This window comes from Rhinichthys klamathensis, unplaced genomic scaffold (genome assembly GCF_029890125.1).
Source record: "Rhinichthys klamathensis goyatoka isolate OS25496 unplaced genomic scaffold, OSU_Roscu_1.1 h1tg000139l_1, whole genome shotgun sequence".
In the NCBI taxonomy this organism is placed as follows: Eukaryota; Metazoa; Chordata; class Actinopteri; order Cypriniformes; family Leuciscidae; genus Rhinichthys; species Rhinichthys klamathensis.
Window position 1 is genome coordinate 1,149,042 of NW_026606674.1, and position 60,948 is coordinate 1,209,989.

The 60,948-nt window shown below is 38.0% G+C and overlaps 2 protein-coding genes across 2 annotated transcripts; one reads left to right on the forward strand and one right to left on the reverse strand.

Moving 5' to 3' along the window:
- Positions 1 to 19,493: 19,493 nt before the first annotated feature.
- podxl (podocalyxin-like) lies at positions 19,494 to 33,277 on the forward strand. The gene is made up of 7 exons (XM_056257438.1): positions 19,494 to 19,660; positions 30,359 to 31,000; positions 31,702 to 31,826; positions 31,920 to 31,949; positions 32,173 to 32,284; positions 32,435 to 32,694; positions 32,925 to 33,277. Exons 1-7 carry the CDS (start codon positions 19,630 to 19,632, stop codon positions 33,117 to 33,119), a joined length of 1,395 nt encoding a protein of 464 aa, XP_056113413.1. The 5' UTR covers positions 19,494 to 19,629; the 3' UTR covers positions 33,120 to 33,277.
- A 3,386-nt stretch (positions 33,278 to 36,663) lies between these two features.
- Positions 36,664 to 58,645, reverse strand: mkln1 (muskelin 1, intracellular mediator containing kelch motifs). Its single transcript, XM_056257517.1, has 18 exons — positions 58,537 to 58,645; positions 54,884 to 54,953; positions 51,201 to 51,343; positions 50,856 to 50,944; positions 50,395 to 50,504; positions 49,319 to 49,511; positions 46,590 to 46,667; positions 46,320 to 46,385; positions 45,715 to 45,827; positions 44,160 to 44,372; positions 43,800 to 44,021; positions 43,365 to 43,494; positions 40,449 to 40,596; positions 39,613 to 39,727; positions 38,706 to 38,845; positions 38,029 to 38,131; positions 37,514 to 37,568; positions 36,664 to 37,379 (listed from the first exon to the last, which is right to left on the reverse strand). Exons 1-18 carry the CDS (start codon positions 58,614 to 58,616, stop codon positions 37,258 to 37,260), a joined length of 2,190 nt encoding a protein of 729 aa, XP_056113492.1. The 5' UTR covers positions 58,617 to 58,645; the 3' UTR covers positions 36,664 to 37,257.
- Between the last annotated feature and the right edge of the window lie 2,303 nt (positions 58,646 to 60,948).

The following is a 60,948-nucleotide window of genomic DNA, read 5'->3' on the forward strand; positions in this document are numbered from 1 at the left end:
AAATTGAATAAGGTTATAAAACAGTCCGTACTGCATAAATTATAAATGAAATATAGATTAATCGTTATTAAAGCTACAAGCGTTCCTTACTCAAGAGTAGTGAGTAATTTTCTATGTTCTCTTTGTTCTTTCGTTAACTTTACTGACAGAGAGAATTAGTGGCTACTGTCACTTTAAGACCTGCTGACAGGATCTCACGCATCTCATTCTCTCACTACTCTTTACTTTCATTTAAGATTGTATTTAACTCATTTAAGACTATTCTTGTGAAGATACTCGACAAAACGGACATTTTGGCATAGCCTAAATGTCTGTGTTATTTTTCGTTCAAGCGCGAAAGATAACTCGATACTGGCGCGTGTCTTTCTCTGCGTCGTGTGTGTGTGTGTGTGAAGCACAAAATATACTCCAGTTTGGACGCGTACATGGACAGCCGCGGACAGCACGGGCGCGCACCATAGACATAATTATTATGTCTATGGCGCGCACTACTTTACTGTCTGCTGAGGTCCGCTCGGTGAACGCGTACCACGCATGCACAGTAAATCGGCTTGGACAACATATTATTGTCCATTTATCGAACTTGCTCGAACGAACCATGCCTCTTCTCTTATATAGTAATTATATATTACTATGGACCAATTTACTAATGCTCGGACACACTTGGTCTCTCTTACGCAGTGTCAACTCTATATAATTATAAAATTTCCATTTATTTGCCTCAAAACGGTCTCTCAGATATTTCTTTCTTTCCAAACGACACAAACGGGATTTTGAAAAGTGTAGGGGGACATGTCCCCCCTGTCCGCATAGGAAATTACGCCCGTGGGTAGGACATCATCCCCAGGCTTCATGAACTTGCGCTCCAATTTTTTATTTTTTTTTAACTCGCGCTCCATGCTTTCACCGACGACGCTGACGTATCTCAATCATACTGTGTTGCCTGGACCTGCTCTGCTTCTGATAGGCTTGTAACGTGTTAGAGCTGCGTTCCTCTCATATGATTGGTAGGTGAAATTAATTGACTCGAAAATATTAAACCGCATGCAAGTTTCCCCCCAAAAATCTTTTTTTCCTCACAGCCGATATTAATAGAGCTCAAGAGCTGCATACAGTTAATTTTTCTTCGCGTGTCGCGCCTCCCCTGTCGCTCTTTGGCGCCCCCCTGGGGAGGCGCGCCTCAACTATTGAAAACCGCTGTTTTAAACTATTCGACTCAACGAATTATTGGATGAGTGAGACAGTCATTTGTTGTGAAACATTTTTCATTTGTGAAAAAAATAAATGTATGTGCATTCTAACTCTTAGCTGAGGTTAATTCACTCATCAGGTTAATTGACCAGAACTGGTAGATCCATGTTGCTATGCTGGGGTGCGTTTCCCGAAAGCATCGTTAGCCAACTATGGTCGCAAGTTCCGTCGTTACCAATAGAGTTCAATGGGATTTGCGACCAACTTGCGACCATAGTTGGCTAACGATGCTTTCGGGAAACGCACCATAGAACGCACCCCTGGTCGAGACCCTGACGAAATCAGATTTGTTATGCTATTTTAATCTCCGTTGTCTCACCTTCGACTGCACCTCGGGTTTGTCGTTTTATTTATCAAATGTGCTGATACACTTATTGACCACAAGAGGGAGCTGATGATCAACATTTCAAAACTATGGTTCAAAATATTTTTTTAAAAATTAGACTATGAAAATGTAAAGTATGTGTGACATTTTAGAATAGTAAATAGTCAACAACACAATCTGAAGCAACGCTGAGTCTGTTGGCATTATAAAATAAACTCGTAAGGTAGAAAAGAGACGGTTTTCATCCGCACCACTAGGCGGCGTAAGCGGCTTCACGGTCAGTCTGACATTCGGATGCTTGACCGTCAACATGAGGCTTGACGCGCTTGACAACAGCAACATGTGTAGACTTTTGTATAGTTTTAAGTTTAGATTCTGCAGATGACAGCTCAGTGACACTATTATAATGTCACTAAACCACGCATATTGCGGCCCGTAAACAAACAAAACTGATACACGCTGCGATGAAGTGCAGGAATCGAGTGTCACTCGACTTATCTGTAAGTATTCAATCATATAATTGTCTAAAAGCCACATAACTTTAGTTGCGATGGGGTCTTTCACCTAAAGTGTTGTTGTTGTTTGACAACTATGTATTCAACTAGAATGTTTGTCACATCTTCTATTGTTTATCACAGACTTTGTTTACAACCTGCTCTCTTGATGAACTCACTGTCAGACCTTTAGATAAACAAATGAATCGGTAGTTCTTGTTACATGTATAAGCTTTGAATGAATCGTCCATCGTCGATTTATGTGTAATGAAGTAGAATAATGGGGAATCTTGTGTTTTGTCTCCGTTGTTGTTGTTAGTTGTCGTACTGTATGTAATATTCCAGTTTGTTAATTGAGTCAGTTGGTGTGTGAAGTGCATGTCTGCTGCTTCATGGTTTTGTAGAGCTGCAGTGCTTTTCTTCTAATGCAAACTGTCATGTCTACAGTCCAGAACCATGTGCAGTAAACCAGTCATTTACCATTACTCATGTTTAAAGTCTCCTCTTAATTTTAATTGTATTAAAAGATTATTGTTGATACAGCATTTTTTTGTGCGTCTTTCCTCACAGAAGGAATGTGTTTGGTCCATTACATCCAGTCATCAGAAGCAGAGCTCTGGGACGTGTGGACACTGGACAGACATTCACTGTAATGATGGACTTCTGCTGATGGACGGGTAAGACTTGTAACGTGTGAATGTTGTTGTTTGGCACTAAACATGTAGGTTACCATCATTGTCTTTTTGGGAGGGTCACCCCTTTAAAAAGCAAATGATGGGAACCTAAATAGCTGGGGAAGGGACGGCGGGTCAAAATTTTGAGTCTGCTAAATTTTTCTTTTTGATGGTATCAAGAAGCATAACCCCTGCTGGACATTGTGGCGGGGTTCGGGGGGGGACCCGACGCGTCCCCATCCCCTTCACACACACAGCATTCACTCGTATTGCGGAGATCTGGCTGGGATTGAACCAGCAACCTCTGAAACCATGAGGCAGCACTCTTACCTGTGAGCCACAGATCTCTTACTGAGACATGTGCTGGAACTTATATTTCTCTTTTCACCTGGATAATTTTTTTTTTTTTCCTGTTGTTCAAAAGGAGAACCGCTGCTGGTGACGGTGCAGGAAGCTCCAGGGGAAGACCGCTCTGGTATCCCCTCCTTTTGGACACACCACTCCCACCCGTATCACAGAGATCTGGCTGGGATTGAACCAGCAACCTCTGAAACCATGAGGCAGCACTCTTACCTGTGAGCCACAGATCTCTTGCTGAGACATGTGCTGGAACATAAATTTCTCTTTTCACCTGAGAGTTTCCAATCAATAAAGCAGTTAAAGTGAGATTTGAATCCATGTCTTCATCACAACATTGTCTTCAGAGAGTGTGTGTGTGTGTTTATCCACTCGCCCATCAAGGTTTTTGTAACTAACTGGTTTTCAGGACACCTTGTCTAATGAGAACTATTGAAATGCAGCAATAGTGGTATTTGAACTCAGGATGCTGTGATTGAAACATAACTCTTTATCTCCTGAGCCACTGAGACTGCTGAGATGATGAGTGATTTGCACAGGTTTGATCCAGTGCTTTGTGTTAAATGATGAATAACTTCAACAAACGTGGGATTTGAACCGGGACTTTCTGGTTGGTAAGGGAGACAACTACCCACTGAGACTGTGATGCAATGATATTGTTTTAGATTTAAAGTTTATCTTATTCTTGGTAAAAGATGATCATCATTGATTGATAATTCATTGACTCGGTCCAGAAATAAACACACAATAAATCTTGCAAAGTATTTCTTCAGATTTATTATTCAATTATGATCTATTACCAGATCTATTCTTATAGAAATGTTTTTTATTTCTATAGGAGTCATGTGTGATTACTATTTGACATTTAAATATGCAAACTCATATGTTCTCTAAATATAGACGCTATTATAAATGTATTGTTATCATTTAAGTTATTCTTTGTATCAACTGTATCAGTATCTGTGTTGTGAATTTTGTTGTGTCCTATCGTCTTTCTAAATATACACTCACCGGCCACTTTATTAGGTACACCTGTCCAACTGCTCGTTAACACTTAATTTCTAAGCAGCCAATCACATGGCGGCAACTCAGTGCATTTAGGCATGTAGACATGGTCAAGACAATCTCCTGCAGTTCAAACCGAGCATCAGTATGGGGAAGAAAGTTGATTTGAGTGACTTTGAACGTGGCATGATTGTTGGTGCCAGAAGGGCTGGTCTGAGTATTTCAGAAACTGCTAATCTACTGGGATTTTCACGCACAACCATCTCTAGGGTTTACAGAGAATGGTCCGAAAAAGAAAAAACATCCAGTGAGCGGCAGTTCTGTGGGCGGAAATGCCTTGTTGATGCCAGAGGTCAGAGGAGAATGGCCAGACTGGTTCGAGCTGATAGAAGGGCAACAGTGACTGAAATAACCACTCGTTACAACCGAGGTATGCAGCAAAGCATTTGTGAAGCCACAACACGCACAACCTTGAGGCGGATGGGCTACAACAGCAGAAGACTCCACCGGGTACCACTCATCTCCACTACAAATAGGAAAAAGAGGCTACAATTTGCAAGAGCTCACCAAAATTGAACAGTTGAAGACTGGAAAAATGTTGCCTGGTCTGATGAGTCTCGATTTCTGTTGAGACATTCAGATGTTAGAGTCAGAATTTGGCGTAAACAGAATGAGAACATGGAACCATCATGCCTTGTTACCACTGTGCAGGCTGGTGGTGGTGGTGTAATCGTGTGGGGGATGTTTTCCTGGCACACTTTAGGCCCCTTAGTGCCAATTGGGCATCGTTTAAATGCCACGGCCTACCTGAGCATTGTTTCTGACCATGTCCATCCCTTTATGGCCACCATGTACCCATCCTCTGATGGCTACTTCCACCATGTCACAAAGCTCTAATCATTTCAAATTGGTTTCTTGAACATGACAATGAGTTCACTGTACTAAAATGGCCTCCACAGTCACCAGATCTCAACCCAATAGAGCATCTTTGGGATGTGGTGGAACGGGAGATTCGCATCATGGATGTGCAGCCGACAAATCTGCGGCAACTGTGTGATGCCATCATGTCAATATGGACCAAACTCCCTGAGGAATGCTTCCAGCACCTTGTTGAATCTATGCCACGAAGAATTGAGGCAGTTCTGAAGGCAAAAGGGGGTCCAACCCGTTACTAGCATGGGGTACCTAATAAAGTGGCCGGTGAGTGTATATTTATGCAAAAAAAAGTCAGATCTAAAATTATTTTCACCCTCCTGTGGTGATTTGTGTGAATTACACCGCTGCAAATCTAGTCTTATAATTGAAATTGGATTTTTCTTCTGTCCTCTCTGTCCTTCTGTTAATATATATATACATTATATATATAGTATATATATATATATATATATATATATATATATATATACACACACACAAAAGACCAGGCTTTCTCATTCAAAGACAAACTTATTTTATGCGCCACAGAGCTTGTAAAAGATGGCCAATGCATCTGTGGAATTTAAACATGTTTATGTTGCTGCTTCATGGTTCAACGTCTCAAATGTGATCTCGCCACAATAATACGAAAGTAAAGTGCAGTTTTCCACCGCTCCACTAGGCGGCAGAAGCGGGTTTCTCCTTCAGTCCGACGCTTCGGCTGCCTGACAACATGCAACATGACGCTTGATGACAATCACAACAACACGTGCAGATCCTGCGGATGAGATGACAGCTCCTAATGTTACTTTAACAGCACATATTCCAGCTCAACTGCAATTAAAACCGACACACAGACGCAAAAACGACACAAAAATAAGGGAACCGAGTGTGTCACAAGACTCACCTGTAAGTAACTTTTAACATAAGTCAATTTCTCTTGTCAATCGCTAGTTGTAGCGTTACCTTTTTAATCTTTGAATGAATCGCCCTCTGATATTCACACTATAAAGTGGAATAAGAAGGATTCAGTTGATATTGCAGTCGTTTCTGGATTGATGTTAGAGTCAGCAGGAGTCGTGTGAAGCTCTGATGTTGTCCTGTTGCTTCATGCTTTTCTTCTACTTCCAGTTATGATTGGTATATATGAGAGTAAAACACTGCTTTTAAAATTGTATTTTAATTAAAATTAGTACTATTACAAGCATGAAACAAAGTAAAGAGCGGTGACTTCACTTTGCAATTGGTTTTCTTTGCATAGCATTTCTAATATTGTTCTGATGTTTTGTAGGTCTGGCTTTCTTTGAATGGGGAGTTAATTTTTCGTTGTATGTGTTCAGTGTTTTCATAATTTTATGGCCTGTAAGTAAGTAATTGAATCTTCTAATGAGAACTGTCAGGGATCAATCCATGTGCAGGAACATGTGTTTTAGGATTACTGTTGTTTGAAGTTAAAGTTATAACTCCACTTGGGCAGTTCTTTACAATTGAAATGTTTTAGCATCAAGCGTCAGCTGAAGGGTGGAAAGTAGGCTTTTTTTCCCTATTCAGTGTTCTTATCCTTTTGTAGCCTGTAAAACTGTAATGTCACAGTTTTAAGACTTGTCGTTTTTTTTTGTAGTCAGTTTACATTTATTTAGACTAACTTAATTTGAATGTTTTAGATATACTATATGTTGTAATGTTTGTGTGTATGTTTCCTCTACAGAATACAGGATGTGTTTGGAGTGTCCAGTCATCAGAAGCAGAGCTCTGGGACGTGTGGACACTGGACAGACATTCACTGTAATGATGGACTTCTGCTGATGGACGGGTAAGACTTGTAACGTGTGAATGTTGTTGTTTGGCACTAAACATGTAGGTTACCATCATTTTCTTTTTGGGAGGTTCAGCCCTTTAAAAAGCAAATGATGGGAACCTAAATAGCTGGGGAAGGGACGGCGGGCCAAAATTTTGAGTCTGCTAAATTTTTCTTTTTGATGGTATCAAGAAGCATAACCCCTGCTGGACATTGTGGCGGGGTTCGGGGGGGGACCCGACGCGTCCCCATCCCCTTCACACACACACAGCATTCACTCATATCGTGGAGATCTGGCTGGGATTGAACCAGCAACCTCTGAAACCATGAGGCAGTGCTCTTACCTGTGAGCCACAGATCTCTTACTGAGACATGTGCTGGAACTTATATTTCTCTTTTCACCTGGATAAGCCCTGTGATTTTACTATAAATCATGCTGAGGTGGGGTTTGCACCCATCTCTCCAGTGCAACCTATCAGCTGAGAACGTGTGTTTAGCCACTTGCGCCACTCTGGCTTTCACACTGAGAGCTGCTGTTTTGGCCACTTTGTTTGATTTAACAACTTTATTTAAATTGTGGGAACCACAAACTGAGGTGGGATTTGAAACTTAACTCCAGTACACCCTTACCTTCACAGAACATGTGTTTGCCTACTTGCACCACTGTGGCTTTCACATTGAGGATTGGTGTTTTGGCCAGTTTGTGTGATATAATCACAACAATTTAACGCAAATAACAGTGGGATTTGAACTCGTCTCTCCTTGATTAAAGCCCAACGCTTTATCAACTGAGCCACAGTCTATTGAGTTGAAGGGTGTTATTGAGAGTTTTGTTTTATTTGAAGGAAAAAGTCATCAGTTTGGGATTTGAACCCAGACTCTCATGTTTGAAGGCCAATGATTATCCTCTGCACCACAGAAGTTCCGATGAAGCATGGCTTGTTTCTGGGTCATGTGTGAATTTTTATTTTTAAGAAAGATAAACGATTTTTGTCAAGACATTTCTTAGACGTTTTAGTTTTTTTTTTGCATCTTTTTTTTCCCAAACTGTCACTTTTTATAGTTTAGGTTCAGTTTTAGTGACAAACATGTGTAGAAAAATGGAGAGTGAAAGTTAATTGTATCTTACTAGCCTGATTAGCCAAGCCCTCTTAAAAACACACAAAACAAGCCTTACAAATTAATAAAACATTTCACACTTCATATTTAATGGGATTTAATAATTTGTACATTATTTTAAATAACAATGGAAACATCTGCAATCGGTTTGTAAAAGGTGTCATTACATGTTTGCACTGCATTCTTATTACATTTACCTGACCAGCAGGTGTCGTCAACTTCATTATTTAAAACGAACAATTATACCCACTCACTACCTTTTTTGTGTTCTCGAACTGACAGAAAAAGACAAGTGTTCGTGAAGATCGTGTGTGGAATTATTGATTATTCAATGGGGCACAGTACACTTACATAATAGTGGTGTAAACTTAAGTCAAGTTTTTACAGAGCTTTAATAACATTTTCAATACTTAGCACTTTTTAAAATAAACTTTTAAATGTCTGTTCAGTCGTCCCTATTTAACAGACAACACATTTAGTAATGGTGATGCTTCTAGGATGATAAAACAGTTGCAGACATTTAAAAAAACACCAACAAAATGTGCACTTTACCAAAGCAAATTGTATGTAATATCTAATTAATTTAACGTGCATGCTAAAGTTTTTCTCAACATCTTGTGATTTTGGGCCATTGAGTTCCAAACCATGATGAATGATGTAATATGCTTTAAATATCGCTCTGATGTGGTTTTAGAGAAAATGGGGATTTAGTGTCCATTAAGGGCAATGAGCTTTGGCATTTATCAGACCCAGGACAGTCTTGTGCATTTAACTTCCTGTCAAGTGGCCAAGACTGCAGGTGTGGGTATTGGGACAGGCCAATAATCAACTTCATGAGGTAGGTTGTGAGTACAAGCAAGGCTTCATCAGTGAGGATATGGTGAAGAACCACCTTCCTCCACCCAGAGATGACACACTCATCCTCCTCCCATGATTCAGTTCTCATGCAAACCTGTATTTCTTGATCCTGCTCCAGCACTGCACATTTTTGTCTCCCTTATTTAATACATCTGATCTGATTCAAATCATCAACACGTTTTCAGAGCTGCATGAACTAAAACTGCTATTAAATAAGAGAGACAAACAAAATGTGCAGCACTGTGGTTCCCAGGACTGGAGTTGAGCACTACAAACATCATCACTGTAGATCCATTCCAACAGAAGTCATCTAATAAGAAAAAAAATCAAGAGGTTATTTCCCAGATGTTGCATTGATTTGAAAGTGCAGGATCCCATAAATGCTGTATTTAGTCAGTAAAAACAAATTGTAGGACAAATAATTTATCATTCATGACCTGTTTGCAGATTACTTGTCTCCATGGCCAAACATTTCTGCAATAATTTGCATTGACCGATCATATTATACTTCATAGAAATTCAAATTTCAGGTTGTTTAACTGTGTTTAAATGCGGTCTAAAATCAGCTCTGGCTCATAGAGCCACATTCTCTGCCTGCAATGGCTAAATGAATTATGTTTTGAACAAATCATTTAAATGAATGATTCTTGAGTCACTCACTTGTTTTGTTGCTGAATGAATTTCACTTTATCGCCAACTACTGGCGTCTCGATGTAACTTGCAGAAAGAGTCGATGTAAAATCTCCATCAATAATCTGACAGTCTGTCTGGAACTCAGACAAAAAAGTCCCAATGCTGTTGGATTAAATATCAGCTTCAGAACTAACTGATGTATTACTATAATTTATCTACCGTGTGTAAATGTATATATGTCCGTGGATTTCTACCCTCAGAGGGCAATTTAGGTACATTCCCAATTAAATTAATTCTCTACTACACGATGTGAAAGCGACAGAGCTTTTACCATGTGCAGGTGTTTAAAACCCACGTCCTCCTACTTCTGCTGTTTTTCATGTTATTGCAGACACACTTATTGTCCACAAGGGGGATCAACTGACACACTATTCTGATCTGATCTCATGCCTGTGCCTGTTTAATCAGTAAATAGCCACTATCACAACATTTTAATCGTACTATCAGCCATTGCATTGGTAGACAGTCATTTTGATAAAAAAAATAGTAATGATTTGTCTTGATCTGTCCTGTTTCAAATACCCAATCATGCTTTATTATAAATACTGCTGAAACATACTTGAACTGACACAACAACACGAGGGCATTGAACAAACATGATGCATATCATTATAAATAACTATAGACAGACAAACAGCTACTTTGAACATACGAACCGTATTTTATGTGTTTACACTTTGAGCACGTGCCTTTGAGTTCAACACATTTCATCTGTTTTTACCCCATCAGTTGAGAGCTGATCTGGTACATTTCCTGAAACTGGTAGATCCATGTTGCTCTGATGGTCGAGACCGTGACAAAATCTTAGATTTGTCGGAAAATATATGAAATGTGTATATTTCAGCCTCACCTACAACTGGCCACCACCTCGATCATCAAACTGAAGTGCAGTTTTCCATTCGCTCCTCTAGGCGGCGTCAACAAGTTGCAGGTTCAGTCTGACAGCTTCTGATGCTTGACAACATGACGCTTGTTACAGTGGCCACAACACGTGCAGACCGTTTAAACTACATAAACTGCAGATGACAATATTTTAATGTCACTCAACGACACATATTTCAGACCATAAACAAAACACGCTGCGATAAAGTTCAGGAAGCAAAGATGTCACGCGAGCGACTCAACTGTAATGTAAGTAAACTCATTAGTAAAGTCATTATTCTGTGCTCTTAAGTCAATGTTTAAGTTTTTAAGTAGTTATGTGTTGTTGCTTTCTTCTGATATTCCATAGCATGGCTCAGGTCAGTTTATTTAGATTCATATTGTCGTGATGATTGAATGTTGATTTTGTTGTGGTCTTTAGCGTTAAGTCTTGTTATTTGACAGTTATGAAGGCTATGAAGGTCATCCTCTATGAAGGTTTATCACAGACTTTGTTTACATTCTGCTCTCTTGTTGAACTCACTGTCAGACTTTTAGAATAAATCTTTGAATGAATCGCCCTCTGTTATTCATATTATGAAGTAAGAATAATGTTTTTTTCTGTTGTTGCAGTCTAACCTTAGGTAATAATCTATTACCTATAATATATTAAATAACTAACTATGACACGTTAACACTTAGATTTGTCATCTTATTTTTCTGTATTAATTGTTTATGGTGAATTAAACCTAATCATGACCTTAAAAGTTCCAAATAATGTAAAAATGTTCCTGTTGTTCTGTGGCCTGTAAGACAGTAACTTACTTAAAAGAACAATAGATTGAACCAAAATATTATTATTGATTCAGCATTCATACTATCTATTATATATTTTACACTGTACAGCCCTAGGACTTTAGTTTGTGTAACCAATTACATTTATCTATTGTTTAGACATTAAATTCTGATGTTTTAGTTATTCAGTATGTAGTAATGTTTGTGTGTATGTTTCCTCTACAGAATACAGGATGTGTTTGGAGTGTCCAGTCATCAGAAGCAGAGCTCTGGGACGTGTGGACACTGGACAGACATTCACTGTAATGATGGACTTCTGCTGATGGACGGGTAAGACTTGAAACGTGTGAATGTTGTTGTTTGGCACTAAACATGTAGGTTACCGTTATTTTCTTTTTTCCTTTAAAAAGCAAATGATGGGAACCTAAATAGCTGGGGAAGGGACGGCGGGCCAAAATTTTGAGTCTGCTAAAGTTTTCTTTTTGATGGTATCAAGAAGCATAACCCCTGCTGGACATTGTGGCGGGGTTCCGAAGCGTCCCATTGGAACAAAATATACTGATCTCTTTATGCAGATAAAAATAATACTAGCATGTACTTCAAGCCAAAGGTGGACTTAAAACTTATGAATAAAAAAGACAAATCCAATTCGATTCATTCATTTATTATTAGTTTCTTTGTTTCAGAAAGTGGTAAGGACAGTGCTGGTTATGACATCACAAATCAACCAATGAACATTCATTAGGCACAGTGTTATTTACATTTCCAAGATTAAACATATATGTGTACCGCTACTACAATTGGCAATGTCCAAAAATCATTTTAATTCAAATTAAAGTCAATTTAATTTCATAAACCAATTGAGTGGAGTTTTTAACATAAAGGAGTCAAACAGTTATTTGATTGAAAGGTAATTCTTGCTGACACATTCAACTGCTCAAATGAAGTTGTTACATTTAATTTGATTACTTATTATTAAATCTGCCACTGTCTGTCACTGTAGATCAGTGGGTAAATACTTGGATCTGCAGCTTATTTCTAACTATGGTCCAGGTGGCGCCACTTTCAGTTCAGAACAAGGGATTCATCCATCCGTTAATTCCCTTTCACTTACATCTCCAGTTGTTTCATGGAAGACGACGGCGTACAGGTTTGGAATGACATGATGTAGAGTTTTCATTTTGGGTGAACTATGTCTGCTCAGTTGTGTGCATGTCTGAGGGTTATACTGATGTAATTTAGAAATAAACAGTACCAGGATCAGGAATGTGAAAAAATAAAAGGATACATGGAGAGGATGAGGCCCACACAGATAAATGAGGAGAGAATTCCACACATAGATCCCAAGGTCAGGGCGTAGTGGGAGAGAGACGTCTGTGGGGGATGTGGTGCCCTTCAAATAAAGATACACAGAGCCAAAGGGTCCCCTAGATGAAAATAAAACAAGGCATCTTAAAAGACTGGCATCCTATGCAGATTATAAGGATAACTAATCAGAGCATCCTGATACCCTGGGAGAGAGACTGACTGGGGAGAGATAGAGATTTCCCAGAGATGGAATCTGTAAAACTTTCACACAGAGAGATAAAGGGAATGGAAGGAGGAAGTATTTCCATGGCAGGGTCCATGTGGCTTAAATCCAGAGCATAAAAGGTGCCAGCTGTGTGTGTGTGAGTGTGTGTGTGTGTGAGAGTGTGTGTGTGTGTGTGCGTGCGTGCGTGCGTGCGTGCGTGTGTGTGTGTGTGTGTGTGTGTGTGTGTGTGTGTGTGTGTGTGTGTGTGTGTGTGTGTGTGTGTGTGTGTAAAATGGAAATGAAATGGCTATGGAAAAGCTAATGGTACTATATAAATAGATGCTTACCTCAATCACTCCAACAATTCCTCTGTCATCCCTCCATCGCCCTCCCTTCCTCTCCATAATTTGGTCCCAAGGGGAACCAGGAAGCCACACCTGTCTACCTTTTCCATATTTCTGAAATACATTTTACAAATTATTCTAATTATTAATTCATTACCATTTATGGATGCATTTCACCCAAAAATATTTTAGATATATAATATTGTGAAATAATTTTAAGTATTTTTTATATATATAATATATTTTAAAATAATCATATGATCAGACATTTTTCTAAAATCCTGGTTTGGTGCTCGAGAAACATTTATTCTTATTATCAATGTTGAAAACAGTTGTGCTGCTTAATATTTTTTCGTGGAATTTTCTTCAGGATTCTTTGATGTTGAAAAGAGTATCATTAATGTGAAATATAAATCTTTTGCAACATTATAAATGTTTTTACTGTTACTTTTAATCAATTTAATGAATCCTTGCTGAATAAAAATATTAAATGACAATTTAGACAATTTTACAGCTCAAAACAGATATTTTTCAAAATGTAAGGACTTTAAAAATCCTGCTGCCATTGTGTGATGTTCGTTGACTTAAAATAATTGAAAGTAATTTTCTGTGGTGTCATCGATGTTGTGCCACAAATGGTGCTGATTTGTATCGTACTAGGAACATTCTTTGACGTCTGTGGAATGTGAATGATCGATCATTCTTCTGTCTTATGCGAGTTCCTCTTTGACTGTGTGCATTACCTCAAAGCAGCAGACTGGAAGTGGCCTCTGGCAGGCCCACGCCTACACTTCCCATTTCCTCCTATAGAAACGCAGGGATCACCCAACAACTGTTTCTGTGGAAGCTCCCATTTGGCAGCTTCCTGTGCCACTCCCAATCTGTGAATAAACAGAACGTTTCTGAGTCTGACTAATGGGCGTCTGAAGACCCCCATCCCTACAAAAAATATTTTTCCGCTTCATCCTGCTCTTTCCTTCCTCCTGTGACCTTCTTTAGATATTATGCACTTGAAGTCTTGAATGTATGCTAAACACTCCTTTTGGGTCACAATGATCTCTTAAATTCAGGGACAGGCTAATAATAACACAGACCAACTGCATCCTCCTTTTCAGACATACCCAGACCAGGACAGGGACCCATCAAAAGTGACCCAAACCAATGAGGGAGCCACATTGTCATGAAGAGGGCTGGTGTAAATCTCCTGTCCTGGCTCCATCACCTCAGCATGAGGCTCTACAGTAGCATTCTGAGATAATCTACAGGCTTCGGGGTATCAGTCCAGAGGCAGATAGTTGATCCTTCTACAGGTCAAAGGTCATATCTAAACACCTACACACTGATTGTTTACTTGGAAAAGTTAAGAGTCTGTTCCACCACTGTTCTTGGTAAATGTCTTGAAATAGTCACCTCATCTCATGATGCATTACAATAATATGTGCATGATGCATCACAATAATGGCACTTTCTGCCAACACCATTAGTGAAATGGTAAAATCCCATCAATAATCTTTTGTTAGTCGCATAATGCAAGATACATTTACATATAAATGTACTCAAGGACATTTATGTTAAATTGTCAGTTTTTTTTAGTCTAGACTCAAAGCTGTGGAGGACTTGGAGTGCCGCTTAAAAAAATTAAATGAAGAGTTATTTTAATAAAAAAAAGTATTCATGTTACTCAAATGTAACAAAAAAATAATACATTTTACACTCAAACAGATAAAAAGAAAAGTAATCTGTGAATGCTTTATAAAAATGTGATATAAATGATATAAAAATGTGATATAAATGATATAAGAGTTATTGTTTTTTAATGGCACTCCTAGTCATCCATACAAAGGGCCTCATTCATAATCAGTGGTTCTTTCTAAGGCATGTATCATTAATATTGCTCATATTAAGGATTTCAACTAATCAAATTATGACTTTTGCTGGGCAGATGATAAAGGTGAAAACCCCCTATAGACTTGCATTGAAGGAGGCATATCTATGGACTAGAATATCACAGAGATTTGCAGGTTGGCTCTTTTCAATTCGCCTTTGGCTAAGCCACACCCTAGAATGTAGATTGACCAATCACAGCGCAACCAAGAACGAGCTCCCACAGTGGTCCGACACTTTTTCACAGCGCTCCATTGACTTTAACACAGGCGTCTCATATTTTTGGTCTCGGCAGGCTATTACCGTCGTAGTTTTATCAAAAATATGGTTAAACGTTGTGCCTGGGGCATTTGTAACACAGATACGCGTTTCCCAGAGAGGTTGGAGGGGGGTGTCCATTTTTTTCCCTTCCCAAACCGAAGTCAAATCCTGACAAGTGTCGTCTAGCACACGCTGCTAATAAATACAATGTTATACTCGCGTAGTCCGTTTGCTTTGTAATAACGATTATAGAAGTGAATAGAGACCTACCCAGCTTTGCATGAACAGTGTTGCTCCTAGATATTGTTAGTCCCAGCCTCCGTCTCCATTAGTAGGATACGCGGTGGTTCATTTTTTGACTGTGACCGGTATGCTTTTGCCTCTATTTGGATGCCTTGTTGTTCCTTGCGTTTCACCTGTATGTTGTGAATATAGCCTTCGAACGTGTATTGCAGCCCCTTTTGACTACTTCTATCGGACACTTTATTTGCTGCTTTATAAAAGTTTGATAAAATTTCAGCAGGAAGAGCTGTCACAGCCATGTTGATACCAGAGCCCAGATGAAGTTTGTTTATCCGACGTAGCAACAGTAACTAAGGGGGGCGGGACTTAGCCAAAGGCGAATTGGACCAATTGGAAAACACCCAGCAAAAACCTACAACACCCTAGCAGCAACTTTTAAAGAGCAAACGTCTTTCTTCAGAATATCTAAAAAATATAGTTTCACTAGGTAAGCTGTCTAATGCTCCTCTAAACTATGTATAACCAAGATATCTTTTTTTACGTTTCCACAATAATCAAAAAGTTACATGCTGTGCAGGATCTAGTAGACCTGGTGGACCTAAAAGACATTTCTTTACACACTACAAGACTTGCTCCTGCAGTAGAGACCACTGATCTGACTGCCTGTCTGTTTGAAACGAGGAGGTTTTAAACATGTCGAACAAAAACAAGTGCTTTGGAGTGGAGAAAGAGTTATAAATAAACAAAGGATTTGTGAAGAGTGGTACTGTCAGCAGGAGATGAGAAAAATAAACTAGATCATACCTTCGGAGGAGTTACTCGTTCAAAAGCATTCTCACACATACAAGCTGCTTTTTTTTCTCTCCCGGGGATTGACTCCGGTTGGTACCAGGCTTCCGATGAGGAGGTGCAGAGTGTTCTGTGTCATGTCAACTCCTAAATCACACACTTTCAAGGGTATTCTCTCTCTCACACACATGCATTTATCTCACAGTAAAACAGAGTTCAAGCAACAGGCAAGATTATACAAATAATATTTTGATCATTCAGAGACACCATGCAGAATGTCTTAGATCTCAACCCTGTTTTGAATCTGCTGCATTCTTGTGTCATGTGCCTGTACTCCTCTGGCCTTTTAAACTTTGATTTTTAATGCACACACAGATACACGTTGACCACCTGTGCCTCTGAAAGTGTGTTCAGTCTGTCCATTTATCATTGTACCATATCTATACTTACTGACAAACCACAAATCATCCCTCCAGGAAAACTCTGCTGAAGACTTTCCCATGTGGGAATGAAGTCTTGAAGATAAAAAAGTTAAATGTTTGCCGATTTAATTTAGTAAGCAATAAATAATTGAAATACTAATTTCTCCCTGCTCCATGGTTCACAAAGTTATTTAGCAGGCAGCTATCCTGGCCGTTTTTATTTTACGAAAGTAAATGGGTACTGCACCTGTTAAACTCAAAAACAACTTGTTTTTTTTCTTCTAAATTGTCTGTCTAAAAACATCTACAGTGCACAGTACACACTTTCCACATATCTGAAGAACACATGCCATAAATCTCAAGATAAATTCAATAAAAAAGCTTTAGAAATCGTATTCATCATGAGGGAGGCTTTCCCCTGCCTTGTCAGTGCTTGGCACGCAGTCTCATCGCATCTAAAGAGGGAGAGTGAATGAGCGCCCGCATTCTTGGAATGCTCTTACCATTGTGGCTCTTTAATGAGGCAGGGTGAGCGCGCGCTCTCCCTGTGACAAACCTCTCGCTAACGATGGATGGGAGGCGTGAAGCCAGACGTGAGAGCACCAACCTCCAGCCTTGCGACCCCCGAGCTGTTTAGCATGCGCTCCGTCACTCGCCGCTCTGCGGAGTGTGTCAGAAGGGCTCCCTCGAAAATCTAGCTCAACAAAGTTCTCTAGTTCTACAAAATGCTTTACATTACAAGATAGAGCTGGATGTGTGTGAGACTGAGTGGAGTATTAATATTCTATTGTCCTGTGAGGTTCACTTTTCCAACCAAAATGATCTGAAATTGAACTGAACCATTAACATTGAATGGTAAAATCACTGGAAAACTCGGAGCAATTACCCGTCAAAAGTCTATGCAAAGATAAAATAAAAAACGTCTGGACTTCCAAAGCAATACCAATGTAAACACCTCATTCCTTTGCTCAGCTGCTGGCATTACGACACAGTTGTGAGAATCGTGGAGCATTTACACTCGATAACACACCCACGGCTCACATCTCAGCTAAACCGTAAGATAAAGAACAGAAGTGTCTTGTCAATTTAAAACAATTTTGCTTCTCCACATAACAATGGATTCAGTCTCCAAAAGTTTCGTGCTAAAAGTGTTAAGAGCAAACAGCCTATCTTGGCATCTATTTCAGGACAGAAAGAGACGCCCAGGAAGTATGACCAACACCCATATGTTTATCTCCCTTTGTACAGCACCCAAAACATTTCCCCTCTACCATTCATAACAATCACACATGGCATGACGGGAGCTTTGTCACCGCTCTGATCTAACGTTTCCTATCGACTGCTTGTAACAGAGGGGCTTCTCTGGGCCCACACTGAGTTAATGCTATATTTAATGGAGCATAAGTAGATGCCCATGAGTGGAGGTCACAAAAGGTCACAGTTCATGAAACTAAAATTGAATGGAGGTATTGTCTTTTATGGCACTTAAAAGTAAACATGAATTTCCCAGACTAAAACAGGAGCTTTTGAAGTCTGGTTGTCATGGTTTTTGGCTTGGTGACTGTGGTGTGTGCTGGCAGCGTCAGATCTGGCCTTCACAGCAAACGCCACAGCAGCTGCGCTTACACATAGCTTTCTCAGACAAATTAACCCATTCGTTGTAACCCATGATTACAATAACCCATGATTCGTTGACGTTGATGAACTTCACCAAATACTGTCTGCACCTGTTGACATGCAAGGCAAATTCTCAAACTAATATCCTGGGAAAAAAATACAAATTACAAAGTCTGTAAGTGAAAAGCAACACATTAAAATTATGCATTTTGTGACTCCCTGGTTATTGTCTTAAATTATTCAAATAAATTGAATTAAATTTAAATATTACATTAAAAAATATTTAAACAACAAAAATTATTTTATATCAAATAATGTAATTAAAAGTAATTATTAGACCTATTAGTAATAAATTAGTAATATAATATGCAATATACAATTGATTGAAATATATATTATTATTTTTATAATCTATTTATTAATCTAATTATAATAATCTATTATTATTCTTGTGTCTATAGCCCATGCACAAAATATTTGTTTTATATAATTAATAGTAATATTATTAGTAATGTTACATTAGAAATTTATTTCAATATACAATTAGTATATACACTATATATATATATATATATATATATATATATATATATAGAGAGAGAGAGAGAGAGAGAGAGAGAGAGAGAGAGAGAGAGAATATATTTTACTTTAATGAGCTCACTATTTCTGCCTTAATTTAATACAATGTTAGCTAACTGCGTGATTTGTATGTGAATTTCTGAAATACATGACTTGACACAGTCACCTCTGATAAAAGATCACTCTAAATTGTAATACATGCATTTTCTGTAAAGCTGCATGCTTTGAAACGATATGAATTGTGAAAAGAGCTATACAAATAAATGTGAATTTAATATATTGTGCCACACCCATAAATGTTAAAAAACAATATTTAAAAACGCAGAAAAGATAAAAAAAATTAAAGATACATCAGCACTTAAAGGAGTGGCATGTCTGATCTTAGACATTACTATGGACAGTGTTATTCATGGGCTAGTCTTGTGCCTGAGTCCAACCCAGCCCTCTCTATTGAGTCCCCCCGCATGAGCTGATACATCTCATACAGATCCTCTGTGCACGCGTGACAGCAGCAGCAGCGCGAGCACAGCACAGCACGTCACTCCAGACGACTTCAATACATCACAATCCGCGCAGCCAAGGAAACCCACCAAAACTTTACCCCCCAAATCCCCGGACCCTCAGGGTGGGGTAGAGCCGCAGAGAAGCAGCAGCGCAAACAAAAGCACTCCTCTTGGCTTTAAGATAGAAAAAATACCAGCTGCACAAAAAAGTTCAGATAGAAACTCAAGACGACAAGCGGAACCGATCGGGGTCTCTCCACATTTCCATGCAAAACTTTTTCTGAAGTCAGTGAACGCGGAGCGACGAGCATCAAACTGACGGACTGAAAATGGCAATCACTTGGACAATCATTGTATTAGGTGAGTTTACGTTCATTAACGTTAAGGATGGTGTTTGAATATTAATTAACTTAAACAATAATTAGCCAAATTAATATAACGCGATATCTAGGCTCATTAACGGTTGTTTATTCAAACACCTCTTTTGAATATAAACTGTTCGTTGTTTTAGAACGTATTAATAAATGTTTTAAATTCATTCAATGTTCTAATTCCCAATAACGTCATAGTGACTTAAACGAATTTAATCAGTTTCCAGACTTCCGAGTCCGACTTAAACATTTAGTTCACACTAACTTTCATTAATGAGCCAAAAAGTGTCAGAAACGTGTATGTATTAGGGGAAAACAATTGCCCCTTTACCATTTTTAATTTCTTAAGGGATTACTGTTTTTCAAATCGTAAAAAAAAAAAAAAAATCAATTTATGGTACACTTTCTGACCCTTTCTGACATAGGCCTACTCATCTAAATTAACAAAAAAATATTGGAGAAAAAAAAATACTGTTATATTGGAATTCTCATAAACATTTATATTTGAATGTGTATCAGCTGCTAATCTGATAAGCTGTATGTTTATGACTTAAAGATAATGATCCAAAAAACAACGTTTTGCTGACAGCGATGGCTAGGACCTGACCACATGTGTAGGGGGAGATTTGTTACAGTGGCAGAAAATTCTGCAAAGAGCTCTGGGAAGCGCAGCATCTGTGCCACTCAACATTTCTGTCAGCTGCTTTGCTGAAATGACAAACAGTGACACAATTACAGATGAAGTGCGTCTCTGACTCAAGAGGGAGGTAAGGGAGGAGACTGTTATTCTTTAATTATCAGTGTGGTGCACCTGCCCGTCCACATCAGGCTGACAGTCTATAAAAGAAGGTCATGTTTTGTTTAGCTGACCTAAAAGCATCATAAGCATTTCTGACTGTCAGCCTTTTCTGAGAGGTCTAATTAATTGTTTGAAATTGTATTCTTGGAGGCTTGGAGTAGTGAAAGAAGTGAGGATGTTGTAATCTCCGCTTTTTAAGGTTCATAAAGGTTAAGCCGCTATTGATGTTTTTTTCCCCCATGCAGAATATTTATAAAAGGTTCCCTATGATTAACCTGAGTTTTGAGGGCTTCCTTGTGTTTGCGCAAGGTTTCCTCCATCCTCTACTGTCAAAGAAAACCTTCAACATTTAAATCAGCCAAACTAAACTGATCGCCACAAAGTGTCCTTTGGCAATGCTTTGGTGTGGATGGGTCCTGACCGGAAGTCTTACACAAGGCTTGGGAAAGTGCAGAACAATGGGTAGGAAAAATGTTCTGTCAACATACCCGTTCCCAGGGAAGGTGTGGCATTTATTTTCTCTCTCCTCTGTTCACTTCTTTCATGATCTCTCTCTCTCACCGCATCTCTAAGCCGAACTTTTTCTGATAAACAACGTGTCTGAGATTATTCAAAGAATGAGAGACTGATTTCTATGAAGCATGAGAGATGAGGGTGAAGTTTTACTATGCTTTTTAAAGACCCCATGAAAAGCCTTGTTACGCATGGTTTTCCTGTGTTGATGCAAAACAGGAAGTTTGGGTGGGGCATAGTGAAGGGCGTGTCCCTTTTTAAATAGCCAATAACCATTCGTTTGCATTACAACCATGAACTAAAAAAAAAACACAGTTGAATAAAACTGAAATAGATGTTTTTTATTCATATAATACACTATCGTTCAAAGGTTTGGGGTCAGTAAGATTTCTTTATGTTTTTGTCTCTTATGCTAACTGTGTTACAAATATTAATATTATCACAGAAGTACTGGAATAAAAGTTTATAGTTCAGAAATAAACAACTACGGTAGCGATCAAAATTGATAGAATAGCAAAGAAACATGGCGCTTCAAATTACGACTGTATCGATTACATCGTTACACCAGTAGGTGGCAACAAGTGACTGTTAAAAAAATGTATTTGTCATTGAATCATTCATTCAAGAGATTATTTTTAATAATTCAATAGAAATTATTAATTATTTTAGCTATCTGATTTTGTATGTACATTTCTGAAATACAGTTACCTCTGATAACAGATCATTGTAATGTGGACTCATCCATTTTCTGTAAAGCTGCTTTGGAACGATGTGTATTGTGAAAAGTGCTATACAAATAAATGTGAATTGAATTAAATTGAAAAGAAAAGAAATTATTTAAAAAAAAACACTGATTCATCCAGTAATGAAACAAGTTAAGTCTGTATGAGTGAGTTATTGAATCATTCGTTCAAACAATTTAAATTCAGATTATTTAAACATTTTAATTTAAATAGACTGCAGCAATTAACATTGTGTCAGAACCTCGAGTAAATTAAATGTTATTTTGTTAAGTTGTCTGTTCAGAATCTTGATCTCTGTTTAAAAAAAAAAAAAAAAACGTGAAACGTGAAATTTATCCAGAATCATGCGGCTCTACCATCAGTGCAAGATGAGTCACAAGTCTACCAAAAATACATAGTATAGTGTATGTATCAGCTAAATCTTTAATTTTACACACTAGCATTAATGGGCCCGAATTTCCTCGAACTATTAGTATCTATTCATTGACTAAAAGCCACAAAACTCCAATTTTGATTTCATGGGTTCTTAGTATGGCACCAAGAAGTAGTGTAATTCCCTGCTTAACGTGGGAGTGTCGGAATGCTTTATAAGAGAACTGTGTAAGGTAAAGAGAGAGTGAGAGATACGCTTGTGTATCTTGAGATTGCAAAGATGGCCCCCCTCTGTCATTCTCCCCCTCCTTTTCAGATCTCCTTATTATGTATAACGTCTGCAACTGGCACCGCCACGGTCTTCAACTCCCTTCTCTAATCCAACCTCTAACCCGGCCTCCCCTCTCCACCCACAAATCCTTCATTTCATCACACGGATACTTTTCTTAGCAACAAAAAAAAAGACACTCTCCAACAGATGAGCTCATATTTCACCTCATCATTATTGAGTGTTTGCAACTTCACCTTTGATACCTCACACTTTGAGTATGCAGTCCTCAAAAACCTTGATACAGTTCTATTAGTACGCCATAATGACGTCTGATAGTGTGTGTCATGAGGAATGCGTTTGAGTCAGGCACACAAATGTCCGCTGACCTTGTTCGGCCTCTGTTCAGACTCCTTCTCTTTTTCTTCTGTCTGTCTTTCATTCATTGTGCACATTTTTATATTCACAGTCCCTCTCCTCACCTCAATAGAGGGGGTTAGTTGCCCACCAACCCCATCTTACCCCTCCCCCTCCTACTGGGCCTGTTAATTACCCCTGAATAGGACACTATCATGGGGAGAGGGGGCTTGGGGCCCAAGAAGGTCTTGCACATGCAGCTTTTTTGTCTTTGGGGGGGACCTAGTATTCAGATCAATTAGTACAATACAATATAATACAACTGTATTAATCCCCAAGAGGCAATTTAGGAACAGTTTACAACTTTATTAATCCCCTTAAAATATAACTTGGCCCTTCAAATGAAAGATTTTGATAATATTTTTACTTTCAGACAAAGAAATCTGGATAAACTGTATTGGATTGGTTTTCACTAACTTTTATCTAAGAAGCTGACTGTTAAACTAGTTACACTAGCGGTCAAAGGAATATTAAAAATGTTTTATGTTTTTGAAAGACATCCATGCTGTATTTAATTGATCAAAAATTCAGTAAAAGTAGTATTATTGTGAAATATTATTACAATTTAACATATCTGTCTAGATAATGTTCTGTTTAATTTTTTCCTGTAATGGCAAAGTTGAATTTTCAGCAGTCACATGATCCTTCAGAAATCATTCTTAATTTGCTGATCATCGTTGAAACAGTTTTTGCTGCTCAATATTTTTGTGGAAAAGTGATACATTATTACCATTTAAAAGTTTCGGGTAAGTATGTTTTTTGTTGTTGTTTTTTAAAGAAATGTATACTTTTGTTCAGCAAAGATGCTTTAAAATTTTTAGCTTTTGAACTTTCTATTCAAAATATGAATAGCAAAAATATTAAGTATAAAAAACTGTCAATATTTTCAATATTGATAATAAGAAGAAGAATAACCATTATTGGTAATTGAGCACTAATAATAATTCATAATAGATAAGCACCAAATCAGCATATTAGAATGATTTCAGAAGGATCGTGTGACACTAAAGACTGGAATAATGATGCTGAAAATTCAGCTTTATCATCACAGGAATAAATTAAAATATATTAAAACAGAAAACAGTTATTTAAAATTGTAATAATATTTCACAATATTTTTTGTTTTTACTGTATTTTTCAATCAATTTGATCAGCCACGATAAGCAAGAGATCCCAGTCTTTAAGATGAGTGTGTTGAGCTCCTGTTATCTGGTACCTCCAGAATCCCAGTGAGAGTGTGGGAGTCTGGAGGACCGATATGCCTCAGTGAGGGGTCAGCCATGAATGTCTGCATCTTGTCTAAACAGTCTCTACATTGATAGTGTTAGGACCAGCAGCCCTGTCAGTGGGTAATATACAGACCGCAACTGACAGCAGGGTCAACGAGGGTCAATCCTAACGATGGAACTATTGGAAACCTCGGGGTGATGAATTATAAGAGTAAAAACACCAACCTCGAACTTTCCATTACTCAAATAAATGCATTCAAAGAGTTTCATGGTAATTAATTGGGTACTTAAAAACAAGAACCAATGGAATGCAGAGAAAGGGCTTAGTTCAACAGTTACCGTACGTTCACACCGCCGCCGGCGAGAGCGGCAAAATTCGCTCTCGCCGCCCTGTCAGCGACGCCGTGGAAAGATTCGTGGACGCTCTGATGCTCTGACGTAGATCGAATGCTTGGTCTTTTTTAAAACTTTATTTAAAGGGGCCGCGAAGCAAACAAGCATGTCGATCGTTATGTTTGCAGAAAATGTATCGATGGAAAGAACTTAATTATAGTGACATGTTCGCGAAGCAAACAAGCATGTCGATCGTTATGTTTGCAGAAAATGTATCGATGGAAAGAACTTAATTATAGTGACATGTTTGCTAACGAAATAAACAAATTAAAAGCCATTTGTTTGGTGTGGCTTTTGTGTTCATGGTTAAATGCTATTCTAATTTGCATTCCCGCTGAAAAACAAGCGTTCTAGCACGAATATCTTGCCTATAAATAGTGTTGCGCGCCTTCTTATGAAATTCAAATGATCAACCTCTCCTCTATTTTGCTTGGGAACTAATGTGGTCGGAACCTTTGTTACTTGACTGCGTTCTCTGGAATCCTCTCAAACGGAGCACATCTACATTCCGATTGGTTGCCGCCGGCTGCCGCCGAACCGCGTCATAGCTCATTTCCCTAAAGTTGAGCTGATTTCAACTTCTTCTCGCCGCTCATCGCCGCTCTCACCGTCCAAGACGCGCCGCGCCGCCCTCGCCGGAGCTCGCCGCCTATGGCAAGCCAAGAGGGTCAGAATTACGCTATAGATTAATCGCGTTTACAGCCAAACGCCGTAAAATACGGCGTTTTAAAACGTATTTCGCGCGTTTTTTACGCCGTTGTAATTACAGACGCCGTAAAAAACGCGCAAAATACGTCAATGACGCCGTATTCCACGGCGTATTTTTGTTCATGGAAAGCGCCGCTTTTTACGACGTTCATCTTGCCATATGACGGCGTAAAAAACGCCGTTTTGGTTGAACAGAGCGCGCGTTATTTTACGGCATTTTGCTAATAGTATAATGAGTCACGCCCACTGTTTTACACAGCCAGTAAGTTTGAACTGTTCTCTCCCAATCAATGATGAACTGAGTCAGACCAGACCAATTCAGCACGTATTATTATAGCCAAAGATCATTCGAATCTGTGAATGGTTTATAATTTGTTGTGTATAGCCTACCTACACTCACAATAAAAACAAAACATTGCTTGTATAATGAAGAAAACAAGCAGCTTTCCTTTCCGTGAACTTGCCTCTCAAAAGCAATCATTTTCACCATGAATCGAAATAAATTTTGTGTATAGATAGGCTATTTATTCCTTTTATAGGCTATGATTTTATCCTGTTTTTTTTTTCTTGTTCACAGAAGTGCTACAGGTGCATACGATGATGCTTCTGTTCTTTATGCAGCTATTTGTGCATGCAGGCTAAAACTAAACCCCTGGAAAAACATGTTTGTGTGTTTTAATGGGTCACAGACACGTGTAAATTTTAATTTAACAATCTTGTCGGTTAATGAATGGAGATGATCGCGTCGGTTGAAGGTCAACCCCTAAATGAATCCAATTTGTTGATAAAAGGAAACATTTCTAATTTTCGTTTAGTTTAAGTTGTTCAACTAATACTTATATTTTCCTTTATTTCCGGTTTATGTCGATTAGCATAACTGTTTTTAATAGTTTTAGTTTTAGTAAACTAACCCTGAACATCCACAGATCTGTAGCCTAAATTTTGCTATTTTAAGACACTAATATTTACAAATATATAAATGTTTGTCATAAAATAATTTAACAATGCATTATTTTTATAGGCTAACTAACCTTTTACAGTTTTGGATAAAACAGGCCTACATTTTTTGCATAATCTTTGCTTAAAAAATAAAGCATTCATGAATTATTTAATGATATAGGCCTAAACCTATTACTTAAGTGAACTCGTTTATAGTTATACACTCAAATAATGATAATAACAATAATAATTATTATTATTATTACATTTTAGGCTACATATTTAGAAGACATTTTTGTCCAAAACTTACAAGAAAGGAACAAAGCAATTCGTCAAATGTCAGTCATAATACAGTCACAGTCAGTCAGTCAGTCACAATGTCAGTCTAATAATTTATTATTTAGACAATAATAATAAAAGGCTAGGATTATCACAAATAACCACAAGATTTTGACGCTCATCATTCATATTAAATCGTCTATTCCAGCATATTCCACCATTATTGTGGAGCGCGCTTAGCCTGCATGACATGGAGGCGCCGGTGACTTGCATCACTTTCGTTTTCCTAACAACCATGGAAACAACTTAAAATACTCCCTAATTTCTGGTCATACAGAAAAGAATAATACATCATTCGCAACTAAATATATTTGTGTAAACTCACAATAACAAGAAAACAATGTGCTTTTGTAAAATAACTTTCATGCTCTCCGTGAACTGGATCGCGTCTCAAATGAACTGAAAAACAGCGTATAGCCTCACAGACACAGATATATCGTATATAGGCTATATATAATATTATATATATATAGGATATATCAATTATTTATAAAAATATATAGCCTACTATAGAATATTATTTATATCGTAATCATAATCCGTATGAAAGGTGCATTTCTCTCTGGCGCATCCCCTTTACAGCGGAGATGGAGATATGTTAGCTGCCTGATTTAGAAAACATTAGTTTATTAATAAATAATTAAAATACCTCGTTATTTGTTCAGAAACATTTATTATCATTAGCCTACTTTTGCCGGTGCTTTGCGGCAAGATTTATACATACGCTTTAGTATGGGAGGCTATTCCTCCATGCACCCATTTCTAATTTGTTCATTTAAATGTAATGTAAAAGTCTGAAATGTAATAATAATAATTATTATTATTGTTATTATTATTAGAGTGTATAACTATAAACGAGTTCACTTAAGACAGTAATATGTTTATCATAAAATAATTTATGAATGCTTTATTTTTTAAGCAAAAATTAGGCAAAAAATGTAGGCCTATTTTTCCAAAACTGTAAAAGGTTAGGTTATAGTCTATAAAAATAATGCATTGGTAAATTATTTTATGACAAACACATATATATATATATATATATATATATATATATATATATATATTTGTAAATATTAGTGTCTTAAAATAGCAAAATTTAGGCTACAGATCTGTGGATGTTCAGGGTTAGTTTACTAAAACTAAAACTATTAAAAACAGTTATGCTAATCGACATAAACCGGAAATAAAGGAAAATATAAGTATTAGTAGAACAACTTAAACTAAACGAAAATTAGAAATGTTTCCTTTTATCAACAAATTGGATTCATTTAGGGTTTTTTTTCCCCTGCGACCTTCAACCGACGCGATCATCTCCATTCATTAACCGACAAGATTGTTAAATTAAAATTTACACGTGTCTGTGACCCATTAAAACACACAAACATGTTTTTCCAGGGGTTTAGTTTTAGCCTGCATGCACAAATAGCTGCATAAAGAACAGAAGCATCATCGTATGCACCTGTAGCACTTCTGTGAACAAGAAAAAAAAACAGGATAAAATCATAGCCTATAAAAGGAATAAATAGCCTATATCTATACACAAAATTTATTTCGATTCATGGTGAAAATGATTGCTTTTGAGAGGCAAGTTCACGGAAAGGAAAGCTGTTTGTTTTCTTCATTATACAAGCAATGTTTTGTTTTTATTGTGAGTGTAGGTAGGCTATACACAACAAATTATAAACCATTCACAGATTCGAATGATCTTTGGCTATAATGATCCGTGCTGAATTGGTCTGGTCTGACTCAGTTCATCATTGATTGGGAGAGAACAGTTCAAACTTACTGGCTGTGTAAAACAGTGGGCGTGACTCATTATACTATTAGCAAAACGCCGTAAAATAACGCGCGCTCTGTTCAACCAAAACGGCGTTTTTTACGCCGTCATATGGCAAGATGAACGGCGTAAAAAGCGGCGCTTTCCATGCACAATAAAACGCCGTGGAATACGGCGTCATTGACGTATTTCGCGCGGTTTTTACGGCGTCTGTAATTACAACGGCGTAAAAAACGCGCGAAATACGTTTTAAAACGCCGTATTTTACGGCGTTTGGCTGTAAACGCGATTAATCTATAGCGTAATTCTGACCCTCTTGGCTTGCCATAGCCGCCGGCTCTCATTGAAAATGAATGACTTCCGGCCACTTTGACGCTCTCGCCGCCGGCGGTGTGAACGCACAGTTATGGTGTGTTCACACCGAACGCGAATAGAGCGTCAATCGCGTCTAGTTAGACGCTTGAACATTCGCTCGAGTTCAAATTTTTCAACTTGCGCAGACATTCGCGGCAAACGCGTCGCCCAATTCGCGTCATTCGCAACGCCCGGCGCGAATGATGCGTCTATTCGCGTCTTTGCATTGACTTTGTATGTAATCTACTCGCGCAAATAATTAAATTCGCGTTCGGTGTGAACACACCATTAGGTCTGGAGCTGTGATAGGCAGCCATGCTGATTAGCAGTGGCCGTATTTTTGGATATGCGAGGCTGCGTGATAAGATGGTGATTAGACAGAGGGCTAAATGAAAGACAACACTGGTTCACCAACCAAAATAAACAGCCTCTCATTACTACCCCCCATCCTGACAGCAACCCCGTTTCTACAACAACCACTTACTGATTGTCCCGACATCCCATTAGGTCAAGATTTACAAGATCTTCATCCTGGGTGGCCACTCAGTTCTGGTAAAAAGCATTAGGAACTACACCAACACTGGACATTAATAGTGTTAAATGTAGGAGTTTAAGTCACTTATTACAATAGTAAATAGCCGCCATGGTGTCTGGAATCAGCGGCAGCCAATGATGTTTTGACAGAGATCTCTGCTTACTGTCATGAATACTGACTCCCATTATTTTAAGTTACACAACACATTATATATATATATATATATATATACACACTGTATGTTTAAGACAGCTGTAGCTTAAATAATAAGCTTAAGTACTATAATAATGTGTGTGTGGTAATAAACACTGGATCAAGTAAGGTAGAAGTCTGTTGAATAGCAAATATGAACTTGAGAGCTGCAAGTTAAGGAAAAACTATTGTATTAAGTCTCAAGAGACTATGAAACAAATTTGGACACCATTGTTTTGGCATCTATGGTTCCGCCCATAAGAGTAGGTGTGTTACTTCCTAAGTTATTGTATGGAGTGTCCTGTCAAGCTCACTACAACAGAGATGAAGTCCCATAACAATGTGACATCAAGACGTAATATTAACAATATGAGGTGCATAGATACTTTTAAAAAAAAAAAAGAACGTAGGTGCACAAAAAAAGAAAACTTAAAATCAGAGCTTGACAGAATTCATTCAAACTTAGTAATGAAAACGTACTGTTTTTCGATGGCTGTCTGATACCTAAGGAAGGAAGGAAATAGCATGCAATCAAAATACAAGACGGTCTGTTTAAATGATATGTTAATATAATTATATATATATAATTAAATTATGTTCAATGCCATTTTAAGCATACAATTAATAAAATTTTACTGATGATGATGGTGATAAAACAGGAATTAGGACATTTCACTCTGGAGAACAAAATTTTAAAGGTAAAACTACATCCACAAAAAAAAAGTATCCAGACTGTTTAAATAACTAATCTCAGCTCTTGATTCCTGGTTTAGAGTGTTTATTTACAAACAGCGAAAATACTCCATAAAAAGTAACAAAATTCAGTAGTTACTTTTGTGTCAATTGATATAGAACACTAATAGTTCTGTTTAAATCATAGTTCCAGTGTGCATTTACTCATCAGCAATGAAGCTACTTGTTAGCATGGAAAAAAAGCAGCTTTCACTCTGTTCTATTTCAACATGCAAAAACGGAGTTTATAGCACTGATGCTGTGTACCTACTGTATAATTCCCCATTATAGCAATCGCACAGAACCAATAAGAAATGCTGAGTTTGCAGAGCAGTATATTCCTACACTTCAAATAGGGTTTTTTTTGTTCCTCATAGGTGCCCTCCTGCATGACATGCAATGCGCCTCAGCGGATTCCACTCTGACCACCTCACAGAACACCACTAATTCCATTTCATCCACCACTTCAAACCCCAGTTCAACCAACTCACCGAATCCTCCTTCAACCACCTCATCAAACCCCCCTACATCCAACTTAAAGAGCACCCATACACCCACCGCATCGGACCCTGCTACACCCACCCCAGTGAACCCCAGTACAATCACCTCATCAAACCCTACTACACCCACCCCAGTGAACCCCAGTACAATCACCTCATTAAACCCTACTATAACCATCTTATCGAGCCCCTCTACACCCCTCTCACTGAGCCCCACCTCACTGAAACCTACAATAGGTCACGCTGACACATCTTTAACATCTTTGACTACAGAAGAGACGACCCAGCAACAAAGCATTGATTCTGATTCACCCCAACAAGACACAACCCAAATCACAACAATTCAACCCACCACAACCAACACAAAAGCTACTTCTAAAGAATCTAACCTCAGTTCTCAAAACACACCATCACCCAGCCAAGATACCACCAGCTCAAATAAACCTGCAACCACTACCCATAAAGAAAGTGGAACTACCCCTGTCAACGAGGCAAAGCCATCAGCTGTCACCACTAATCGTGAGTCACATTAATCACAATAGCATGACTGCACAACTTGAACAGCGCTTAAATATTTATAAATGTTAATTCTGTGGTTTACTTACCCTCTTGTCCTTTCATAGTCGTATGGCTTTCTTTCTTCCATGGAACACAAAAGCATCACTTTCGAAGAATGTTCTTGCTGTTCTTTTTCCTCTTGGTCTCTTTATGCTCCTGTTGTATTGGAAAGAGCATTAAGTCATCTGTAATTTAGTACTTAAATGTCAAATATGTGCTAGAAATAGCAGAAAAGCATAAAGATTTGTGCTTCACAGTCTATGGGAAAGGGAAAATTCGGAGTTTTATACATGTCATACAATGTCAATGCACAATCTATGGCCGATTTGCAATGGGGGTTGAATAATTTCGATTACAACTGTAGTTATTCTGAATAATTTTCAGAAGCAGTGTGTTACAAAGTTACAAAACGTACAAGATTTTCAATTGTGACGTGAGCGCTATTCTTTTATGGTAATTTATGGCACTTTTTTTTTAGCTTGACAGTTCTTGGTCATCATATGCTTCTGTTGTATGGGAAAGAGCACTGTATCTTCAAAATAATATTCTGCTGTGTTCCACAAAAACAAGTTGACATGAGGGCGAGTAAATGATGTTGTTTTAACAATGTAGTTTTAGTTTGGACTAATACAAATCATTTACTTTTCATGTCCACACCACAGCAGCACCAAACTCTACATCGGCTGTTTCTGAAAGTATTCAGACGACGGAAGCACAAGCAACTTCTGCTCCGATCACATCAGTTGATCCTGCGACTAGCACCTCAACTCCTGGAAATATCACTTATGTAAAATACTAACATTTATGGTTTTGGTTTCTTGTATATTGGTTACATTCTTGACCCAGCACATGATCGTGTTCTTTATTTTCTCTTCTGCAGCCCGTCTTTGATCTGAGCAGCAGCAGTGAGGTGAGAGCACATTTCCATACTAAAATTCACTAATAATTCAATATTAAGACCCTCTATAGAAAAATACCACAAGGGAGATGTTTGACCTGGTAATGGTAAAATCAATTACAGAACAATATATGAAATGGAGCAGTATGCAAATTGACTGACTACCCTTCAAAAAATCAACCTAGATTCTCCTTAAAAATGATCAAAACATGCATATTTGTTTTGTTTTCCACAGGGGAACATCGTTTTTGAAACCTGTAAGAAGCTGGGTAAGAAGGTGAAAGGAAATTGCTCGGTCACCTTGGAAATTCAAGGCAATCAATTAATTGCAACAGTAAAAATAAACGGTGAGGGAAATGTTACGGTTTCCAAACATATTAGAGCCTCATCTGGAGGAATCACTGGATTCAGTGCTTGCCATATTAGGATCAGTTATCTTTAATAACATAAGTACAGAAAATTTCATTATAGTAATTCCCTTCCTTTTCCATTTACAGCCGACCAAAAGATACCGACAGAAAGCTACAAACCTCCAGAAAAGGTCAGGCGATTAACAGACAACAATACTGTGACTCTCTCAGGAAGTTTGTTTATTCTCAAACACACCTTTTCTTGGCAGAAAGTGAAGGAGGTTAGCGAGGAGACGATACCAGACACGTTGATTGCCATCTTGGCTTCGAGTGGCGCTTTGGTGCTCATTTTGTGCTGCTTTGCTGCGTACTGCACTTATCATCGCAGATCCTACAGGAAGAACCAGGTAATACTCAATTCCAAACACAAACACGAGTCAGACGTACTTGCATTGTTTGGGTCAGCCTCTAGTTTCAATAAATACAGCTAATGGCCTTTTTGCACTACTTGAGCTCTGAACTCTGAAACAATGTTCTGAATGATTCGAGTCCTTTAAATGTCAAAGTTTAAAGTTACGCCCTGAATCCCAAAGTGTTACGCTGTTTAACATCCCAACATATACTTTTACCTGGATAGCAACACCTGACGGAAGAGATGCAAACAGTGGAGAATGGTTATCATGACAATCCCACACTGGAGGTGATGGAGGTACAGCCGGAGATGCAAGAGAAGAAACTGGCATTGAACGGGGAGTTCAACGACAGCTGGATCGTCCCCATAGACAACCTGCTGAAAGAGGACATACCTGATGAAGAAGACACACACTTGTAATGGCACCGGACGAAACCTGCTGCTCTCATAATGGTAGATTGTGACCAGACAGAATGTAGGAAAAGCAGAGATTGATGTAAAGACTATCAAACAACAATGGTTTCATTTGGTTCCCGGATGTACATGCTGTAATGAAGTAGTTAGATGTCAAGTACGTGCTAGAACCTTTTGTGTGTCACTGTGTATGGGAAAGGGAAATGTCCTGTCAATGTGCCTTAACTTTTCTTTATCACTCTTATTTTAAAACCAATAGTTTGATGTTAGCATGTTGCTTAGCTAACTATCCAGCCCGTTTCAAATTTAAAACAGATTTGGTTCAAAAATACTGTACTAATTAAAAAATGAATTTAGAATTTATATTTCATGTGATTAAGCTCACCATCTTAAAAATTTTTTTCCCACTGCAGTGCATTCTGGGACTGCCTTAGAATTTGTTCAAAATGTGGCAATTGCATTGCCTTCGCATCGGAGGCGTGCCTCATGATGCCTTAAAATGCCACCAAGCACTGTCTAGTTTAAGTTTCATGTGCAAATTGCTCTCGTTTTTTTTTGTCTAGTGATATATTCAGGATTCACAGAGTTTCTGATCAGTGGATGTCCATGATTTTTCCATGAATTTTCCAATAATGTGATTTTAAAAATCAGCACTCACAAAGTATCTTTACATTACTTTTTGGAAATCACATTAATTCAGTACCGTGGAAACCCTGTATTAATTCTTGAGAGGAATGTAATTGTTACGCTTGTATATAATGCTTTTTTTTTTTCTGTTTAGGGAAGATTAACACTCATAGGCACCAAATTACACTGTGACCAATGGATAACTCATCCTGGTAAATTAGACTATGGTTCAAGATAACTTTTGCATTATCTTCCCTCGGTTATTATCTTTCTGTGGTAATTGTGATAGTATGAAGGTTTGCGGGCTTGTTAACCTGAAACATTTGACACTAAATCCAACACAACTCAAATATTAAATATTCATATGCCACTGTCTTTAGTTTGAATTTTCAGTTTAGTACATTGATCACCTTTTTGTTTGGGGATGTTTTATTTAATTGTTTTGATGTTGATTTCACCAAAACATTTTTTTTTATTTTTTTTTATTGTATTTGCATGCACTACACCAATTTTCATTATAAAGGATTCACTGCTTCCTCGGTTTAGCTGATCTACTTCCACCAAAGTATTAAGTTAGAATTTATTGCTGTATTCTGTATTTGAAGTCAGTTTGCTACTGTGTGCAAACGACAGGGGTCTGATACACTGGAAGCCGCCTCTGTCAGAATGGACAGGGACGGCCATGATTTTTTAAATAAAAAAAAAAAAAAAGATTTTTTTTTTAAAGTGTGTTTTTTTTGCAAAGTGCAATAGGGCAGATGATACGACATGTTGATGCACTTCATCTTGAACAATAAAAAAAATGATATACACTACTGTTCAAAAGTTTGGGGTGAGTAAGATTTTTTTTTTAAAGTTTTTGAAAAAGTCTCTTATGGTTCATTTTATTTATTTGAACGAAAATGCAGTAAAAACAGTAATATTGTGAAATATTATTCAAAATAACTTATCTATTGTAATTTATTCCTGTGCAGTCAAAGCTGAATTTTCAGCATCTTCAGTGTCACATAATAACACTAATATGTTGATTTGCAGCTCAAGAAAAATGTCTTACCGTTATCATCAATGGTTTGTGCCGCTTTATATTTTTTTGTGAAACCTGTGATGCTTTTTCAGGATTCTTTGATGAACAGAAAGAAAATAACAGCATTTATTTGATTAATTTGATTTTTTTTCTAATTTTACTGTTTTTACTCTCACTTTTGATCAGTTTAAAGCATCCTCGCTGAATAAAGGTATTACTTTCTTTCTGAAAAAATACCTTACTGACCCCACACTTTTGAACAGTATTGTAAATATAATATTTAAAAATGAAAAATTAATTAAAATGCTTTTAAAAAAACAAACAAAAAAATCAAATCCCGAGTCAACGCTATGTTAAAGGAAGACCAAGATGATTTTTAGGAAAAATTGAACAAAATACAATCTTTATTTTTTATGTACATTACATACAATGCAGTTCTTTAATATGTTCTACACATTCATGAGAGCCACAGTGTAGTGCTGACATCTCAATGCGCCCTAGCTCAAGAGCAGAGGGAGGCTCGCCGAGATGACGATTTCCAGGAGAGAGGAAAAGAAGAGTCATTTCATCTCTGACACTGCAGAAATGTACACCGAAAGCAAGAAAATGTATTTGGCATTGAGTGCAACAAAAAGGTCTCCGGTTGTAAGTGTCGATCCTCTCGTGTATCTATGATTTCATTTTTTTCCCCTCTTTAAAAAAAAAAAAAAAAAAAACTTTCTTCCTGGCACAAAGACAATGCTAGCTACGAAAGGCAAAGAAAGCCCTGGATTACAAGTCATAAATCATAAACCAAATTGCTTTCACACCAGAAAAGAAACCAAGAGTGCAGAAAAACAAATTCACAAATGGGCCAATCACAGAGAAGTCAAACTTCCACACTCTGGTGCGCCGTAAGTGCATCCACACAGACGCACGCCTCGATTCACAGGGGCCAAACTACAGCTAATACTAGTTCAGGGAATTGAGATATCCCACTTGGGAGGACACAATCAGCAGGGTGAAACAATGTGCTGTCCCATGGTCCTTTGAGCCTTTGGTTTCTGCGTGGGTGAAGCCAAAAGTACAGCAAATTTAAGAGCGATCCAATTACAGGATTTTTTTTTGCAGGGCAAACACTTGCTACTCGTGCACAGGGACACAAACAATTCTATAACAACTGCTGTTAAACTAACACTGCACAAATGGAGACCAAGTTATCCAGACGCACGGATGGAGACACTCACGTGGAACTATATGGAAGACTATCGTCCAACATACTTTAATCTGTCCAAGATTTCATACAATCCGGAAGCTCATACGGAATGAAGGGCACATACAAAAATCTCTATGACATCATAGAGAAAGACGGAACATAAGACACATGACATTCAGGGCTCAAGTTCACCAAGAAATAATAACGATATTAATAATAAATAGTGAGGGGTCTTTTCTGTCTTCGGTGGTCCCAATAAGGCTCCTTTGTGTTGGTACCAGTCCGCTGAACAGTCTATGTAACACAGCAGTGTGAACTGGACTACATTGAGTTTGGACAAAAGCAGCCACAACCTTAAGTAAACAGCAATCTACACTTCAAAAATTCAATTCATCCATGTCTTCGGTTCGTCTAATTGCAGCAGTGTTTCGCAAATCCATTTGCTAACGGATATGAGTGTAATAACCTGTTATAAAGTACAAAGTGTTGCCATACATGAATGTGCTACTAATATTTGCGTTCCTACACACATACAGAATGGAAAACACTTCTTGTGTACGTTACATCTCGAACATATCACTATATTCCTTGTAAGAATTGTGGATGACAATTTATAGTTATGGAATATATTAAAGAGTCAAAGAAAGCACTAATGTCATGGCATCCAATAGCAGCAGCAGGTTTAGATGGAAGCCAGTAATCAAATCCAGCACTGAGTGGACGATTCCTTCAGAATTCATCTAAATGTGTAATCAAATCAGAACTGACTCTAGAGGGCGCTCTGATCTTTGCCCCAGGCCTTCACTGGCTCAGCGCACGTTTGTCCATTAAAATGTGATTTAAAATAGCAAGGCAGAAAGGAACCCATGATGATCACACAGTTCATAAATCAAATTCACCTCTTTATGATGTAAACTGCTTGGATGTATAACTCACCTATTTTGCAAACTGTATGAGAGAATATTTAAAAGATAAAACTGAAATAGACTGAGCAGAAAAAAATTGTTTAAAAAAAAATCAAATCAGTTCGCAATTTGGCAGATATGCAAATTTAAACCTAATTCTGACACCTTTTTTAAAAAAAACAAAAAACAACCCTGCCACTCCAGAGTAGAAAATTATATTTCTGCATATTAAATAAGTCTCAGTGACGTTTAAGTGGTATTACATCTGTAAGAGAAAACACAGTAGGTGGGCATGGCACACCTCGGGTGGAAAATGTAGAAAAATAACTTCTGTTTTTGGTGGGAGGAGTCTGAGAGGTCTATCGGGGGTGTGGCCTAATGTGTGGGGCGTGGCTACAGGGTGATGAGGTCAACAAGGTTACCCTTGGGTGGGGTCATATTGTCAGGGAAGAAATTGACGAGTGTGTCAAACAGCTGAGTGCGCTGGGCGTACGTCTGATCCACATCTGAAAAGCCTGTGATGAAGAAAAGAAAAAAAGATCAATATTAAAAATCAAAGCACTATTAAATATATTTGAGCAACTTAAAGTAAAAAAACATGACTGGGGGACAATCATGTTCATGAAATGAATCTGAACAAAGCGCTCACCTAGAGGAATGAAGTCTGAGCTGGATTTGAACAAAGCAGAGGGCAAGAGCTGGAACTACAGGAAAGAAACACAAAAAGCACATTTATATATGAAACGCGCTCATTGTGACAGTACAATTTTAGTCACACTAAAGCACTTACATGACACAGCTTTATTTGAACTGAAATCACCTTTTAAAATGCATGCAAGAGCACAAACTGAATTAATCAATAGCAGAAGTTTATTGTTTGTTAATAACACGCTAAAGGTCAGTTCACACAAAGGACGATAACTATAAAGATAAAGATTTAGTTCAAAACATTTTCTAAATATAAAAGAATAGCACAGAGATGAACGATAAAAACATCGAGAGCCAATCAGAATCCATCTTGCTTCCAGAGCTTGAGCATTTGAAGTGGCAGAACGCTTACAATACACAGAGCGATTTCTTCCACTTGTGTGGACGCCAATATAGTTATCGGTGTGAACTGGCACTTAAGCATTAAATCTAATCATTTTTTACAGCGGTCCTGACCTCTTTTGTCTCATCGGGGTCAGTGTGGTCCACGGTAAGAGACAAATCATTCTGTAGATATTTAAGTGCATTCAAGGGCTCGGTCTGAGCCTTCTCCTCAAACCTGCAAAAACACAAAAGGCAACAAGCCTGTGTAAACATGACAACATGTTATGGGGAAATTCTGTTCTCATTTATTTCATGTTTGAGGTTTCAGAATCCCTAAGTACATTATTATTCGATTAACTAACCAAATATGGCCACAAGAGGGCACTAAGAGAGCAGAAATCACATGCACCGATGGAAAAATACCACTGTAACTTAATCACTAACTGCAGTGCTGCATGACACTGCAATTACATAACAATACAGCTTGGTCCTAACGGTTTACATTCAGATCACACAGAATACAGCAGGATCAGAGCAAGTGCATGTACTGCGTTAAACAATCGACACAAACCGTTTAACATGGAACAGACATCTAAACACTTTCCTAGTGCCATTTGGAAACTTAGCATACCTGACAGTTTTCTTTGGCTTCAAACAGAGAGAGAAACTAGAGACCAGACCACCTAAATATTATTCTAAAGCACAATTTCTAAATCAAGAACTGTGAGGTCAGAATAATGAATATCTCTTAAGAGCCAGGGTGAGGCATTTTGAAACACTCTTGAACTCAGATAAAAGTATGTTTGTACCTGTATTTGCGAATGAGGTATTTGCAGTGTCGAAGCAGATATTCTTTGGAAGGGCGGCACAGCTTTAAGGACCAGAAATCATCCAATCGCATTTTAGGAGAGCTGGACTTCCCCGGGTTTCCACCGAAAAGATAATGCACCTGTGTACCATATCATCGTATCAAACCACTGCTCACTGCTTTTATTAATTAGTACAGCAATTAAAGTTATTCGTTTTTATCAGTAGTAGTAAATGGTATACATGTATGTATATATATTTGGTTTATAGTATATATTATATAGTTTACAACCTAATCATTTGAAAGCAGCTAATAATTTACAATCAGGCAGCGATACAGAATTATTACGAGTCTCTTTTGAAAAGTAAGGATACACAATAGATACCAGATACCTTTTAATTATGAATTATCAGTTAAAAACAGTTTGTCATTAACAATCTAAATTAAAGAGCTAGTTATTAATAAGCTTTCGAAAGCCTTTAATATTACAGAATACTAAATTACTATTGTAATATTCATATCATTTTTATTTTTATTGTTAGATTATATTACAAAAATAATACAATTAATATAATATAATATAATATAATATAATAGAATAGAATATAATAATAGAGAAAACATTTTTACTGCAGAACCCTTTGAAAGAACATAAAACACAAAATTCAACAAAAAAATCTAAAAACGATAGAACAATAAGACAAGGAACATTATTATTATTATTAAGTAATAAGAAAGTAAATAGGGTTATGTTGACTTCCTCCAGGCTAGCTGGGGTTGAAACCTAACAACCTTTGTGTTATCAGGTCAGATCTTTAACCAGCTAATCCTAAACCACACCACCACAGTAATCATAAATGTAGATCATTTGGCAACCACACCCATGGTAAATATGAAATGAACATTACCTTGTGCAACTCGTCGTAGACTAGCTGATGAGCAAAACGAGGACACGGTTCTTCTTCCTGTAGGGCCTTAGTGGGGTTTTCTTTCACCGCCTGGTCATTCTTATAAACACATGACCTGCACACAAACACACAGATAGTCTTTCATACTAAACTGTGCATACTGTCCTAGCAAAGTGTACACAATTGCACCCACCCAAATCAAGTCAAATAAACAAAATGACAGAAACCAGCACACTGCATCCAAAGGAAACACTGCGAGTGCGAACACATTTTTCAGATGCCAACGTTTTTCTTTTTCAATTATTGTACAGAACAAAGGTTTTTTCTCCCCCGTTTAAGTGCAAAGTTAATACACACACAAACACACACACAAGAGTTCAGCCCCACACACAAGCAGAGAACATTCTGTTCCTGTTTGATAGTCACCAACTCCCTTGCTGAAGGTCAGTCTGGCCTTTGAAATGATATTTTCACTCTGGCTTTATTCAATATATGCGAGTGTGCATTCAAGCTGAGAACAATTTTTATAAGCGGTCTTTGTATGATACTTTTACGGGCATTATACGCTCATCATTCAGTGCTGCCTTTTTAATGCACTGCAAAGAGAAAATACAGTTCAGGAAAAGAGAGAACATGTTCTCTCATCATAACAGAAGATTTTCTTCCTTTGCAGCAGTGTATGGCAATCTGAAACCTCAGGAATGAAGCGCCTGAAGGCACGTTGTGGATTACCAATGCAGACAGTCCTCAGGGACACAGCGTACAAGCACAGGTCTTGTGTACTCATTAGCATGCAATGTTGCACAGATGAAGAGCGTGTCCGAGAACTCACGCACCAGTTGTTGCGTGCAATGTCGTAGATCCAGAAGGAGTTGCGCACATTCTCCTCGCGTTTGTCTTTGTCTTTGCTGAGTCCTGACAGAACGTGGATCTCATTGAGCTCCGGGTCGATGGTGGCACGCTGAGTGAACCCGGTCATTGGTACTGCAACACAAACACAGACGCACTTAAACTTAAAACATTAAGAGATGGTATAAAGAGGCTAAAGTGTCATGATGACAGCAGCTTGGTGTAATCGTTTGTAAATAACATGTAAATCACTTATATTTTTCTCTATGGTTTCAGCCAAACTCAACAAATTTTCCACCAAGTGGAACCATGTTCCGCTTGTAAATTTCCACCAATGGTGAGCAAATAAAATATATATATAGTTTTTTTATTCTTAAATCAGTCATGAAGTTGCATTTTGCATTATTTATTACATTCATATCAATATATTAATGAAATATTTAATGACAAGTATTAATGTTTATTAATGTTTAATAACATTTATTATATCAATATGAAAGTATTAAAGAAAATATAATAATTTATCATTTTAATAATATAAACTATAAATACTGCATTTGTGCTTTGTGAGTGAATGAACCACTTTTTAAATTGAATATTAATAATTCAATATTCAAAACATTTTTTATATATTTTGCATTTTCTCTCTATTACATTAACATTTATATTATATTTATGAAATATTTTAAGCATTAATTTTTATTAAGGTTTAAAAATGCAATATTATATTAATATATAAGGAATATAATTTAAATACAAATAATATTAAATTAAATTACACAGCTCTCTATAATACTTGATTCGGATTGACTAATCATCCCATTCTGTGACAAAATGTCTGTATAATGTTTGCTAAACTGTATAACTCACAGATACCCAAGGTAACTGATTTTTTAACAGTTAGTTTCACATCTCTTGTATCCACACAGCCTCTAATCTCAAGTTTCAAACCAAATCAATGTCATCATGCCCATTATTAATTAACTTAATTATTCACGAGTAATGATAATATCACAGCAGAGCTTAGACCATTTTAATCTATGAATTGGCCTGTAATTCTAATTTATTCATTCCCAAAAGAAAACATCACTCCTGTTTGGAACTACATGATAAATGTTTTTTTGGGGGGGGTGAACTACTCCTTTAAGGTGTGGTTGTGAGCATTCTGTTCGGGTTTACTGTTTCCTTCCTGGTAAATTGTATTCTGTTCAGTCTTATTTTGGTCCCTCTCTGCAGCCTTTCTAGCTCGTTCTCTTTCTGTCACCCCCTGTCCTCGTCGCACACACATCTCTCTCTAACGCGATAACAGAGAGAACACAGAGGTCTTTTTATACTCTCTCACTGCGTCAAGTCGCCCATTGAGATTTTACACAATCTGTTTATGGGAACAGGAAGTGTGTCACAGGCCTGTGTCTGCACAATCTCTCTCAGGCTTCACAGAGCTCTCACACTCATCCACCTTCGGAGTCTCTCTTCTCTGTGAACTGGCTGTTCGGTTCGGCATTTCCCTCTGAGCTTGACACAACATCATGCAATAATTACTGATTATAGAGAAAGTGAAAACATTTGAGGGACATTATGTGGGTGTGCAGACTTTATGACCAGTCAACTCATCGAATTCTTCTCTGTGATGATCAGAGACGTTTTACAATGTCTGCTTTGTTAGAAGACTTGATTGTGTGTGCAAGTATCATAGTGTGTGCAAGTGTGTAGCTGACGTCAGTGCGTGTTAGGTAAGTTAAATCACCGCAAGTGCAGAGGCGTGAGAGTATTTTCTAAGAACTTACTCAGTTCTCCAGAAGTCAATCAAAGTTCTGAGAACTTAATCAAATCGGTATTGTTAAATGTTGATTTGTGCCAAAAGAGGGCAGACGCTGAGAAGACATGCTTTCACGTATGTTTCTTATATATGAGTTTTCATATGAGGTTTTTTTGGTATTATTTATATGCTATATAGTATTTAATATTATAAAGTGCTTTAATGTTTATATTTTCGGTTAACATTTATCATTTCCGTTTAAGTTTTTCATATAATATTTATTTTAAATTGTCATTTTTTTCTCATTTTAGTTTCAACAATAACACGTTGCTGCGTTTCTGCCCAAAAAGCTTCCTCAAATTCACCTTGAAGAGAGGGGTTATGTTATATTAAGCCATTACTTAAAACATGCAGAAAAGCCCTTATATTCAAGTAGGGAGCGTTCTCTGCCCTTTTGCAGGGACCAGAATATCATAGAGACGTGGGTCAGTAAGTAACCACCTAACAACCATCCAAATTACTTTAGTAACACACTAGTAACTACCTTGAAAACCCTAGGTTTGTGCCTGCAACCACTGATTTTTTCTCTAGATTCTTTTTAAAGTAACTAAAGTAGTCATCTAGGACTGCAAATATCTGGTCTACTATAGAAGGCTTTAACTATTAAAATGTGTATTTTACGCAGAGTCTTCAGAGGCGAATATCTTGATGAGCGGCAGAACGCGTGTTCTTTGTAGAGCAGCATGTTCTCCCTGCTCAGGAATTTGCTGCAATATTCACCAATCATCATGACAGTCCTCACAAGAAACGTTCATCACCATCATCCAGACCAGCAGATCTGTGTCTATCAGTATCAGGAAGACAGATGATGTCAAGTTGATTTAGCTGTTGAACAGTAGGGCTGCAATAGATCACATGTTCGCTTCTGACGCGTGTAGCAGGCCGCCGCAGTGACATAATCCCCACCTGATTCAACTCTATTTCTGAAAATGATGTCACCTTCATGCTCAAGATTCCTATACTCTCCTTATAAGGAGTTTCTTTACAGGGCACAGCTTTGTAGGAGTCATTCTTACAGAACGATCAAAAAAAATCTTAAAATCCCAGCCAGTATATATATATATTTTTGCTAATGACATCATACCCATGCCTGAGTCCTTCTTGGTGCCATCTGAGATGATCTCCACATGATCACCGTCAACGTCGTAACTGAAGAAATCATTCAAGTATGTTTTGGACCTCTGACCTCCAAAAACGTACAGGCAGCGATTTCTCTGCGGGAGAGAGAAACAAAACTGTCACATCAAAATTGTCAAAACCACCCATAAATTCTAAACAATTTTTTTAGGGAATTAAACTAATATATTTATATATTAAAAAAACTATTTTACTTTTTATATTATATATTTTGTTAAAGTAATATAAAATTACTCGTACAGTAATTCAAGATTTGGGTCATATTGCCCACCCCATATTGCTCAATCCACAAATGCAATCAATCACAAAATTTGAGGTCAACGTGTAAAATATCTTTTTTGCAGTTCAGAACACTTCATGAGTCGTTACTAAGGAGACGAACCGTGTGGAAAAGCATGCAGTGTCCGATGCGGGACTGGATGTCTTCTGGCCCTGCGTTACATGAGTCTTCTCTGAGCAGACTCCAGCTAGCAGCTTGACAGTGAAAGGCGTAAAGCCCGCTGAACTGAGGTTCTGACGTCCTGCCGTCATCCACGCTGCCGTTACACGTCAGAATCCGACCACCAAAAGTGTAGATCATGTGCTTCTCAGAGTCCATGCACATCTTAGAGAGAGAAAGACAGAAGCTTTGTTCAACTTTCTGAGAGATACTGAACTATTCATCATAAATCTGTAAAAGGGAGACTCCTGGTGGTATGGGAGCATAAATCCTGAATAATTTTGAGTCATTTAAAATGTGTACCTGGTGGTCAAACACAAGTTTAGGTCCCCCATCAGCGGACGTGTCCTCACTCAGGAGGGTCCACGTGTTGGCATCAATGTCATAGCAGTAGAAGTCACTTTTCAGGGACTTGCTGTTTCTGACAGAGGAGTCCAAATAACGGCCCAGAGTATAGATCTGCCTCCGCTGAGAGTCGATGCACATCTTGTGGCACGAGCGTGCACTGGGGCCGTTCTAAAAGAAATACATCACAACTTTATAGTTTTCACCCCTTACACCACACACACAGACAACATATAGGCCATGATGCATATTTTACACAAAAACAGAGTTCTTTCAAAATCGTACAATTGAGTTGAAACACTATTTCAAGCTTTTTATCTGTCCATAGGGGCTTTTGCACCAGAGGAACCTTTTCATAGTTCCTATAAACAATGGCGGAAGAACCTGCTTTTTGGCGTGTACACACTACATGAACTGGGAGAGATTTTAGTTCTAGGACCGCCTTCAGGACGTAAGTTCCAACTGGCGGTGTGAATGCAATCATGAAAATGGTCCTAGGGAAACATTTAGTTCTCGCAGGACTGCCCTGGTGGCTAGTTCTTATAACTTAGTTCCTATAACTACCAGGTGCGAAAGCCGCTTTTCAGAGAATAAAGTTTTTACAAGGTACCAGGATATGATTAAGGGCATTTCTGAGAAAGAACTAGTCACTGGATTATCCAAAATTAGTGAAGTCCATGTTATCAAATCTTTGGGTCCTTGGGTTCCTTGGCGGTTCTTGGTCACATAAGCCTCCATCAGCATTAAGCCATCAATCTACATATTTGTCATTACAATCATTTCATTCTCTTGCTCATCCACAAACTATTCCAACTATGAGTCAAATGGCGCTTTTCCACTACACAGTACCAGCTCGCCTCGGCTCGGCTCGACTCGACTCGCCTTTGTTTGGTTTTCCACTGTGTAAAAGTTGTACCTGTACCTGCTTTCGGGTACTTTTTTTCGTACCACCTCCGGCGAGGTTCTAAGCGAGCTGAGGCGAGCTAAGCCGATGCTAAAATGTGACGTGAAAACAATGCCGACTGCTGATTGGTCACAGAGAATCTGCGTCATCATTGCACGCGCCAGATGGAGTATCCAGAATAACCCCGCCATTTTTAAATAGTTTGGCCAGAGATAGTTACTAAACTTACTACTATTATTATGGCAACTCGGAAGAATACGCCGAAGAGAGGATCCAGCGAGAGCTTGATGGGGCAACGAGGAACGAAATGCGTCGCTATGACGACCGGGTACTATTTGTGGCGGTACTTTCTGCAATGGAAAACGGAGCGAAAAGCGAGCCGAGTCGAGGCGAGTCGAGTCGAGCTGGTACTGGTAATGGAAAAGCGCCAAAAAATACCCATCTAAGTAACCTTACAGATGAAAGAGTACGCATCCATCAACACACTTTGCACAGAAAACAAAGTATGTGAAACTTAAATGACATGATTGAAACCTCTAGGGTATTTCTGTGCCATTCAGCAGCTGAGTCATAATTGAAAACAAAATCCTCTTTCACTTTCTCTCTTACCTCTTTCTCCGTATCCCTGGATATGCAGGCCCATTGATTCTCCTTTACACTGTATGCCCAAAAATCAGCCAAGTCCTGCGTTCCATCCCAGCCACCAAACAGATACACTGTTTCTGTCGGACAAAGAGGCGATGACAAATTAAAAACAAAGACAAAGCGTCGGTGAGTGAGAGGCGTTTTACACCTTTGTAAGGAATTCAATATGAAACTAAAGGATAAAAACTACTATGGTATTTTTTTAAGCTGCTATAAATCCTAATATTCTTGAGAAGCAGCTGTGAGCTAAGGTTGAAAGGCTGATGTCGCCATGGTGATAAGCAGAGACAGTTGTTTGAGCTATTGAGCATCAGCTGAGCCGTAGAGTGGGTTACTCGAGGTCAGTCTGAACGTACAGGGCCATATGAGGGCTGTGGGATCGATTGTTCCTCTAATAACAAGCTCACAGATTCACACACAAATTTAAAACAGTTCTTAACTCGTAACTATGGGGCGAAATGCAGTCTTAACAGGCATTCCATTACAAGCAAGACAGGACAAGCTAAATAGCACTGCAATAACCAGCCAATCAGAAACTTTGCAAATAAACCACCTGACGTAAGATGTACCTGTCTGAACATCAATGACCATCTGATGACCTCCTCTCATGCCTGGCCTGTTATCATCACCATCACCTAATCCGAGAGAACGAGAAAGAATGAAAGTGAATGAAGAGGTGTGTGTCAGGAACAAGACACAGGAAAAAAGCAAGAACATGGAAGATATATTGAATATCAATACACCCCTTAAGTCATTTAATACACCAGACATGGATTCCCTGGAGTCCAGCGTTCAGATTCAGAGCAAGAGGCTGTGTGTTCAGTAGCCTGCTGTCATACCTTTGTTACATTTGGGGATGATCTGACTCCAGCGGGGCTTATAATCCTGCTGGCTGATGTACTGATTAAACAAACCATCTGGAAGAGAACAAATAAAAAGCACTTTAATTTGCTAATGTATGCTCCCTGAAAGGGAAACAAGTGTTCATTAGGTTCTAATTACCGTAATTTAGACTTTGACCACGAAAAGAATGTGTAAAATGCAAAAGGCTACTGTGAACAAAAGATCAAAGTTGAAGTGTGTCAAATATTTTCTTCTATCCCATCCTAATGTGTTGATTCCTCCCAAAAATCTGTAAACACTTTGTTAGTTCTTGACCAGCCTGACAACAGCAACATTGGATCAACCAATGACTCGAACTTGAGGAGAGACTATTTGTTTTGTCTGTAGAGTGAATTTAATTCAATCATTTTCAACAAAGCGACTTGAAGTTTACTCAGCGGCCATATTTGCAACACCACTGGACAGCGATTTCAGTCATACAAGAATTGTTTAGACCAACAATTAAACCTGACATAAACTGTATCATGAACATAGGCATAAAAGACTGATAGTTGGCCTTTCTGGAAGGCAGGACTTCCTTTGCAAGAGAGGCCATATTGTGTGTTGCACTTTCTCCCATTCAATGTAAAACCTGTGAACTGTTTCTGTTTAATATAATCTCTGCTTCAAGTGATTAACTGTCAATGAAAGTTGGCGATTTCTATCGAAATGAGTGACAGAGAGACTACAAAAGCAAGGGCACAAGAGATTCACAACCTCCAGTTAATTTAGATCCCTGTCAAGGAGTACCAGACTTTCTTATTGGTAGCACAAACCATTTTCAAAGCAAAATATTAAAATGTTAACAAACATTCAAACATTTATTCAGTTACTTGAAAGGTGCTCTGCGGACACATCCTTCAAATCGAATCACAGCCAGGTAAACTTTTATGTTGCACATTATTACTGGCATATGACCACCACTGTTATGGGAAGTAAAGTTCTCAACTGTCCTTGTGTGACACCACCCACAGGTTTCTGACAAAAAGCAGCAAGTTGGTCATTATGACTCATTGTGTTAATCACACTTAAAGGTACGCATTTGGCACACTTTTATCCAAAGAGATGTACACTCGCACTGCATTCAAATTATATATTTTATGAGTTCATACATTTCCTGGATATCGAAACTCATCGATTGCCATGCTCTACTGTTTGAGCAAAAGAAATGTAATTTAAATTGTATCAAATATCTTGGTAATTTCTGCACCCTTCAGTCAATACAACAGCCAAAAATTAGTTAATAGGGGTGGGGGGGGGGATTCGATTCTTAGATGCATCGCGATGCGGACGTGGACGATTATGAATCAATTCACAAATGTCAAAAATCGATTTTCAAAAAAAAATAAAAAAAAAAATCTTTCTAATAACGTAATATTGACGGAACGCAAAAGGCGTAACTTTGAAGTGCGGAAGTGCAGTGCCCGGCCAGTCTTTGGTGTGCGCAATCTGCGCATAACAGAGACGCATGATGGCTGAGCGCGAAATCCGAACGCCACCCTCTTCGTTAAAAGCTAACATATGGAAAATTTGCATAATTCCATTGTGGCTGCCTTTTTTCTATTTTTGTATGAGAGCTGCTTTCTGTATTATTTTGTTTTCACATCAATATGCTGTAAGCAGATCTGTTATACGTAGGTGTACTGTACTGCCAACCACATTTTGACTGTGCTCTCTGCAGATGTTCATTTACTTTTTTTGTATAAGCTTAAGCTATAAGTTTTTGATTGTGGTATACAGCAACAATTTCAAGTCATACGTCTTAAGACTCTTTATTATTTATCTGTGTATAAGAGCAGCTTTGTATGTTACTAATTATTCAGAATATGCATAAGTCCATAACCATTATTTTTGTATGAGAGCTGCTGGTACATAATTCTATATTTTTGTATGAAATCTGTTTGTGATTTTGCTACAGCAAAATGTTTATTTATTTTTTGTCTGAAGGATTATATTGCTCATTGCACATAACAGGAGGATGTTGGTTAGAAGTCTATTATTTTATGTTAGAGATTCAGAATAATCATTTCCTACAAGTATGCTGCTAGTACAGGCACACATTTTTTTTCCTGTTGGTTCTTTGCGATGTTGGGACATATGCTGGCAAATGTAACCTTACAGTTGACTTGCCAAATCACTTCCATTTGTTTTATTAATAAACTATATTGGAAGTAAATTCTTTATGGGTCATTATAAATACTTTGCTTTAAAAGTACTTAGTAGTCACACACAAAAAAAGATGCATCGATAATCGTTTTAGCATCGTAGCCCTCTGAATCCTAATCGAATCGTGGGGTGCCAAGAGATTCCCACCCCTATTAGTTAAGGCGGGAGTATGTGAAAAACAATACGCTACAGTAAATAATCACTATTCAAATAGAACTAAAGAAACTAAAGCTCTGGGATAGGTAAATTGAATTTCTTAAATTGAAAGTCACATTTCTTTGACATCAGAACTTCTCTAACAGTGAGAGCATGGCATATTAGAATTATAACTTAGTTAAAACCCTTATAACAGGAGGACCTTTGAGTGTAGATCATCTTTTTTTGACAAAACATTTGGCTGGCCACATAACACGATTATAATCCAGAACAATTCTGTTCCCCTACAGTGAACCAACATGCCCACATTCCCAACTTAATGAATGTGGCACGTATCCATATGATGAAACACTGGGTGGGGTACCTCTCACGGCTTTGTCTATGAGCTCCTCGCAGGCGTCAAAGTCTCCTCTGAGGACCAGCCGCTCGTGAAGGTGCGTGAGCATGGGGTGCTCCAGAGCGATCCGTGTTTTCTTCTGCAGAGACTCGAAGGCTTCTGTGTAATTGTGTTGCCGGAAGTGTTTCAGGCACAGCCGGATGGCCTCCTGTTCACGGTACTGTCCAGAAAAAAAAACCCACTGTAACATGCCTTCAATCCATGTTTAATATTGTGTAAAACTTCCTGTGCAAATGGTCTGCAAGTGTTATAAAAACATGAACGTTTCCCCTACTGGAACAGCTTGGCAATTTAAAAACTGTTAATGATTATGGCATAAAAAGGCAATTACGCAGATTACTGAAATAAAGCTTACAAAAAAACAGGAATTAATTAATACTTCAGTTTACATGTTGAGTGACATTCACCAGATTATCTTTAAAGGTATAACATGTAACTTTTGGCAGTTAAACCTCACAAAACTGCTTGCATTTTGCTGAAGAACTTTTTCAGCTCTGCGTGACAGTGCGGATGAATCTGGTTATCTGGCTTTTACAACATTTCAAATTCCTCAGTTCTCGCCATCTCCGGAAAAGCCAAGCCGATGTTGATTCTCATTTTATTACGAAGACCTCTGTTCTAATTTGTTTTATATGGGCGATTCCCCGGAGGTTCGAGATTGAGCTGATCCATGTCAACCTTTCTCGCCCGTTGTTACAAATAACCTCTGCCACTCCCACACCCACAAACATCAAAGTAGCCGGAGCAACTTCTCTCTATTTACGGATATGACGAGACACACAGGCAAGTGACATATGTACGCAATTCCCCGCGAAAACCATCCCGCCCGGTTTAAAAAATAAACAGCCTACCATAATGAATAAGGGTAAGACAAAAACACATTTTGGAAGAAGGATTGATGATGTATTGACTATTCAAATTTTGTTCATTTTGATTAAAAAAAAAAAAAAAAATGTTTGGTGGAATATGACCCTAACATTTCTTTGTGAGATTCACCCTGAAAGAGCAGTGTTGGTGCAGGTGAATATTTGGACACAACTCACCTTACTGTACCAGTTAAGGCAGGGCTGGACAACGTCTGGATCTTCAATGCCGTGTAACTCAATATACCAGATACTGAAGTTAAAACTGGGCCCCCATGACATCAGAGGCACTGTACACACAACCAAGCACATACAGACAGAATCAAGAAAGGACATTCAGACATATGATGACAAACTGCAGGTTTACAGCAGGTACCTTGCTTCAAAAAAACATTTTGATTTCAAAATGTCCTACCCTAAATTTCTTTTTTTAAATCTGTCTCAGACATTGACTGTTGAACTCTTTTGACAAAGATTTCACACAAGCACTTGTTTGTTCCATCTAAGATTTGCAGAGTCATTCAATCACTCATTCAACTCATTGCCTTCCTCTGAAATCGTGCAATGACTAATCTTTCCCCTAAATGTGTCAGCACACGAGGTCACCAGAACTTAAGCTTGCTTTTGCTGTAAACACTCACCTATTTTAATGAACCTGCAGGGAAACATCTGCTCATCAATCTTGTGCTTTAGCGTGAATGTCTCCTTGTTGAAGTCATTCTTAAGGCCACTAGGATTAGATGAGAAAGACAGTGAATGATCACATGAGATCACAAGAAGCCATTTCCCCAAACATTACTCACGTCTCAAGAGACACTATAGGCCATTTTATAAAATGTTTGCGATCTGGTGCCCCATTACTAAGTGAAGTATATCTGGTCACCCACTAAAGATGGTCGAAAAGCTAAGAGTCTGTAAAGCTTATCTGACATAAAGATTAGCCTGGAAGTAGATTATCACAATTAACATTTTCCATCCGGACTCACCTAGACAAGAGTTCTGTCATGTTTTCTTCACTCATGCCTCCAAACACCTTGAATTTCTTCAGGTTGCACACGTGAGTTTTCTCATATTTGCCATAGGTGATGCTAAGAACGATAGCTGGTCTCTCCAGTTTTAAGATCAAGTACTGAGTAGCAGAAAAATAAATTATTATATCAAAGCAATTCCAAACCAAAATGTTCTAGCTTTGACACCGCAGAAACAGTCATTTGTAACATCAATAATAACTGTACACATAATAATTAGAAAATGTTACCTTTAACACAACAGCAAATCTAGACCTATTTCTAGTATCATACACACTTCCGTGTTCTAATAGTCACTCCAGATTTGACATCAAGGATGTTTTGAAATGAAAGACAAACACAAATGAGATTTGAAAGCCTTCTCGGGGTGAAAATTTTCAGTGAATGATAACTCAAATGTTAGTCAGCTGCTCCTAAAAACTATCATACATAACCGTTTAAACGTATGGGGTCAGTAAGATTTTTTTAAAGAAATTAATATGTTTTATTCAGCGAAGACACATTAGCGAGAGTATAAAGACATTTCTACTGTTACAAAATATTTCTGTTTCAAATAAACAGGGTTCTTTTGAACTTTCTATTCAATTAAAATTGTATCAAATTTTCCACAATAATTAAGCAGCACAACTGTTTTTAACATTGATAATAATAATAATAAGCGTTTCTTGAGCAGTAAATCAGCATATAAGAATGATTTCTGAAGGATCATGTGGCACTGAAGACTGGAGTAATGGCTGATGAAAATTCAGCCTTGCCACCACAGGAATAAATTACATTATATTATAATTTTTGAGCTTGACAGACAGTACCCATCACTTTCCATTTTGGGTGGAAAATTCTAGAAACAAATTGTTGCACAGAAGAAATAACTGACTAACTACAAATACATTGCAGATGCTTACCTAATTTTCTTATAAATGTCGACATGACATGTCAACAATTCTTTTTATTTTTTTTTTATGCAATATTACAGTACTTATTATAAATTATTTATATGTGAACGTTACTTAATTCATATCATAATCTTTAAATCAAAATATCATCCTCTCCCTGTTGCAGCGTCTTGTTTCTCAGCCCGTCGGAGGGTGGGACAACCTGTCACTCACATGAGATCACAGCAATAGTAAACCACTACAATCCAACCATCTAATCAATTCTCAATGGACAAAATCAAGTCCCACCCTACATTTTTTCTTGTTTGAAAAGCCGTTTGGCTCAGATATACACTCACCGGCCACTTTATTAGGTACCCCATGCTAGTAACGGGTTGGACCCCCTTTTGCCTTCAGAACTGCCTCAATTCTTCGTGGCATAGATTCAACAAGGTGCTGGAAGCATTCCTCAGGGAGTTTGGTCCATATTGACATGATGGCATCACACAGTTGCCGCAGATTTGTCGGCTGCACATCCAAGATGCGAATCTCCCGTTCCACCACATCCCAAAGATGCTCTATTGGGTTGAGATCTGGTGACTGTGGAGGCCATTTTAGTACAGTGAACTCATTGTCATGTTCAAGAAACCAATTTGAAATGATTAGAGCTTTGTGACATGGTGGAAGTAGCCATCAGAGGATGGGTACATGGTGGCCATAAAGGGATGGACATGGTCAGAAACAATGCTCAGGTAGGCCGTGGCATTTAAACGATGCCCAATTGGCACTAAGGGGCCTAAAGTGTGCCAGGAAAACATCCCCCACACCATTACACCACCACCACCAGCCTGCACAGTGGTAACAAGGCATGATGGTTCCATGTTCTCATTCTGTTTACGCCAAATTCTGACTCTAACATCTGAATGTCTCAACAGAAATCGAGACTCATCAGACCAGGCAACATTTTTCCAGTCTTCAACTGTTCAATTTTGGTGAGCTCTTGCAAATTGTAGCCTCTTTTTCCTATTTGTAGTGGAGATGAGTGGTACCCGGTGGAGTCTTCTGCTGTTGTAGCCCATCCGCCTCAAGGTTGTGCGTGTTGTGGCTTCACAAATGCTTTGCTGCATACCTCGGTTGTAACGAGTGGTTATTTCAGTCACTGTTGCCCTTCTATCAGCTCGAACCAGTCTGGCCATTCTCCTCTGACCCCTGGCATCAACAAGGCATTTCCGCCCACAGAACTGCCGCTCACTGGATGTTTTTTCTTTTTCGGACCATTCTCTGTAAACCCTAGAGATGGTTGTGCGTGAAAATCCCAGTAGATTAGCAGTTTCTGAAATACTCAGACCAGCCCTTCTGGCACCAACAATCATGCCACGTTCAAAGTCACTCAAATCACCTTTCTTCCCCATACTGATGCTCGGTTTGAACTGCAGGAGATTGTCTTGACCATGTCTACATGCCTAAATGCACTGAGTTGCCGCCATGTGATTGGCTGCTTAGAAATTAAGTGTTAACGAGCAGTTGGACAGGTGTACCTAATAAAGTGGGCGGTGAGTGTATACATCACAATAGGGGAAAAAAGATGAATCGCAACTTCCGTTTCATGCCGACTTTAATGCATTATGGTATCTCCGCTTCTGTTGAAATTACAGAACACAAGGAAGTTTTGTTCTTGTGTTTTTGTTTCTTATACGAAAACACTTGATGGCCAGGGACCGCGAGTGCCAAGTGCACTGCACCCTCTTCAGATGCAGGTGAACAGGAGGGGCTCTATTACTCATTTTGCCCTCATGAAAACAATTCAACTGTAGACAGTAGACAAACATGACAGAACAGCCCGCAATCACGGCTTGTCAAGTATTGCTCAGAACAGACCTTGCATAGACCCTAAAACTGAATGGGCTACTGTCATTGTAGATGGGAATATTATTTCACACAGATTGACTGAGATATTCTATCCACCAACACTGATGGCCGACTGCACTAAGAGCTCGGTAAAAAAATGTTTTTTACAACATTCAGAACATTTCACAGATGAAACATTGATTGAATTTTCTGCAATGATTTACAACAAGAGTGGTCAAATGAAGCAGTATTTCTAAAAAAAAAAAAAAAAAAGGACAGGAAGTGCAAGTTCTGAACTCTGTGAAGGGTGACTGTACTTTTTAAGTGAAAGGACGAGAGTGGAAGGACACAAAGAAAACACAAGCTTTTGCGGTTTAAAGTTGAGGGCACGTGCTACTGTACCGCCAACATGCACTTTCGATTTCCTTATTGCTTAACCACAAGTCTGTCTGCGCTGCATGGTCTGTGCCACAAGGCCAGCAAAGAGAGGAGGCCTCCTCTTTCCAAAAAAAGATGAAAGCAAGGCACAGTGTCAACGAATGAAAATTTCAACATAACCAGGCATAAGATAATGAACAACTTTGAACACAGTGAGCAACACACGTCTCTGAAGCCAAATGCCAATACTCATTAAGGCAGAGACCTTTTAAAAAAATATATTTTTTATTATTACTATTAATATTATTATTATATATTTAATATATTTGAATTATTTCTACTTTTGAAACATAAAATTACTTTTAACTGTAGCGCTTTGAGTGTGGGAATGTCGATTTATAAATAAAACGTACTATTATTATTATTAAGAATTTCCATCATGTAATTGGGGATGTCTGCAGAGCATTCGCAGAACCTGAAACTTTGAATAGAACAACTATTATCCAGCTCAGGTTAACACTGAAAAAGAGGAGCAGAATTTACCTGTGGAGGGTAGTTGCTCTCAGATGACCACCTGGAAGACTGATCGTTAGGTTTATCCACTAATATATTTCTGCAAACAAACATTCGAAAGCTGATGAATTAAACACCACATTAAGTCTTGGAGTATAAATGCAAAATAATAGACCTGCCACTTTTTCCATGTAATGTGTTACTTTGTTGTTCACTTCTCAAATCAGTCACTAAGTGGGTCTCATTCACTAATAATTGCGTGGATTATTTCGGATTTGTACGCACAGGAGAACTTCTCACGAAAAATCTCTGCCCAATTCACAATACGCACCGCGTACTGTCCCGTACGCACATGAATTTGTTCTTAAAGGTGCCCTAGAATGTTTTTTTTTATTATTTTATAATGTTTCCTGGGTTACCCTTATAATGTTAGTATGTTTTTTAGATAAAAAATATTCATAATTTAGAAATAAATGGCATTTTTCCTAGCCTGCTTTTAGCCTCTGATTTGAACACTCTGTTTGAAGGGGCGTGTCTGCTGTGGGATTCAGTGTAACCGCGGCCACTGCTGTGATTGGCTGACATGCTTGCATATGAAATAGCAACGCATTACATGTGAAACTCTCTCCCGAATACTTTTACTATTGCTATTATACGTTTTTACCATAACAGCTATCGAGATTAACGAATCGTGAGATGTTTTTAAAGTATTTAGATCTATTCCCATCACATAAAATGTTGCCGTGATGAGCATTGAGCAGATGACAGTGTGTTGATCGCGAGAATGAAGATCTTATCATTGCAAAGCAGTTTCTGCACTCTCTCTGCTTTCACCAATGCAAACACGATGATGTAAATACAGTAAGAGCTTCGTTGTGCAGTAACGTGCGTCATTGATTTCATAACGAGTTTGACAAGTGTCCAGATAAACTTGCGCTGTGTGGAAAGATTGTTCTTTGATCGCTTTCTGTATATAATTTGTTCACAATTTAAATACGATTATTTTCATCCTACTAAAAGAAACGATGTGAAGCTGATATTTTAGTCACTGGCTTGACTTACTGATGCATACAGTATTGAACGATTTTGAGAGAAAGATTACCTGTCTGAACTTGAACAATTACACATCAGAAAGTGTTGCTTGGTAGCTCGATCTGAGGCCAGCTCTGTATTGGCCCAAGTTGAGGAAACACTCGGTGAAATGTTTGGAAATTTCCAGAGAAAATAAAATTAACCCATTGTTTCTTCAGAGGCTCAGATGAAGGAACTAAAAAATACTTTTGTGTTCATGTGTACATCCACACTGAGCAACTGCCATGCTTCGGCTGCGCAGTTCCGCCTGGCATTGAGGGCTGGCATTATGCAAATATTTGGAGGCGTACATATTAATGATCCCGACTATTGCGTCACAGTCGGTATTGTGTGGAGAACCGACCGTTTTTCAGGGGTGTTTTTCATAAACGTGAATTAAATGAGAACGCGAAAACAGTCCAGTTTGAGATTCACTCTATGTCATGTCCATGCACTGAACTCTTGTTATTTGACTATACCAAGGTAAATTCAATTTTGAATTATAGGTCACCTTTAAAATCGTTCCGCTAGTGGATTTGGAGTATTCTAAATGAGCGGCCGTGTGCACAAGGTTACTCATTTGCATAAAACGCTAAACAATCTTCATATAAGGGCTTTCCGCACACGCTTTCCTTAAAGCCTTTATTAAAATTATTAAATTCCTCGTCAAACTTGCAGCTGTTTGCAGGGCGCTCTCACCGATCCTCGAGTAATGCCAAGTGTGCCATTCTCACAATAAACGTTTTTTTTTTTGCAAAGAAATCTTTTATACAGACCCATATTACAGATAGGCCTATCTTATTGGCCAGCTGTATACGCATATATCTGCGTTATTCAGAGAAACCTCGCAGCTGGAGCTATAAGGCAGCTTTTCTAACTGTAGTGGCCTATATGATGGAATGCATTTAAGATGAAATTAAATTGTATTATTTAATAATTAATTTTATAATATCATTTTATATATTATGGATTATATAATACAATAAATGCAACATACTACAATAGCCTATAATTATAGTCATGTTAGGATGAAATAGGCTATAACACGATTATAAGGCCGTACAGACTACGACTTTTTCGTAAATCGAATCAATTTTAATTACGAAATTTTTGGTGAATTGTGATTTGTTCTTAAAATCGTTTGTACGCACATTTCACGCACAAATTTGTGCGTACGCCAAGGCATGCTTAGTGAATGAGACTCAGTGACTTTTAGATTAGACTCAGAGATTTTTAAATATAAAACAGTTCTAAGCACAATTGTTTTATGATCTGTCCTGATTCTTTTTTATTTCACGAATAAACAAGATGATTTAATATTAGAAATGGTTTCTTTGCATGTATTTGGGATATATTGCCAGTACTGGGCTTGCAGTTCACATGGGTAGGGTACTTTGTACTGTGTGAGTGGATGACCGTGTTCGTCCGCCACCACTGAAGACCCTTTTTCACCCAGGAAAAACACTGCAAGTCCAACACAGTTCTGCTTGCTGGATAAAGTTCATAAAGCATACAAGCTTGAGATGAGCAAAAACAAAATTGGTAAGGGTACACAGGTGTCACAACAAGATATGCTTCACCACTGACTAAAGCAATGAACGCATGTTTGTCAGTCTACAGCACATTTGCCTCTAGCTGTCACATCTAACACAAAGATAATATAGAAGTGATGTAAATTAGTAACATATGATCCATTTTCCAATACACAAATTGCATGCATATTATATGTTAGACCGCAAAAACCAACAAACTCATTGACTGTTTCAAAACCGCGATTCACAGACTGCTCGAAACTCTGCCACTTGATAGAAAGCAAGAAATAACAGCATATTCAGTAGAAATACAGTTTGCCATGAAAGTTTTGTTACATAATATGTAGATTAACAGTAACAGAAGAAGATTAAAAGAGGGGATAAAAATAGTCTGTGACTATCAGTGTCATATTCCCACAATTTTTGGCATTAGCCACCAAATACTTGTATGCAGTCTAACAGTAATTAAGATGCATTTCGACCTGATATTTGTAAGAAACGCTAACGTTAAAGGAAAATTAAACATTTAAAACTGCTTCCAGCGATTTGCGGTTTGTTTACTTCTGAAAAACAGTTCACTAGTAAACTAGCCATATAGCTAACCGGCTACATACTGCAGTTCTGATTAATATTTTAAGGATAAATAACAAATACTACGCAGTAAGACACCTGCCAGGTTCTTAAAAGAGCATCACAATCTGTATAAAGACATGTAAAATAAAACACATTAGGTGTCTTGAAGGCGTGTTTTTGCATCATATGAGCTGCTTCACACTAGCCTAGCCTAGCATGCTAACATGACTGTCACATCTGCACATTTACATACATTTAGACCCGTTTCTGCACTTTTGCGCATCTATATGCAAATTAATGTGTACGTTTAGAGAATTCGTTTGTTGTGTTGTTTGCAGTTTATACATTTGCGGCTGTTTTATGTATATGCACCCGTCTGCTGTAGGCCGGCCCGTTTGTTAGATTAAGCAATGGATTTGATTACAATTAGTACAGAGTTATGAACTGTGTTTGTATATTAAGAGCATAATAGAGTCTCAACGGGAGTATTTAATTTGCGTTACTCACTCGGGTAAATATGTAGAGGAGTACGAGCTCCATTTATAAACACTGTAGGAGAGCACTCTGCTGTCAGTAGCCACCGCCATCTTGATGCACGAACGATACACACACACACACATATACATAGCTACCCATTCACACTAACACACACACACACACTCAGAGAGGCAAGGCACACAGTATTAAAGTCTTACAGTAGTAAAACATTGTGTGGTCCTTGGAAAGATGGTAAAGGAATTTATTCATTTTAATCTGATAACATGGATAGTTTTTTAAAACGTATGTTTTTTTTTCCTCCAAGCAATTTATTTGGTAATGTTGTGCAATATAATGTCAAATAATTATATCTCTGGCAACTTACCTGATGTGAAATTGTGCATTGGCAAATTTTATGAGGGCCACAGTCACACAGAAGAGTATTTGAATAAAATAAAATTAATAAATAAAAAGTCTCTTTTGTTTGTAAATAAGAATAAGGCCTATTTTATGGTTGTAAAACTTCGAAGGAATCCCAGCGGGCTTAAAGTCTGCATGAAACAGAAGATGCAACAGTAATTTCTTCCTTGTGATGTAGGCTATACTATCAGAGTGAATGGCTTCTCAACAAAAATACATTTGTACACTTGGGCTGCGTCCGAAATCGCATACTCTCTTGAGTATGTACTTATTTTAAGGTAATTACTTCACGACCGCTAAAAAAGCATGTTCTATATAGTATGGATGTGTGTAGTGTGTAATCTGGACATACATTCGCCATGTTGTCATTATCTTGTGACCAGTGTCAGTTGCATTGCATTGCTTCACTGCCATTCACAAATCCTCTCCCGTGGCCTCATGGGATAGTAATGTGTTCATCATATGCAAACTTCAGAATCTCACCAGAAGAATAGGTCATCCGCGTACTTTTTGCCTACTCTTTTATGAGTATAGCCTCGGACATACTTCTTTTGTCACATAGGCCTAGATTTTTTACCTATAAGGAAGTATGCGATTTCGGATTCAGCCTTGGTTTTATCCATCGGGAATTTATTGGATGGTTGGATCATTGTCGTTCGCTACATTGATTGATTGTTTGATTGATCTTTATTATTCCCATAGGAAATTCAAGGCATCCAGTAGCTTATACACAAGACAACACAACACACACTTAACTATAGCAAATATAAAACTTAACAATAACAGTCCTATATAACATTCAGAAATACCAGAAAAAAATGTGCAATACGAAGGGTAATAAGAATTGATAGCTCAAAAATGGAAAAATATAGAAGTATGTTACACAACTCTCATCGTTGTAGGGGAAGTAACTTTGAATTTTTCAATCAGATTATAAGGGCACATGAAATTTATTTAAAAACTAATTATGTGCACATAAATCATTTATTATAAACATTGAAATATTCCAAAAATAAATGAATTGTCAATTTTGAATTTGATGGTGAGTTTAAAAAAACATAATGCTTATTTTAGACTGTTAGCTAAAGGAAAACTTTTCCATCTCCTCCTTCACCTAAATATTTTCATAGGACCTAGATTACAGTAATACTTTAAATGAATCATCCAGCAATGGCTGAACTATTATTCATCATTGCAACAAGGCTCAGAGCAAATTTTCTGCAGCTAAGCTTGAAAAGTAGGCTATTCTTGACACAAGTAAATGAACCAGAGGCTACTCTCCAAGAGAACAGGCTGCCCAAGGGGCGATCCCATCCTCATATAGCCAAGCGAGGGATGAGGAGACATAGGCACTCTTTTGTTTGAGTGAACTGATCCTCTCTAATTCCATGCATAAAAAACTTCAAATATGATTGTATCACTGTGGACGTGCATGTCTTATCAGTGAGGCTAATTATTCGAGACTGAAGAACACAACGACCTTCAAGATAAATGCATTCTGCCTTTAGTTTATCATGGCACGCTGCATGATGATGTCCTTTACCGGAAAAAAGCTGATGTAAGGAATGAGAGATAATGTCATTTCAGCTAAGTGCATGGCCAGAACTTGGCAAGAGCTCTTTTAATTTACCACAAATGGATGGGGACTGTTTGCGTGTTGATTTAAAAAAAAATATATATATACATATGTGCAATTAGGTTAAATAAAACACCAACAAAAAATATAGTAGTTGCAATATCAGTAAAAATCTGCACACACAAAAAAGGTACATAAGGTGTCCCATGGGGTATTGTTATACAAAGGCACACTTTTTGCAAATTTTTACAAGAATGATGGGGAGGAATACAACAATTCTTCTAAAGCATACGTATATAAGGACCACACTTTTAGCTTTTATAATTTATTAAAAATATTAATATGACTTTTTTTTTTTTTAAATTGATGTCACGGGACAACAAACCTCTTTACCACGAGTAAAATCCTTACAGATTAAAATAATGAAAAAGACCATGACATTTGAA

Bases quoted from the DNA above. Each gene is read 5' to 3' on its own strand.
- podxl (XM_056257438.1), top strand. From the start codon at position 19,630: ATGGCAATCACTTGGACAATCATTGTATTAG. The intron at 19,661-30,358 runs GTGAGTTTACGT...TGTTCCTCATAG, and splicing joins TTGGACAATCATTGTATTAG to GTGCCCTCCTGCATGACATG. The intron at 31,950-32,172 runs GTGAGAGCACAT...TGTTTTCCACAG, and splicing joins ATCTGAGCAGCAGCAGTGAG to GGGAACATCGTTTTTGAAAC.
- mkln1 (XM_056257517.1), bottom strand. From the start codon at position 58,616: ATGGCGGTGGCTACTGACAGCAGAGTGCTCTCCTACAGTGTTTATAAA. The intron at 46,386-46,589 runs GTATGACAGCAG...CTCTCGGATTAG, and splicing joins CATCCCCAAATGTAACAAAG to GTGATGGTGATGATAACAGG. The intron at 37,569-38,028 runs GTCAGGACCGCT...TCTTTCCTGTAG, and splicing joins ACCCCGATGAGACAAAAGAG to TTCCAGCTCTTGCCCTCTGC.